This window comes from Ursus maritimus, unplaced genomic scaffold (assembly GCF_017311325.1).
Source record: "Ursus maritimus isolate PB19 unplaced genomic scaffold, ASM1731132v1 scaffold_14, whole genome shotgun sequence".
Taxonomy (NCBI): domain Eukaryota; kingdom Metazoa; phylum Chordata; class Mammalia; order Carnivora; family Ursidae; genus Ursus; species Ursus maritimus.
In genome coordinates this window covers 52,498,170-52,561,527 of record NW_024423786.1, presented here as the reverse complement: position 1 = coordinate 52,561,527, position 63,358 = coordinate 52,498,170, and the positions used below count along the sequence as shown (strand labels likewise).

At 40.7% G+C, this 63,358-nt stretch overlaps 1 protein-coding gene across 1 annotated transcript; it reads left to right on the top strand.

Moving 5' to 3' along the window:
• Positions 1-7,160: 7,160 nt before the first annotated feature.
• LOC103681875 (adhesion G protein-coupled receptor E4-like) lies at positions 7,161-60,493 on the top strand. Its single transcript, XM_040629452.1, has 16 exons — positions 7,161-7,283; positions 10,213-10,263; positions 13,857-13,991; positions 26,630-26,697; positions 28,227-28,328; positions 29,844-30,027; positions 35,458-35,571; positions 37,332-37,525; positions 41,898-42,056; positions 44,018-44,212; positions 47,086-47,321; positions 49,153-49,219; positions 49,811-49,902; positions 51,105-51,285; positions 57,385-57,480; positions 59,711-60,493. Exons 1-16 carry the CDS (start codon positions 7,253-7,255, stop codon positions 59,816-59,818), a joined length of 2,013 nt encoding a protein of 670 aa, XP_040485386.1. The 5' UTR covers positions 7,161-7,252; the 3' UTR covers positions 59,819-60,493.
• The last annotated feature ends 2,865 nt before the right edge of the window (positions 60,494-63,358 follow it).

The window sequence follows — 63,358 nt, the reverse complement described above, 5'->3', positions numbered from 1 at the left end:
TAGCTTAGTGACAACCTAACATTATGGACATTGGACAATGCAGAAGAAGGTGAGGTACAGAAGAGGCAGAAAACTAAATGTACACTAAATGTATACACAATTATCCTTTTTTCCTGCAAGAACCCTTTTTACACATCTCCATTCCTTGGATTTTCTTTTTTTTTCTTTATTTTATTATTTTATTAAAGATTTTATTTATTTGTTTGTTTGTTTATTTATTTATTTTTTAAGGGAGTATCCATCAATTCCTATTTTATTTCCTGTTTTTTTATAATAATTTTTTATTATATTATGTTAGTCACCATACAGTACGTCCCTAGTTTTTCATGTAAAGTTCCATGATTCATTACTTGCGTATAACACCCAGTGCACCATGCAATACATGCCATCCTTAATACCCATCACCAGCCTATCCCAATCCCCCACCCCCTCCCCTCTGAAGCCCTCAGTTTGTTTCCCAGAGTCCATAGTCTCTCATGGTTCATTCCCCCTTCTGTTTACCCCCCCCTTCTTCTTCCCTTTCTTCTACTGATCTTCCTACTTCTTATGTTCCATAAATGAGTGAAACCATATGATAATTGTCTTTCTCTGCTTGACTTACTTCACTTAGCATAATCTCCTCTAGTCCCATCCATGTTGCTACAAATGTTGAGAAATTATTCTTTTTAATGGCTGAGTAATATTCCATTGTATATATGGACCACATCTTAATCCAGTCATCTGTTGAAGGGCATCTCGGCTCCTTCCACAATTAGGTATTGTGGACAATGCTGCTATGAACATTGGGGTACATATGGCCCTTCTCTTCACTACATCTGTATCTTTGGTGTAAATACCCAGTAGTGCAATTGCTGGATCATAGGGTAGCTCAATTTTTAACTTTTTAAGGGACCTCCACAATGTTTTCCAAAGTGGCTGTATCAACTTGCATTCCCACCAACAATGTAGGAGGGATCCCCTTTCTCCACATCCTCTCCAACATTTGTTGTTTCCTGCCTTGTCCATTTTTGCCATTCTAACTGGCGTAAGGTGGTATCTCAATGTGGTTTCGATTTGAATTTCCCTGATGGCTAATGATTTTGAACATTTTTTCATGTGTCTGTTAGCCATTTGTATGTCTTCATTGGAAAAGTGTCTGTTCGTATCTTCTGTCCATCTTTTGATTTGATTATTTGTTTCACGTGTATTGAGTTTTAGAAGTTCTTTGTAGATCTTGGATACTAATCTTTTATCTGTAGTGTCATTTGTAAATATCTTCTCCCAATCCGTGGTCTGCCTCTTAGTTTTTTTTACTGTTTCCTTGGCTGTGCAGAAGCTTTTTATCTTTTTTTTTTTTTGACTGTGTGTCAGATGAAAAGCTATTCTTTTTTATTTATATATTTCTACCGACCAATAGTTGACATACAATGTTACATTAGTTTTAGGTGTGTATCACAGTGATTCCACCCTCTATACATCCCCTATGCGCACCATAAGTGTAGCTGCCATTTGTCACCATACAATGCATTACAATATCATTGACTGTATTCCATATTTTATGCATTTTCTCCCCCTGATTCATTCATTCCATCACTGGAAGCCTGTTATCTCCCATCCTCTTCACCCATTTTTCCCACCCCTCACCCCTCGCCTCTCTGAAACCACTGATGTATTATCTGTGTTTATAGGTCTAGTTCTGCTTTTGTCTGTCTGTTTGAAAAGCTATTATATATTTTTTTATTATAACAATATTTTTTATTATATTATGTTAGTCACCATACAGTACATCCCCGGTTTTTGATGTAAGGCTCGATGATTCATTAGTTGTGTATAACACCCAGTGCACCATGCAATATGTGCCCTCATTACTACCCATCACCAGCCTATCCCATTCCCCCACCCCCCTCCCCTCTGAAGCCCTCAGTTTGTTTCTCAGAGTCCATAGTCTCTCATGAGAAGCTTTTTATCTTGATGAAGTCCCACAAGTTCATTTTATCTTTTGTTTCTCTTGCCTTTGGAGATGTGTCATGAAAAAAGTTGCTGTGGCCGATGTCGTAGAGGTTGCTGCCTATGCTCTCCTCTAGGATTTTGATGGATTCCTGTCTCACATCGAGGTCTTTTATCCATTTGGAGTTTATCTTTGTGTATGGTGTGAGAGAGTGGTCAAGGTTCATTCTTCTGCATGTAGCTGTCCAATTTTTCCCAGCACCATTTATTGAAGAGACTGTCTTTTTTTCCACTGGATGTTTTTTCCTGCTTTGTCAAAGATTATTTGCCCAAAGAGCCGAGGGTCCATTTCTGGGTTCTCTATTCAGTTCCATTGGTCTATGTGTCTTTTTTTGTGCCAATACCATGCTGTCTTTGTGATCACAGCTTTGTAGTACAGCTTGAAATCAGGCAACGTGATGCCCCCAGCTTTGTTTTCCTTTTCAAGAATTCCTTGGCGATTCGGGGCCTTTTCTGGTTCCATACAAATTTAAGGGCTGTTTGTTCCAGTTCTTTGAAAAATGTCATTGGTATTTTGATTGGGATAGCATGGAATGTGTAGATTGCTCTAGGTAGCATAGATATTTTAACGATGTTAATTCTTCCGTTCCATGAGCATGGAATATTTTTCCATCTTTTTGTGTCTTCTTCAATGTCTTTCAAGAGCGATTTGTAGTTTCTAGAATATAGATCCTTTATGTCTCTGGTTAAGTTAATTCCAAGGTAACTTAAGATTTTTGGTGCTATTGTAAATGGAATGGATTCCCTAATTTCTCTTTCTTCAGTCTCATTGTTCATGTATAGAAATGCAAGTGATTTGTGAGCATTGATTTTGTATCCCATCACATTACTGAATTGCTCTATCACTTCTAGTAGTTTGAGGGTGGAGTCTTTTGGGTTTTCCATATAGAGTATCATGCCATCTACGAAGAGAGACAGTTTGACTTCTTTGACGATTTGGATACGTTTTATCCCTTTCTGTTGTCTGATTGCTGTTGCAAGGACTTCTAGTACTATGTTGAATAATAATGGTGACAGTTGGCATCCTTGTTGTGTTCCTGATCTTAAGGGAAAGGCTTCCAGCTTTTCCCCATTGAGAATGATATTCGCTGTAGGCTTTTCATAGATGGTTTTTATGAAATTGAGGAATGTACCCTCTATCCCTACACTCTGAAGTGTTTTAATCAGGAAAGGATGCTATATTTTGTCAAATGCTTTTTCTGCATCAATTGAGAGGATCATATGGTTGACTCTTTTCTTGTTGATATGATCTATCACACTGATTGATTTGCAAATGTTGAACCACCCTTGCATCCCAGGGACGAATCCCACTTGGTCATGATGGATAATCCTTTTAATGTACTGTTGGATTTTATTAGCTAGAATCTTGTTGAGAATTTTGGTGTCCATATTTATCAGGGATATCGGTCTGTAATTCTCCTTTTTGATGGGGTCTTTGCCTGGTTGGTAATACTGGCCTCATGTAATGAATTTGGTAGTTTTCCTTCTGTTTTTTTTTAAACAGCTTCAGGAGAATTGGTATTATTTCTTCTTTGAATGGTAGAATTCCCCAGGGAATCCGTCAGGCCCTGGACTCTTGTTTTTTGGGAGACTTTTGATCACTGCTTCAATCTCTTCATAATTAATAAGTCTGTTTAAAAAATCAATTTCTTCCTGTTTCATTCTTGGTAGTTTATAGGTTTCCAGGAAGGCATCCATTTCTTCCAGGTTGTTTAATTTATTGGCATAAAGCTGTTGATAAAAGTTTCTAATGATCCTTCCTATTTCATTGGTGTTGGTTGTGACCTCTCCCCTTTCATTCATAATTTTATTAATTTGGGTTCTTTTCTATTCTTTTGAATAAGTGTTGCCAGTGGCTTATCGATCTTATTTATTCTTTCAAAGAACCAGCTTCTAGTTCTGTTGATCTGCTCTACAGTGCTCCTGGTTTCTGATTCATTGATCTCTGCTCTAATCTTGATCAGCTGCTTTCTCCTGTGTGGGTTAGGCCTGTTCTTCTGTTCCAGCTCCAGCTTCTTGAGGTGAGAATATAAAAACTGCATTTTAGATTTTTCTATTCTTTTGAGTGAGTCTTGGATGGCTATGTATTTTCCCCTTAGGACTGCCTTTGCAGTGTCCCATAGGTTTTGGACCATTGTGTTTTCATTCTCGTTGGTCTCCATAAATTGTTTAAATTGATTTTTGATTTCCTGGTTTACCCAATCATTCTTGAGCAGGATGGTTTTTAGTCTCCAAGTGTTTGAGTTTTTTCCAAATTTTTCCTTGTGACTGAGTTCCAATTTCAAAGCATTGTGTTCTGAGAATATGCAGGGAATAATTTCAGTCTTTTGGTATCAGTTGAGACCTGTTTTGTGACCCAGACTATGGTCTTTTCTGGAGAAAGTTCTGTGTGCATTCAAAAAGAATGAGTATTCTGTTGTTCTGGGGTGTAGTGTTCTGTATATATCTATGAAGTCCATCTGGTCTAGTATATCATTCAAAGCTCTTGTTTCTTTGTTGATTTTCTGCTTAGGTGACCTGTCTATTGCTGACAGTGGAGTGTTGAGATCCCCTACTATTAACGTATTTTTATCTATATGTCTGCTTATTCCGGTTAAGAGTTGGCTTGTGTATCTTGCTGCTCCCCTGTTGGGGGCATAGATATTTATAATTGTCATATCCACTTGTTGGATACATCCTTTAAGAATAATATAGTGCCCTTCTGTATCTCTAACTACAGTCTTTAGTTTAAAATCTAATCTGTCTGATATGAGAATTGCTACCCCAGCTTTCTTTTGAGGTCCATTGGCATGAAAAATGGTTTTCCATCCCTTCACTTTCAGTCTGGATGTATCTTTAGGTTCAAAATGAGTCTCTTGTAGACAGCAAATGGATGGGTCATATCTTTTTATCCAATCTGCAACCCTGTGACATTTTATGGGAGCATTTAGGCCATTCACATTGAGAGTGATTATTGAGAGATATGATTTTAATGATGTCATGTTGCCTGTAAAGTCTTTGTTTCTACAGATTGTTAATTTCTGTTCTGTATCACTCTTGGGGCCTTTTTATTTTATAGAACCCCCCCTTAATATCTCCTGTAGGGCTGGTTTCATAGTTACAAATTTGGTCAGTTTCTGCCGATCCTGGAAGGTCCTTATCTTTCCATCAATTCTGAATGACAGCCTTGCTGGATAAAGGATCCTTGGCTGCATGTTTTTCTTGGATAGAGCTTTAAAAATATCCCACTAACCCTTCCTCTCATTCCAGGTCTGTGTAGACATGTCTCACGTTATTCTGATATTTTTGCCTCTGTACGTGAGAAATTTCTTCACCCTGGCTGCTTTCAATACTGTATCCTTGGATCTAATATTTGCGAATTGCACTATGACATGACGTGGCGTAGGTTTGTCATGGTTGACCTTGGGAGGGGTCCTCTCTGCCTCTTGAACACGAATTCTTGTTTCCTTTGCTAGATTAGGGAAGTTTTCAGCTACAGTTTGTTCGAATATCTCTTCTAGACCTCTCTCTTTCTCCACCCCCTCAGGGATGCCCATGATTCTGACATTGGAACGTTTCATTGAGTCAGTAATCTCCCGTAACCTACATTCTTGAGATTGGATTTTTTTGAGCCAAGTTTCTGTCTTAGTTTTCTCTTCTACCATCCCATCCTCCAATTCACTAGTTTGTTCTTCTGCCTCATTTACCCTGGCTGTCAGGGCATCTAGTTTTGACTGCATTTGATTCATAGCATTTTTAATTTCTGCCAGATTCACTCTCATTTCTGCCCTTAGAGATTCTATATTCTCGTTAATATTTTCGTTAATGTTTTTTTCAAGTCTACACATCATCTTGACCATTGTTACTCTGAACGCCATTTCTGATAATTTGGTTATATCCATATCCATCAGTTCTGTGGCAGAGGCCACAGACTCATTATCTTTTCTTTGCTGGGGGGGATTTCTCCTTCTCGTCATTCTGATGAGGAGAGGTTGTGGGGTTGCCCAGAGCCCAAATTCTTTTTTTTTTTTTAAAGATTTTATTTATTTATTCCACAGAGATAGAGACAGCCAGCAAGAGAGGGAACACAAGCAGGGGGAGTGGGAGAGGAAGAAGCAGGCTCATAGCGGAGGAGCCCAATGTGGGGCTCGATCCCATAATGCCAGGATCACGCCCTGAGCCGAAGGCAGACGCCCAACCGCTGTGCCACCCAGGCGCCCCCAGAGCCCAAATTCTTGACCAGGACCCAGGCAGTGTGCACTTGTTTTATAGGGACATTAGGGATGTGGGCTTCGTGATTTTTCAGCCTGCCTTCTGGGGGAGGGGCCTGCCGCACTGATAGTCAGGCAACCCTGTTTGGGTAGAGTCACCCTGTCCCCTGTGGGGGGGGGTGGGGATGGGCACAATGTAAACTGGTATTTCTGGGCTTTTGTTCTCTGGCGGCTTTCCCTGGCAGTTTGCTGTGCCTCTTCTAAGAGTCACAGCAGCAGTGGCCGTATCCAGCCTCTGTCTGAGAACAGAGGGATCGCAGTCTGCTCTTCACTGAGCTCTCCTGGCCTCTTTAACTCTGTTTCTGTCAGTGCTGCTAAAAACCCTGCAGCGTCCCGAGTTGTGTGCCCCACAGCTGGCGTCCCAGCCCTCACTTCCAGGGCCAGCACATCTCTGTCCTTTGGGCTCCTAACGCCACCAGCTGCAAGCCACCCTGGTTTCTGCACTCACTCCCGAGCTCCCTGTTTCAGTGTGGTTTGCGCACACTCCAGAGCGTCGGATTTCAGTCTGGTCGCACGCGCACGTTCCCAGGCTCCCGGTATCAGTCTGTTCTCTCTTGGGTGACTGTCTACGAGTCCGGCCCATTCCCCAGTGCAGGTGACTACCGCTTCCCGGTGCCCGAGTGTGGCGGCTCCCTCCCCCTTCCATTAATCTTCTGGTATCTGTGCGCAGATTCACGGCTCCTGGCTTCATACCTCAATACTCAGCACCGGAGATGTTCATTTGTAGAGATCCAGAAGTATCTTCCTGCATCTCAGGCTGATTCCGTGGGTGTTCAGGATGGTCTGGTACCTATCCAGCTCGGCTCAGGGGACCAGCTGAAAAAGGGGACCCCTACTCCTCCGCCATCTTTTCCCTCCTCCATGATGTTGCCTTTAATTAGACTTTGACTTGACCCGTGGAAATTACACCAACAGATTGTGGTCCTCTCGAACCCCCAGGACTCCTTGAGAAATAGGAAATAAGACTTTACAGTTCCCTTTCTGTTATCAGTTATCAGTTAGAAGCTGGAGGAGCTATGGCCAAGAGGACAAACTTTCTTCTGTGTGGTGAGTGTTCAACATCTTATTTTCTTTGGTTCTAGAACAGCTATAGTATTCAGTTGAGCTGGTGGAGGGCTGGCCTGAGGGGCATCTCCTGAGAGGGGCGTGTCCAGATTTCTAAGTGTGTGTTAACAGATACAGCCAATATTTCAGTGGTTTTCATTTGCTTTCAGATACACTGTCTAATGTCCTTGGAAGTAAAAACAACACTGAAAGTAGTGGTTCTCAAATGGGGGCAGTTTGGTGTCCCCACAGGGGACATAGTAAGACACTTGCAGACAGTTTTGGTGGCCGTGACTTGGGACAAGGGTGTGCCTGGAATTTAGTGGGTGGAGGCCTGGGGTGACACCCCACACCCTCCAGTACATGGACCAGACCCTTCATTGAAGAATTAACCAAGCTAAAATGTCAGTAGTGCCGAGAATGAGGAACACTACCTGAAAGAAGGTGTGAGAATTAAAAAAAAAAATTCAAATGGCACGAGCTCAAACAACAACAACAACAACAACAACAACAACAAAATTGCACCAAATTGGGGGGGGGCAAAAAAACTTCATGGGGAGATTCATTGGCAGCAAACTCAAAACCTCCATGAAATTTTTGACCATTGGTCTTGTTGATTTTTTTTCTTAAGTTTCAGTATGGAGTATCTCCCTTCTCTGGACTTGTCAGCATGTATATATGAACATCTGAAGTTGACCGAGGACATGGAATTTGGGGAGTTTGGGGCCAGTCCATGAGCCTCTTCATGGAGTCCTGAGTCATGAAAATAGAGTCTAAAGAGAATTGATTTCTCTGTGTCCTGTTGAAAGAATTTATTCCAAATGGGCAGTGAGGGAATCTTACCACGCACGTTCTCTCCTCTCTCTCTGGCACAAAATAGAACATCTTCTGGTCCCCAGGACTATTGGTGTAGTAAATGTAATGTTAATAAAAGGGGCGAGATCCCATAGACCAAGGTAGAAGGAGCACTTAACGAAAACAGCCAGTGGCAGTGTAGCCTAGTGAGAGGTTGGGCTTTGTTGCTTCCGCATTGTGTTATCTTGGACAAGTTCCTGAACCACCATGACCCTCACATTCCTGTGCTGTCAAATGGGGCTGTGAAGAGGCTCTATCCTTGAGAATGTCAGGGGGAATCCATGAGATGGTTTTACCTGGAAGTCACTTATCAGGGGTTAATTCTTACTCAACTCTGTTTTTATGAGGTCAGCTTCAGAACCACCATTGAATTTGATGGGTATGAGAAAGGCTTCCACAGAGAGGTTGAATTTGGGAATCCACACTCTCAGAATCAGGAGAGGACACATTGCTTCTTCAGTCTCCATGGAACCTCACCCTTGCTTATGGGTCTACATGTTCCACCTTCCCTGCTACTCTCCTATTATTTCTTCTCCTCTTTCCTTTTCCCCCTGGTAAAATCTAAGCCAGAGTTACAGGACAAGGTGAGCAGGGAGGAAAGTGTTAGGGAGTGGTCAATCTGTTCCAGTTCCATTAGGGGAAGGCACTCTAGCTCTGCAGGAACCACACCCATCACTGACCACCTGGGTCCAGCTACCATTGAGCTGGCCCCTACCAACTGGGCTGTAGCTGTTCCCCTTATACTGACTGTGGAATTGATAGTGGTTCACAACCCTCCATTTTGGGAAGTTCCCAGGTGTCATCTGAAACAGGCCCCATTACTCCAGGGCAGAGAGACTGAAGAAGAACACTGGCCAGTCCAGGTTGGGAGGTGGCAGTTTCAATAAGCAAAGGGAACTTACATATGGGGTTTGTTTTGGGCAACAGCAAGACAAATGGATCCCCACACCCATCCACCAAATCTTGTAAGTCTACATATACAGAGAGGGGGGCCTTAACTGGGTTCAGTCATGCATACACCACATCACTATCTCAAGGTGATGTCCTTGGAGCAGCCTCTGGTAGAAGGAAAGGCAAGGAGAACCTGCTTTGTAAGGACAGGGGATGGGGTGAAGAAGCTCTGAGTGCCTGGGTCCAAGTCATGGGTCAATCGGCGGTCATGTCTTTTCGATGACCTTCCTCAGCAGTTGGGTTGGCAGATTTGGGAAATAGGAGCACTGTCTGGTCTAATGGTTTCCCCAGAACAACCAGAGTGACTCACACAAAAAAGATAAGGTGGCGCTTTAACTCCTAGGGCAATCAAACTCTTTGCTTAAAGAGCAGAACTTTGTCTTTAAAATAATCAGGTGGTCACCTTGATTAAAATTCATGAGTGTCACTGAAAAGGCAGGATTTCTGTATTGATGGTGCTGGTGGTGGTGGTGATGCATATGGTATTTTTCTCAAAAGCTGAATACTCTCACAGCTTCTATTCTCAGTATCATTTTATATTCCCTGAAAAGACCCAATAGTACTTCCCAAGTCACTATGGAAGTAACCTATGTTTACTCTAGGAAAAGTCAGACAATGCAGATGAGCAAAACTGAAAACTACCTAGAAATGATCACTCTTCATATCCTGGTCTATATTTCCCCACACATTTTCTCTCCAGTGGTAAATATTTTTTTTTGTGTGTTGGTCTTTTCAGATCGGCCTCCAGCCACACCAACTTAAACCTCATGTTCCTGTTTCTCAGTTTCCAAAGAAGAGTCCATTTTATTTAGTTTGCTAGTAGTCAGTTTTATAAAATTGATTAAAACCTTAATGAAATGTATCCTCATGTTGTTAGAAGAAAGTGAACTGAACCTATTTAAATGAACAAACTATTCTTCCTGGTATGAGTGGGGTCTATGGTAATGACAAATTTACCTATATTTAACATGCTGCCTTCTTTGTAATCAAGACAATAAGTTCTATCTTGTAAATCATAATCTGTCCCAAGGAGAAACATGTGGGTGGCCCAGGAATATTCAGAAGACCACTGAAAGATTTAAGGAAGATTCCTGAAATGTTAATTTCTTCCTTTTATTTTTCTCAGGGCTCTCCTGCTTGGTGTTTGTCATGAGGACACACAATTCATCAGGCAATGGTATGTTGGCACTTGAAACCAAAAGCAAGCTCTTTTTTTTTTTTTAAAGATTTTATTTATTTATTTGACAGAGATAGAGATAGCCAGCGAGAGAGGGAACACAAGCAGGGGGAGTGGGAGAGCAAGAGCAGGCTCCCAGCAGAGGAGCCCGATGTGGGGCTCGATCCCACAACGCCGGGATCACGCCCTGAGCCGAAGGCAGGTGCCCAACCGCTGCACCACCCAGGCGCCCCTAAAAGCAAGCTCTTTTTAAGTCACCGTCCCATGTATTTGAATGGGAGTGCCCAGAGCAACAGGGAACGGTCCATCAGGATGTGATCTTGCCCCCATGGCCTCAACAACAATTGCAAAGTCTGCCATCATTTCTGAGTTTGGCAACTCTTGGTTAATTAGGATAGGCTACACTGATTGACATTTTTGTAGGTCCAGAGTGGCCAAATACCAACAATTTTATGTGGTTCCATTGACTATTATTCTACAACTTCTGTACTGTGTTCATATGAAAGACTGTGCCCAGATTCATACAAGGGTGTAATGAGAAGACAGTTTTCCATTTTGTCTGACATTTTCTTTTTTTTAAATTTTAAAATCAATATTATTAAATAGATACAATGGCAATAATTTCATCTGTGTCAAAAAGATTGTTGATTAGATGTGAACAGAAACATATACATAATAATAGTCTTCCAACGATGTAATTGAAATACAGTAAAAATTTTAATGACATTTACAAAATCTCTTAGAAGCCCAGAATACCCGTTTTGAGCATTTGATTATCTTAGCATTTCAATATTATAATTATAGCATGTCAGTACTCTATTCAAAATGTAATTATCAAAGCTCAGCGGAGACGGATTCTTGTGCATCCATAATTTCATACAATATAATTTTAGAGCTTGAGCTACTTTTGGTATCATTTCAGTCATAGGAACATAGTTGGAAGTCTAGGGACTTGTAGTTCTCATGTCTCAATGGCTTTTAAAGATAATCTTTTTTTTTATGTTCAGTTTGCCAAAATATAGTCCATCATTAGTTTGTGATGTAGTATGCAACGATTCATTAGTTCCATATAACACCCAGGGCTCATCATAACATGTGCCTTCCTTAATACCCACCACCTAGCTACCCCATCCCCACACCCCCTTCCCTTCTGTAACCCTCAGTTTGTTTCCTGGAGTCCAAAGTCTCTCGTGGTTTGTCTCCCTCTCTGATTTCTTCCCATTCAGTTTTCCCTCCCTTCCCCTATGGTCCTCCACACTATTCCTTATGTTCCACATATGAGTGAAACCATATAATTGTCTTTCTCTGCCTGACTTATTTCACTTAGCATAATCCCCTCCAGTTCCATCCATGTCGATGCAAATGGGGGGGGTATTCATCCTTTCTGATGGCTGAGTAATATTCCATTGTATGTATGGGCAACATCTTTATCCATTTGTCTATTGAAGGGCGTCTCGGCTCCGTCCACAGTTTGGCTATTGTGGACATTGCTGCTATGAACATTGGGGTGCATGTGTCCCTTCTTTTCACTACATCTGTATCTTTGGGGTAAATACCCAGTAGTGCAATTGCTGAGTCATAGGGTAGCTCTATTTGGAACGTCTTGGGGAACCTCCATACTGTTTTCCAGAGTGGCTGCACCAGCTTGCATTCCCACCAACAGTGTAAGAGGGTTCCCCTTTTTCCACAACCTTGCCAACACTTGTTGTTCCCTGTCTTGTTGATTTTAGCCATTCTAACTGGTGGAAGGTGTTATCTCAATGTGGTTTTGACTTGTATTTCCCTGATGGCAAGTAATGTGGAGCATTTCTTCATGTGTCTCCTGACCATCTTAATGTCTTTTTTGGAGAAGTGTCTGTTCATGTCTTCTGCCAATTTCTTGCCCGCATTATTTGTTTTTTAGGTGTTGAGTTTGAGAAGTTCTTTATCGATCTTGGATACTAGTCCTTTACTTGATATGTCATTTATAAATATCTTCTCCCATTCCATAGATTGCCTTTTAGTTCTGTCAACTGTTTCCTTTGCTGTGCAGAAGCTTTTTATCTTAATGTCTCCCTGTACTTCATGTTAACTTTTGTTTCCCTGGCCTGTGGAGACGTGTCTAGCAAGATATTGCTGCGGCCAAAGTCGAAGGGGTTGCTGCCTCTGTGCTCCTCTAGGACTTGGATGAATTCCTGTCTCACATTTAGGCCTTTCGTCCATTTTGAGTTTATGTTTGTGTCTGGTGTAAGAAAATGTTCCAGTTCCATTCGTCTACATGTGGCTGTCCAATTTTTCCAGCACCATTTATTGAAGAGACTGTCCTTCTTCCGTTGGATAGTCTCTTATGATCTGTTAACCATAGAGTTGAAGGTCCCTTTCTGGGTTCTCTATTCTGTTCCATTGATCTATGTGTCTGTTTTTGTACCAGTGCCACAGTGTCTTGATGATTACAGCTTTGTGATATAGCTTGAAGTCCAGCATTGTGATACCACCAGCTTTCCTTTTCTTTCTCAACATTCCCCTGGCTATTTGTGGCCTTTTCTGGTTCCATACTAACTTGAGGATTGTTTCTTCCAGCTCTATGAAAAATGCTGATGGTATTTTGTTAAGGATTGCTTTTAATGCTCTGGGTAACATAGACATTTTAAAAAATTTTTTTATTATGTTATGTTAGTCACCATACAGTACATCATTAGTTTTTGATGTAGTGTTCCATGATTCATTGTTTGTTTATAACACCCAGTGCTCCACGCAATACGTGCCCTCCTTAATACCCATCACTGGCCTATCCCAATCCCTCACCCCCTCCCCTCTGACACCCTCAGTTTGTTTCCCAGGATACCAGCCCTTTATCTGAAATGTTTTTGCAAATATCTTCTCCCATTCCATAGGTTGCCTCTTAGTTTTATTGACTGTTTCCTCTGCAGTGCAGAAGATTTTTATCTTGATGAGGTCTCAAAAGTTCATTTTTGCTTTTGTTTCCCTTGCCTTTGGAGACTTGTCTTGAAAGAAGTTGCTGTATATAATACATACACATAGGACATACATTTGTATTCTGCATGTAGGATATATAGTATAATAATTTCATACATGCATGTGCGTGTGTGTATATGTGTGTGTGTGTGTGTGTGTGTGTGTGTATCTTTAATCTCCCTTAGTCTCAAGCAGTTACTTTTAGCCTTTCTTTTTCTTGCATGACGTTGACATTTTTGTTGAGGTGAGACAGTTATAGCAGAGCATGTGCCTCAATTGAGTTCGAGATTTCCCCATAATTAGGTCTGGTTATGCATGTGGGGCAGGAAAAGGGCGCATATGCTATCCTGTCTTTCTTCGTGCATGAAATTGGAGGTAGGAGATGGCAGAGATGGTAAGTTGTTTGTCTAATATGTTAGTAACAGAATTCCACTGATTTAACCAGCTTCTTAACTAACTCAAGAAACTTTTAAAGTGTATCTAGGAACAGTCCTAGAAGAATCTTTTATTTTAGCTCACTACTGAGTGAAGTCATTTGTGGACATTTTAAGAGACAGGACTTCAAGTGGGGTTAGATTGATTAAATATTGAATGATATAGAGAACCCACAGAGCTGCCTTCTTCTCTCTCTTCTACAGATCCATGTGCAGACCATCCCTGCCCTCCTCATGTTCCCTGTGAATCCAACAACGGAATATACCGCTGTGCTTACCATGAGTATACCTCGACCACAGGAAAAGAGGCACTCACAGATCCAAAAGTCACATACAAAGGTGATTCTGGGCTTGTAGTAAAGGTGGCATTACGGCAAGAGTATGCATATGTTGGCAGAGCAGCTGGCCATAGGCTTCTCAGAGGGGAGGACCTTCGGTGTCCTGCTTGAAGGTCATGTCTCTTTACTCTGTAGCGTCATTCATGTGAGAGATGGGTAAGAATTTGAGATCCAGGTGAAACTGACTTGCGTTCCATCTCAACTCTAATTAAGTAGCTGTGCAACTTTGGGGAAATTGCTTGAATCCTCAGTTTCAAGTGTATAACCTCTAAAATAGAAGTAATCATCATACCTTCTGCAGATCAGGGAACTCAGCTCAGAGGAATATGTGTTCGTTTAAAGGTGTCAATCCCAAAATTAATGAAATACCCAGTTTAAAACATAAGTCCTCCTATGCATCCAGTGTCATGTTGGGCACATTACTTATTTATTTTTATTTATTTTTTTTATAAAACTTTTTTATTATGTTATGTTAGTCACCATACAGTGCATCCGAAGTTTTTGAGGTAAAGTTCCATCATTCATTACTTGCATACATTATTTATTTATTTATTTATTTTTATTATAATCATATTTTTTATTGTATTATGTTAGTCACCATACAATACATCCCTAGTTTTTGATGTAAAATTCCATGATTCATTACTTGCGTGTAACACCCAGTGCACCATGCAATACGTGCCCTCCTTACTACCCATCACCGGTCTATCCCATTCCCTCCACCCCCCTCCCCTCTGAAGCCCTCAGTTTGTTTCTCAGAGTCCATAGTCTCTCATGCTTCATTCCCCTTTCTGATTACCCCCCCTTTCTTTATCCCTTTCTTCTACTGATCTTCCTAGTTCTTATGTTCCATAGATGAGAGAAACCATATGATAATTGTCTTTCTGTGCTTGACTTATTTCACTTAGCATTATCTCTTCCAGTGCTGTCCATGTTGCAGCAAATGTTGAGAAATCATTCTTTTTCACAGCTGAATAATATTCCATTATATATATATGGACAACAACTTCTTAATCCAGTCATCTGTTGAAGGGCATCTCGGCTCCTTCCACTATTTAGCTATTGTGGGCAATGCTGCTATGAACATTGGGGTGCATATGGCCCTTCTCTTTGCTACATCTGTATCTTTGGGGTAAATACCCAGTAGTGCAATGGCTGGATCATAGGGTAGCTCAATTTTTAACTTTTTAAGGGACCTCCACAATGTTTTCCAGAGTGGCTGTACCAACTTGCATTTCCACCAACAATGTAGGAGGGATCCCCTTTCTCCACATCCGCTCCAACAATTGTTGTTTCCTGCCTTGTCAATTTTTGCCATTCTAACTGGCGTAAGGTGGTATCTTAGTGTGGTTTTGATTTGAATTTCCCTGATGGCTTATTTAAACCACATACCAACTCCCCATGACATGGAAGTCTCTTTTAAGTTCGAAGTTAGCAAGCTTTTTCTGTAGAGGGCTATCTAGTAAATACTTCAGGCTCTGCGGGCCATGTGGTCTCTGTTGCAACTATTCAATCCCGTCTTTATAACATAACTGCAGCCATAGACATAAATGAATGGATGTGGTTGTGTACCAATAAAACTATATTTACAAAGACAGGCAGTGGACTAGCCCAGGTCACAGTTTGCAACCTTGGTCTAAGTAATGAGATTACTTGCTATCCCCCTAAATTCCCTAATACCTACAGTAGAAATAGTTATATTTATTTGAAAAGGAAAGTGATTTGTTTTGCTGAGTTTATCTCAATATATTTTCTAGTGGAGTATTTTCTAATAGAAATCTGACAGAAACCACTCATGGGAGCCACACAAGTAATTTCAAATTTTCTAATAGCTACATTTAGAAAGGAAACACAGCCATCAAAAAGAACGATTTCTCAACATTTGCTGCAACATGGACAGGACTGGAGGAGATAATGCTAAGCAAAATAAGTCAAGCAGAGAAAGACAATTATCATATGGTTTCACTCATTTATGGAACATAAGAAGTAGGAAGATCGGTAGGAGAAGAAAGGGAAGAAGAAAGCGGAGGGGGGGTGGTAAACAGAAGGGGGAACGAACCATGAGAGACTATGGACTCTGAGAAACAAACTGAGGGCTTCAGAGGGGAGGGGGGTGGGGGAATGGGATAGGCTGGTGATGGGTAGTAAGGAGGGCACGTATTGCATGGTGCACTGGGTGTTATACGCAAGTAATGAATCATGGAACTTCACATCAAAAACCAGGGATGTACTGTATGGTGACTAACATAATAAAAAAATTATTATTAAAAAAGTAAAATAAAAAGGAAACACAGGAAATTAATTTTAATAATATACTTTAACTCAACTTATGCAAAGTATTATCATTTCAAGCTGTAATCAATATTAAAAGCATTAATGAGACCATTTATATGTTCTTTTTCATATTGTCTTTGATTTCCAGAATGTATTTTATATGTATATACATTTCAGTTCAGACCGGCCATAGCCTGAGGTGGCTGGTGCTTCTTGTTTTGGACAATGGACTTCTTGGACCTGAGTCTCAGTTGTTATGACATTTTTAAAAAACTCCAGCTCTTTCCATCCGGGCATCCAGAATGAGATGGAAGGAGAACTCTTGATTTACAATAGTTTTCTCAGAAATTCATAGGTATCTCTTCCTTATTTTTAATATATAGCATTCTCAGTTTGATTCTTGTTTTCTTTTTAATAACTGTTTTTTCCCTCTTTCTGGTAGTTTGTAGGATCTCCTCTTTTTCCTTGGAGCTAGGACATCTCATTTTATTTTTAATATATTTTTATATTTCTTTCTTATGTAAATACGTATACACATATGTAATACTTATATAGAGATTTTATTCTCTTCTCCCTTACAAAATCTCCACTTGGGAATATCTTCATTCAGTGTTCTTGCTTGGCATGTTCTAGCTTCTGTTGATCTAAAAATTGTTCCTTTTCACTGTAGNNNNGAAATAGCTGATTGGGTTGTATTACTCCTGGTCATCCTGATGAAATTCCTTTTGGATGGGTACTGGCCATCCTGGATATCTCCTTCCTCTTTACTTTTCCCTCTAAATCCTAGAAGAGCTCCTCAACTTACTTTCCTGGCTAATAATTTGGCCTTTTGCATGTCCATTCTGTTACCGAGCATTGTCATTGAAATTTCAGAAACCACAGCTTTAATTTCTCAGAAACTTTTTTGGTTATTGTTCTTTTATTGTACCATTTCCATAGCAGCTTCTTCTTTCTTTTACTTGTTATAAGATATTTATTGAGATGAAGGGCTTTGTCAAAGGCAAAGACCGTGGTTAGAAACAGCACATATATCAATATACGATATACATAAGCAAAAATTTTTTAAAAAGAAATGCAAATATGAAAATATCTAAGATTAAACCTCTCTGTAACTACACAATATTATTTATTTGTCATGATTGCTATTCATCTTTTCAAATCAACAAATAAGTCATAACTTATATAAGTATTAATCAAATTCACTGTTATAACCTCTTTTTGTGTCTCAGACAAAAGATTGAAATACTTCATGGTAACAGACAGTTCATATAATATGTTACTCCCCACAACATGAATCCTAATAACAATGAATGATATATGTAATATACATAATTATATAACATAGTAATAATATATTCATATATATTCAATATAATAATATAGTTATAATATTAAAATCTGAAATGTTGATAATAATTAAAAACAAATAACTTGTCTTAATTAAAATATAAAATGAGAACTAGGGGGAGAAAGGCTGCTTTATTTTTTGTTATTAAAAATTTGTCCCCAGTCATAGGGAGAGGTAATCGACATATAGTTCCGCTTAAGTTTAAGGTGTAGAATGACTTGAAGAAACCCTATTCTTATATTATCGAACAAATGACTTCTTAAATCTTTTTGGAGATCCTTTCTGAGGATTTTAAGTTCTCTCCTCTTTCCTGTATTAACTGTGTACCTTAGGCCAGATTTTCCTAGAAAACAGAACGTGAGGCACAACATGTATTCAGGCTTTAAGGGGTTATGCGTGCAATCCTAAGGCAGCAAGAATGAGGGAAGAAGAGGACGTGAAGCAGGGAAGGAGGGAAAGGAAATTCAAGATGGTGCATCCCTGTGCTGAGTGCTGCCTTATAAGACAATGCAGATGGTTGTGTGGCTATGCAAGACTTTCCAGAGGCCACGTATAACTGTGTCTTGGGACAGGACAGTCCTTGGTACAAGGAGAGAGGGAGAAAAAGAGAGAGGCCAGCTCCTTCTCATCCTGTCCCTCCCCTTGGTTAAGCTTTGCCTCATTGGACTTTCCCTGACTTATTTCGCTCAGCAGAATACCCTCCAGTTCTATCCACATCAGTGTAAATGGTAAGTATACATCCTTTCTGATGTATACACATTCCATTGTGTGTATATCTATCTATCTATCTATCTATCTATCTATCTATCTATCTATCTAGATACATACCATACATACCACACACATACATACCACATCTTCTTTACCCATTTATCTGTCAATGGACATTTGGGGTCTTTCCACAGTTTGGCTATTGTGGACATTGCTACTATGAACAATGGGGTGCAGGTGACCCTTTGGATCATTACATTTGTAACTTTGGGGTAACACCCAGTAGTGCAATTGCTGGGTCATACGGTAGCTCTATTTTTAACTTCTTGAGGAACCTCCATACCGCTTCCCAGAGGGGCTGCACCAGCTTGCATTCCACCAAGAGGGTAAGAAGGTTTCCCTTTCTATACGTCCTTGCTAACATTTGTTGTTTCCTGACTTGTTAATTTTAGCCATTCTGAGTGTTGTGAGGTGGTATCTCATTGTGCTTTGATTTGTATTTCCCTGATGGCAAGGGATGTGGAGCATTTTTTCTTGTGTCTGTTGGCCATTTGTATGTCTTCTTTGGAGAAATGCCTGTTCATGTCTTCTGCACATTTCTTGACTGTACTATTTGGGGGTTTTGGGTGTTGAGTTTCATAATTTCTTTATAGATCTTGGATTCTAACCCTTTATCTGAATTGTCATTTGCAAATATCTTCTCCCGTTCCATAGTTTGCGTTTTAGTTTTGTTGACTGTTTCCTCTGCAGTGCAGAAGCTTTTATCTTGATAAAGTCCCAACAGTTCATTTTTGCTTTTGTTTCCCTTGCCTTTGGAGACATATCTTGATAGAAGTTGTTGTGGCAGACACTTCTCCAAAGAAGATACATGAATGGCTATCAGACACATGAAAAAAAATGTTCAACATCATTAGCCATCAGGGAAATTTAAATCAAAACCACATTGAGATACCACCTTACACCAGTTAGAATGGCAAAAATTGACAAGGCAGGACAACAAATGTTGGAGAGGATGTGGAGAAAGGGGAGCCCTCTTACACTGGTGGTGGGAATACAAGCTGGTACAGCCACTCCAGAAAACAATATGGATGCTCTTCAAAAGGTTAAAAATAGAGCTACCCTATGACCAGCAATTGCACTACTGAGTATTTACACCAAAGATACAGATATAGTGAAAAGAAGGGGCATATGCACCCCAATGTTCATAGTAGCAATGTCCACAATAGCCAATCTGTGGAAGGAGCCGAGATGTCCTTCAACAGATGAATGGATAAAGAAGATGTGGTCCAGATATACAATGGAATATTACTCAGCCATCAGAAAGGATGTTTACCTACCATTTGCATCAACATGGATGGAACTGGAGTGGATTATGCTAAGTGAAGTAAGTCAAGCAGAGAAAGACAATTATCACATGGTTTTACTCATACGTGGAACATAAGGAATAGCACAGAGAATATTAGGAGAAGGAAGGGAAAAACGAAGGGGGGATACGAACCACGGGAGACCATGGCTTCTGGGAAACAAACTGAAGGTTTTAGAGGGGAGGGGATTGGGGGTTGGGTTAGCCCAATGTTGGGTATTAAGGAGGGCATGTATTGCAATGAGCACTGGGTGTTATATGCAAACAATGAATCATGGAACCCTACATCAAAAACTAATGATGTACTGTATGGTGACTAAAATAAGAAAATTAAATAAATAAATAGATAAATAAATAAATAAATAAATAAATAAAGAAGCTGTGTGGCTGAGGTCAAAGATGTTGCTGCCTCTGTTCTCCTCTAAGATTTTGATGTATTCTTGTCTCACATTTAGGTCTTTCATCCATTTTGAGTTTATCTTTGATACATGGCGTAAGAGAATGGTCCAGTTTCATTCTGAATGTGCCTGTCCAATTTTCCCAATGCCATGTGTTGAAAAGACTGTCCTTTTTCCATTGGATATTCTTTCCTGCTTTGTTGAAGATTAGTTGATAGAGTTGAGGGTCCATTTCTGGGTTCTCTATTCTGTACAATTAACCTGTGTGTCTGTTTTTGTGCCAATACCATACTGTCTTGATCATTACATCTTTGTAATAGAGCTTGAAGTCAGGCATTGTGATGCCAACTGCTCTGGTTTTCTTTTTCAATATTCATCTGGCTATTCAGGGTCTTTTTTGGTTGCATACAAATTTCAGGATTATTTGTTCCTGCTCTGTGAAAAATGTCAATGGTATTTTGATAGGAATTGTGTTGAATATTTAGAATGCTCTGGGTAGCATAGACATTTTCACGATATTTATTCTTCCATTCCATGAGCATGAAATGTTTTTCCATTTCTTGTGTCTTTGTCAATTTCTTTCATAAGTGTTCTGTGGCTTTTAGAGTACGGAACTTTTACCTCTTTGGTTAGGTTTATTCCTAGGTATCTTATGATATTTGGTGCAATTGTAAATAGGATCGATTCCTTTTTTTTTAAGGTTTTATTTATTTATTTGTCAGAGAGAGAGGGAGCATAAGCAGGGGGACCAGCGGGCAGAGGGAGAAGTAAACTCCCCACTGAGCAGGGATCCTGATGTGGGACTCAGTCCCAGGTCTCTGAGATCATGACCTGACATGAGGGCAGGAGCTTAACTGACTGAGCCACCCAATGGGATCCCAATGGGATTGATTCTTTAATTTCTCTTTCTTCTGTCATATTGTTACTGTATAGAAATGCCACTGATTTCTGTGCATTGATTTTGTATACTGCCGCGTTGTTGAATTGATGTATGAGTTCTAGCAATTTTGAGGTGTATTTTGTGTTTTCCACATAGAGTACCATGTTGTCTGCGAAGAGTGAGAGTTTGACTTCTTCTTGGCCAATTTGAAAGCCTTTTATTTCTTTTTGTTGTCTGATTGCTGAGGCTAGGACTTCTAGTACTATGTTGAACAACAATGGTGAGAGTGGACATCCTTGTCATGCTCATGACCTTAAGGGAAAAGTTCTCAGTGTTTCCCCAATGAGAATGATATTCACTGTGAGCCTTTCATAGATGGCTTTTATGATATTGAGGTATGTTCCATCTATCTCTACACCATAGAGAGCTTTAATTAAGAATGGATGCTGTATTTTGTCAAATGCGTTTTCTGCATCAATTGAGAGGATCATATGGTTTTTGTCCTTTCTTTTATTAATGTGATGTATCATTTTGATTGATTTGCAAATGTTGAACCACCTTGCATCCCAGGAATAAATCTCACTTGGTTGTGGCGATTAATCCTTTTAATATACTATTGAATCCTATTGGCTAATATCTTGGTGAGTATTTTTGGCATCCATGTTCATCAGGGATATTGGTCTGTAATTCTCCTTTGTCCTTGTCTGGGTTTAGGATTAAGGTAATGCTGGCCTCATGGAAGGAGTTTGGAAGATTTCCTTCTATTTCTATTTTCTTCAGAAGAATAGGTATTAGTTATTATTTAAATGTTTGGTATGGTGACTAACAAAATATAATTAAAAATATTATTATAAAAAATAAATAAATGTTTGGTAGAATTCCCCTGAGAAGCCACCTGGCCCTGGACTCTTGTTTGGTGGGAGATTTTTGATTACTGCTTCAATTTACTTACTGGTTATGGGTCTGTTCAGATTTTCTATTTCTTCCTGTTTCAGTTTTGGTAGTTTGTAAGTTTCCAGGAATGCATCATCCATTTCTTTCTGATTGTCTAATTGTTAGGATATAGTTGCTCATAATATGTTCTTAAAATTGTTTGTATTTCCTTGGTGTTGGTCATGATCTCTCCTCTTTCATTCATGATTTTACTAGTTTTGGTCCTTTCTCTTTTCTTTTGGATAAGTCTGGCAGGGGGTTTATTGACTCAAAGAACCAGCTTCTAGTTTCATTGATCTGTTCTACTGTTCTTTTGGTTTCTATTTCATTGATTTCTATTCTTCTGCTACTTGGTTTAGGCTTTATTTGCTGTTCTTCCTCCAGCAACTTTAGGTGTAAGGTTAGCTTGTGTATTTGAGACTTTTCTCAAAACTTTTGAGAATTTTTCAAAAAAGGCTTGTACTGCTATGTACTTCCATCTTAGAACCACCTTTGCTGTATCCCAAAGGTTTTGAACAGTTGTGTTTTCATTTTCATTTGTTTCCATGAATTTTTAAAATTCTTCATTAATTTCCTGGTTGACCCATTCATTATTTAGTAGGATGCTATTTAACCTCCAAGTATTTGAGTTCCTTCCAAATTTCCTCTTGTGATTGAGTTCAAGTTTCAAAGCTGTGGCCTGAAAATATGCAGGGAATAATCCCAATATTTTGGTACTGGTTGAGGCCTGATTTATGATCCAGTATGTGATCTATTCTGGAGAATGTTCCGTGTTCAATTTTTTTTATAATAATATATTTTTTTATTATGTTAGTCACCATACAGTACATCCCTGCTTTTTTATGTAAAGTTTGATGATTCATTAGTTGTGTATAACACCCATGCAATACGTGCCCTCCTTACTACCCATCACCAGCCTATCCCATTCTCCCACCCCCCTCCCCTCTGAAACCCTCAGTTTGTGCACTTGAGAAGAATGTGCATTCTATTGCTTTAGGATAAAATGCTTTATATGTATCAGCAAAGTCCATCTGGTCTAGTGTGTCATTCAAAGCCCTTGTTTCTTTGTTGATCTTCTGCTTTGATGATCTGTCCATTGCTGTGAGTGGGGTGTGGAAGTCCCCTACTATTATTGTATTATTATTAATCTGTTTCTTTAATTTGGTTATTAATTGGTTTATATACTTGGCTGCTCCCAAGTTAGGAGCGTAAATATTTACAGTTGTTAGGTCTTCTTGATGTATAGACACTTTAAGTATGGTATAATGTCCCTATTCATCCCTTACTATAGTATTTTGTTTAAAATCTAATTTGTCTGTTATGAGGATTGCTACCCCAGCTTTCTTTTGAATTCCATTAGCATTATAAATTGTGCTCCACTCCCTCACTTTCAGTCTGGAGGTGTCTTTAGGTCTAAAATGAGTCTCTTGTAGACAGCATATGGATGGGTCTTGCTTTTTTAAATCCAATCTGATACCCTGTGTCTTTTAATTGGAGCATATAGCCCATTTACATTCAGAGTAACTATTGAAATATATGAACTTAGCACCATTGTATTGCCTGTAAAATCCCTGTTTCTGTAAATTGTCTCCGTTTCTTTCTGTTCTATGTTACTCTTGGGCTCTCTCTTCCCTTACAGGATCCCCTTAATATTTCTTGCAGGGCTGGCCTGGCAGTCACATATACTTTTAGTCTGTCTGTCCTGGAAGCTCTTTATCTCTCCTTCCATTCTGAATGACAGCCTTGCTGGATAAAGTATTCTTGGCTGCATGTTCTTCTCATTTAGTACTCTGAATATATCATGTGAGCCCTTTCTGGCCTGCCAGGTTTCTTTGGATAGTTGTGATGTTTAGTCTGATGTTCCTCCGTCGGTATGTAAGAAGCCTCTTGTCTCGAGCTTCTCTCAGTATTCTCTCTTTTTTCTAAAATTTGCAAGCTTCACCATTATATATCAGGGTGTTGATCTATTTTTATTGATTTTGGGAGGGGTCCTCTATGCCTCTTGGACATGAATGCTTGTTTCCTTCCCCAGATTAGTGAAGTTCTCAGTGGTGATTTGCTCAAATATACTTTCTGGCCCTCTCTCTCTATCTCTCTTCACCCTCAGGTACCCCAATAATTCTGATATTGGATCATTTCATGGCATCATTAATTTCTCAAAGCCTTTCTTCATGGGCTGTTAGTTGTCTTTCTCTCTTTTCCTCAACTTTCTTCCTTTCCATCAGCCTGTCTCCTAGATCACTTATTTTCTCTTCTGCCTCATTCACCCTAGTTGTTTAAGCAGCCAATTTAGACTGCATCTCCATTATAACATTTTAAAGTTCAGCCTGATTAGATCTCATTTCTACACTAAGAGATACCCTACTGTCTTTTACGTTTTTCTCAAGCCCAGCTATTAACTTTATTATTCTTATCCTGAATTCCATCACTGATATCTTACTTATATCCATATCGATTAGATCTGTGGCAGAGAACATTGCTTCTGGTTCTTTCTTTTGTTTTGAATTCCTCCTTCTAGTGATTTTGCCCAGAGAAGAATGGGTGAGTGAGTGAGCAGAATCAAAAAATCAATCACGGGGCGCCTGGGTGGCACAGCGGTTAAGCGTCTGCCTTCAGCTCAGGACGTGATCCCGGTGTTCTGGGATTGAGCCCCACATCAGGCTCCTCTGCTATGAGCCTGCTTCTTCCTCTCCCACTCCCCCTGCTTGTGTTCCCTCTCTCACTGGCTGTCTCTATCTCTGTCAAATAAATAAATAAAATCTTAAAAAAATCAATCACCATCCAAGCAAAATACACACTGGACAAATCCAAATGGGTCAGAAACCAAAACAGAAAGCAAACAAAAACAAGAGAAAACCAAACAAAAAACAAAAAGAGAACAAAAAGGGGGAGGGGAAGACAGATTATAATCTCATAGGGTGGACAAAGCAGGGTGATCCACTTGTTCCCAGGTGAATTTTGGTCAGTGTGTTGGAAGACGCTAAATCCCAAAATTGCAAAGAAGTAAAACTTATATATATACACAAAAATAAAATTTAATAGAATACAAAAAGGCCAAAAATGAAGCATATCTCTATAAAATGTAGATGCAAAAAATAAAAGTTAAAAAGCAAATCAAAAACATACAGTTGATAAAATAAAAAACTACTTGAAATGGGGGAAAAAAGAGAAAAAGGAAATGGAAAATTTTAGACTGAAAGATAAATGCATCATGAGAAAAACCTGAAGTTCTATATACTTTTTCCCATAGCACTTGAGTTTTTCAGTCTTCTGTGATCCCTAAACTAGCTGTTCTTCCAGTTTGTCTTCTGGGGGAGGGACCTGCTATGCAGCTTCTCAGGTGTCTTTGCCTGGGCTGAGTTGCACATCCCCTTGCCAGAGGCCTGGGGTGAGGTAAGCTGGTCCTCTGTGGGGCTTTGTTCCCCAAAGGCTTTCCACACCTCTTTAAAGGATCAGAATAAAATGGCCATGCCCCAATCCCCAGCCCCAGAGCCAAAAGATTGCAGTCCCCCCTCTTCAGTAAACCCTTCTGGACCAACAGTCTTTACTTTTGTGTGTGCCAAACTCCACAACTCCTGTGGTTGGTGTCCATGGCAGTCTTCCTGGGGTAGTCTGAGTAACACAGTAGCCTGTGTTACTGCCCTTTGCGTGCTCTGGGGCTGAGAGCAGTCGTGGTTTCATGCGCGTACCCACTCCACCACTCCCAGGGGGATGGCTGACTGTCACCCTACTGTCCTTTCTGGGGCCACTACCCTGAGAGTGGTTGCTGGTCGTGGGTGCACCTGTTTAACCCCTCCCAGGGGATGGCAGATAGTCCAGCCTTTTTCAGGGTGCCCAGACAGAGAGCAGTCACCCCATTGGCCTGGCTCATGGTTTATGGTGACCTGAGTTAAGATTCCCCTCCTGGCCTCCCTGACTGTAACCAGTTTCCCCACTTCAATGCTTGGGCAGTCCACCAGTTCAGGCACCTCTGTTAGTACTGTAACTCCATGGATCCTGATACCACACTGACCCACCTAGAGTTCTGCCCTTTTCGTCCCCTGAGTCCCTTTCAGACAGGGATGTTTCTCACTGGAACAGATTTCTAAGAGTTCTGATTTTGTCCCCTGGGGCTATATCACTTTCCAGTAGCCAGCTTATGGAGGCTCCCTCCCCTTCCATTTATCTTCTGATATTTTCTCTCAGATTCATGTCTCCATACCTCCTGTCTTGCAAAAAGCAATCTCTTTTCTGCTTGTAGAGTTCCAGATATATTTCCTTACATCTCAGGCTTAATTCATGGGTATTCAGAATGGTTTGATAATTATCCAGCTAAATTCAAAAGACCAGATGACATGAGGTCCCCTACTCTTCTGCCATCTTGCCTCTTCCTCCTCAGTGGTCACTTTTCTATTTGTATAATTGCAACAATTCTTTTCCTAGATTTCAGGTTTCATTTTCAGGTGTTCAGAATGATATGATAGATAACTAGCTGAATTCAAGGACCAGATAAAACAGAGGTCTCCTATTTCTCCACCATCTTCCCTCCAACTGAAACCTATATTTTAAAAGCCCTATTAAGGGTCAACTCCTTAAAAACTAAAGCAAAATGGGATTCCCAGTTTTGATTTTTGGAATTATGGGATCCTCCAAAATTATGGAGACAAATCTCTTCTAATCAAAGTACACATGGCACCTTCTTTCCTGTGATGAACCTACGTTGTTAACCCACCTTATTTCTTTTCTGCCCTAGAAATCAACCATGTGACCTGCTCTAACATCGACAATAGCGATCCAACCTTCCAGAGCTGTCACAATCAGGTTAGGTTTGCACTCTGCTTGCACAAGTGTACAGGAGACTATCTTCAGAATAGAGTGGGGGATGTAGGGAGGGATTCCTCACCATAGTGTGCGGGTGTATTCATTATATATTGCCATGTTACAAGTGACCCCAGAACTTAGTGACTTGAACAACATTTATTGTCTCCAAAGTCCTATGGGTTAGGAATCCAGGGAGTGCTTTGCTGCATATGTTAATGCAGGGTATCTAACAAGACTGTCATCAAGGTGTGAGGATGCAGAGTAAGCAGAAAACTCTTCCGTGCTGACAGGAAAGGAAAGCCATGGAACTGATTTGGCAAACAGCCTGGAAGTTTACAGTTAAACATAGAATTATCATATTCTCAGTAATTCCACTGCTAGGTATATACCCAAGACAATGGAAAATACATATCAACACAAAGACTTGTACACCAGTGTTCACAGTGGCATTATTCACAAGAGCCAGAAAGTGGAAATGACTGACATGCCAGTGAACTCATAAGTGGACAAAAGAAATGTGGTCCATCCATTCATTGGGCTATTGCTCAGTCATAAAAAGGAATGAAGCATTGACTCATGCTACAACATGGATGGACCTTGAACACATGATGTTCAGTGAAAGAAGCCAGACAAAAAGATCACAGAGAGCATGATTCCTTTAATATGAACTGTCCAGAAAGGCAAATCTTGAGACACAGAAAATAGACTAGTGGTTGCCAGGGACTAGGGGGTGGGTAGGTGGAAGGATTGGGGTGATTGCTTAGAAATGTAGGTTTTAGGGGAGGGTGTTGAAAATGCTCTAAAATTGATTGTGGTGATGGTTGTACAAATCTGTGAATACACTAAAAGCCATTGAATTATGCACTTTGAATGGTTGAGTTCTATGGGTGAATTATAGCTCAATGAAATTGTTAAAGAAAAAAAAAAGTTGGCTGGATTGGCCAGTGTGCATAGTTGGTCCCTCAATATAATTAATCAAAGACTTTTAGTGCCTAAAGAAAACGTAAAGACCATATATTCTGAACTTTGCTTTTAATTAGGGACCCTGAGGCCCAGAGAGATTTAACTGACTTTTTCAAGGTCACATGGCTAGTTGGTGCCAAAGCTGTGTTTTGGTGACCAGTTTTAAAGTATGTGTTTGGCAAAACAGAGGATCATAGGGAAAGAGAGGAAAAAATAAAACAAGATGAAATCAGAGAGGGAGACAAACCGTAAGAGACTCTTAATCATGGGAAACAAACTGAGGGCAGCTGAAGGGGAGGAGGTGAGGGGATGTGGTAACTGGGTGATGGACATTAAGGAAGGCACATGATGTACTGAGCACTGGATATTATATAAGACTGATGAATCACTGACCTTTACCTCTGAAACCAATAATACGTTATGGGTTAATTAATTGAATTTAAACTTTAAAAATTAGGAAAAAAATAAAGTATGTGTTTGGGGCTCATCTATGAAAACTACTAGACAGCCAGCCCAAGCTGATTAAAGGAAAAATAACAAACCCTCCTTTTCTTCTTTTCTCTTAGTTAAATTTGAGCAGTTCTCAGGACAACAGCACACAGATCTGCACCCGTTTTGCCAAGCTGTCCCGCAGCTGTGGAGAGGGAAACACTGCTCTGTCCCTGCAGGTCTGAGCTCCTTTCCTTTGGCTCCAGGTGCAGGTGGATGCTTTCTCCACCACCACCCCCCTTTTAAGTAGATTTTGTTTTTTAGAGCAGTTTTAGGTTCACAGCAACAATTGAGCAGAAACAGAGAGTTCCCATATATCCCCGCCCCATACACATGCACAGCTTCCCCTGCTATCTGGCACCAGATGGTACTTTTGTGACCCTGCAATGTCATGTTAATGTCATCCAAAGGCCAGAGTTGACATTAGGCATCACGCTTGATGCTGTCCATTATGTGGGTTTTGTCAAATGTATGATGACGTGTATCCACCATTATAGTACCAAACAGAATAGTTTCACTGCTCTAAAACTGCTCTAAAAAACTCATCTCTATGAGTTTTTATTAAGGAGGGCACGTGTTGTGATGAGCACCGGGTGTTATATGCAACTAAGGAATCACTGAACACTACATCAAAAACAAATAATGTACTATATGTTGGCTAATTGAGCATAATGAAAAACATCTTTTAATAACAATTTTACATATCCAGGAAGTGCATCATGATATTTTGATATAATGAAATGATTACTACAGTCAAGCTAATTAGCATGTCCAATTCCTCACACTCACCTTTATGTGTATCTGGTGAGAGTACCTGAAAGCTCTTAGCAAATATACAGTATATTATATAGTATTCTTTTTTTAAAGATTTTATTTATTTTTTTTGTCAGAGAGAGAGAGAACAAGCAGGGGGAGCAGCAGGCAGAGAGAGAAGCAGGTTCTCCACTGAGCAAGGAGCCTGATGCGGGACTCAATCCCAGGACCCTGGGATCATGACCTGAGCTGAAGGCAGGTGCCTGAGCAACTGAGCCACCCAGGAGTCCCTATTATACAGTATTCCTAACTAAAGACATCATGTTGTACATGAGGTGTTGAGACTCATCCTACAGAACTACAGCTTTGGAATCTTTGACCAATGTGGATGGATACTTAACACCACTATAATACTGGAAAGTACTGAAAGACATGCTAAGGAACTGAATCTACTGAGACTTCCCTTCTTAGGATATGAGGCATTTCTCAGAATTGGGCTCAACCGGGGCTTGCCAATTCCAGGGAATCTCATTTCACACAGGTCTTTTGGAGTCTGTGCTAGAGGGGTGTGGAATGGTCCCAGAAAAGCTGTAAGGTCCCTCAAACCTCTGTCAGTGAGAGTAAATGCCTCCTCTTTTGTGCTTCTTGTCAAGTTTAATTTTGAACTTATCACACGGCAAAATGTTGGGGAAAGACAATGAAGACCAAAATCTCCCAACCCATAAAAATGCAACACAAAAGTCTAAGTGAAGGAAAACAGTTTTATTATGGGAGAAGTATTAGACCAGTATGCTTTTGCTTTTGCTTTTACAGTGCCGGATCGTGGGCTCAGGGCTATTGGCCAAATTTATTTGGCCAAAGCACAAACTCAGGTTTGTTTGATTAAAGGACTTCGACCTTGCAAAGCCTCCCATTCATCTAACAAGCCTTGTTTCTAACAGGAAATCGGGAACATCGGGAACCCTTACTGGTTTCTCACAAACCTCACTTCCCAAGTAACCACTGAAAATCACAAGGAGAAAACAAGGCTAGTGACAATCTACCTGCAGAGTATGGAGGCGGCTGTCCTTGCAGCTGCATCCAGAAATACGGAAGAAACACAGAAGGTGGAAGGGCCTTTTATGGGTAAGGAATCACAAGGATGGTAAGCACAAGAGCCTTGCGTGTTGCCAGGCTCTGTTCTAGCAAGTTTGCATATCATCTCACAAAATCCTCCTAGCAGTGCTAGGGTGTAGGCATGATTACCTCTTTTTATAATAAGATACCCGAGGCCCAGAAAAAGTGCATGAGTTGCTGGTCTCCTAAATGATGTAAGAGTCAAGAATCAGACTCTCCACCTAGGTCTGAGTGCACATTCTTCTCTCAACCAAAACACTGTCATTGTGCATTGCCTGGTAAAATTTTGGATTTTGTGGATTTGATTTTTTTTCTACATGGACCCACAGTTAAAAGTTTGGAGGTAGCCAATTTCCTTAGGTACTACAATGACAGAGAAAATAAATAAGGTGTGGCTTTAACTTCGCATTAGAGATATCTCTCTATTTCTTATACACGTTCAAGGAAATACAGATCAGCAAGGAGAAGATAGTATACACCATCTATAATCCTGGGGATTCAGAGAAACCTACTCCAGGTTAGTGTATTAGTTAGCGATTGTTGCATAACAAGTGATCACAAACAGTGCATCTATAATTCATTGTTTCCATGGGTCAAGAGTCAGGTCATGGCTTAGCTGAGGACTCTGCTTGGGGGCGTCTCCCAAGACTGCAATCAAAGTGTTGGCTGGTGCTGGAGTCTCGCCTGTAGGCTTGAACAAGGAAGAATTTGTTTCCAAGCTCACATGGTTGTTGGCAGGATTCAGTTCCTTGTGGGGTGTTTGACTGAGGGCTTTGGTTTCTTGCTGGCTGGGGGTTGAAGGCCTCCCTGGGTTCCTTGTCACTCTGTAGGGCAGCTTCTTTGATCAAAGTCAGCAAGAAAGTGTCTGTTAGCAAGATGGAAGTTACTACCTTATGGAATATAATCATGAGCATAACACCCCATCACTTTTGCCATATTCTTTTGCTTAGAAGCAAGTTGCATGCCAGCCCACAGTTAAAGGGAAGGACTTCACTAAAGCCTGGATACCACAAGACTGGGGTGAGGGTCATAGAATGCTATCTCAGTCTCTCTACCATGCTCAAATGGTTCCTGGCATGGGATGCTCATTAGAATCATATGGGACATTTAAAAAAATACCTATGGAAGGCCCATTTGGGGATGAGGCTTGAGCATCTGCGATTTTAAATCTCCCCAAGTGATTCTAAAGTACTCTCTGGGTTGAGAAGTACTCGGTATACTTGTTAAGAGCCAGACTGGGTTGACCGACCTAGGTTTAAAAGAACAGTTTGTCTCTTGGTAGAAGTATGGCCTTGGATTAGTATCTTTATCTCATTGAGTCTCTTTCCATACCTAGAAATGTGATGTATATAAATTATATATGATATATATATGCATTATATAAAATACATATTATAAGTTATATATACCACTATATATGTGTATATAGTATACATATATAATAAATATTATATATACTAATATACATATACCACCCATATATATACAGGTAAAGATATCCTAACTTCACCTTTTAAAAAAAATATATTTGGAATGATATCATTCATTAGATCTTTACTGTCTGTGTGGGGGGGTGTGGGTGTGTGTAAAATTTGATATTCCTGTTTTAAAGATATTATGTTGCTAATAATATGACTTTAATATCTTGATGTTAGTGACAAGAGGGTTTATTTTTGATACAAATGTCTGCAGGTACTGGTATTTCCATTCCACACAGGTATATTATTTTGAGTCCTTCGTGGTTCCTGCTGGTTCCAGGCTCAGACAGCAGAGGGCATAGAGGAACTTCTGTTACCTACAGCTGGGTGGGGAGTTTCTATCAAGGTTACCTGACAGTAATCAAGGTGTACATAAAGGTGGCATTGAATGAACTCTTTCCATTTTGTGGAGTGTGTGCTCATTTTAAAAAAAAAAAACCCAAGGGAGCTAAACCAGAGTGCATATTTTCTGCAATCCATGAAACTAAAGGACCCCGTCTGTCTCTTCCACTACTATGGCTTAGCTTATGGTAGGTGGTCAAAGAGTGTGCACATTAATGATTTCCTTTAATCATTTGGTAACTCCTTGAGGCTGTCACTCTTATTATCCCAATCTTGTAGATGAGGAAATGGAAGCTAGGAACAATTAAGCCATTGGCCCAAGGTCACCTATAGCACACCATAATAGCAAGGTCATGGCTCCCATCTGAATTCCAAACAATGTGTTGCCCCTCTTGCTGATTTGGAAATGATTCAGCTCTGCCTTCCCTCCTGGCCTGTGAGTCAGTTCTAGGTTGAAGAAAAAAGGGCAATATCTCACATCCACTTGGAGGGCTATTACCAAAACCCAGAAAATAACAAGCATTGGTGAGGATATAGAGAAATGGGAGCCCTTATGCACTGCTGTTGGGATTGTAAAATGGTGCAACTATGTGGAATTTCTTAGGGGTACCTCAAAAAATTAAACATAGAATTACTATATGACCCAGCAATTCCACTTCTAGGTCTATACTCCAAAGAATTGAAAGCAGGAACTCAAAGAAATATTCATACATCCATGTTCACAGCAGCATTATTCACAGTAGCTAACAGGTGGAAGCAACCCAAGTGACCATTCACAGATGACTAGATAAACAAAATGTGGTGTATCCAGACAACATAGTATTACTCAGCCTTAAAGGAAGGATATTCTGACACCTGCTACAACATGGATGACCCTTGAGTACATTATGCTCAGTGAAATAAGCCAGATACAAAAGAGCAAATACTCTATTATCCCACTCAGAGGGAGTCCCTAGAGGAGTCCCATCCATGGAGACAGGAAGCAGATGGTGGGAGCCAGGGTTGGATGAGGGCGTGAGGAGTTCATGTTTAATGGGAACAGAGTTACAGTTTGGGAAGATGAGAACGTTCTGGAGAGGGATGATGAGGATGTGATTGTGCTTAACACCACTGAACTGTGTACTTAACCATGGTTAAAATGGTAATTTTCATGATATGTGTATTTTATCCCAATAATGATAAAGACAAGAGTGGGAATCCCTGTCGTGTTCCTGACCAATTTTTACCATATTACTAGCAATCAGTCAGCAATCAGACAAGAAAAAGAAATAAAGGCATTCTAATTGGCAAAGAAGAAGTCAAATTGACAAGAAGTCTTTTCACAGATGACAAGATACTTTATGTGGAAAACACAAAAGGCTCCACCCAAAATTGCTAGAACTCCACCTGAAAATTGCTAGAATTCATACAGGAATTCAGCAATGTGGCAGGATATATAATCAATGCAGAGAAAACAGTGGTATTTCTATACACTAATGATGTAACTGAAGAAAGAGGAATTAAGGAATAGATCCCATTTACAATTGCACCAAAACCCATAAGATACCTAGGAATAAACCTTACCAAAAAAGTAAAAGATCTATACTCTAAAAACTACAGAACATATATGAAAGAAACTGAGGAAGACACAAAGAGATGGAAGAACATTTCATGCTCAGATTGGAAGAATAAACATTGTGGACTTGCCTATGCTGCTCAGAGCGATCTACACATTTAATGCAATCCTTATCAAAATACCATCGATAAAATGTCCATGCTACCCAGAGCAATCTATACTTCTAATGCCATCCCAATCAAAATACCAATGCCATTTTTCAAAGTGCTGGAACAAACAATCCTAAAATTCATGTGGAACCAGAAAAGACCCCGGTTCGCCAAAGAAATGTTGAAAAAGAAAAACAAAGCTGGGGGCATCACGTTGCCTGATTTCAAGCTATATTACAAAGCTGTGATCAAAAAGACAGCATGGTACTGGCACAAAAACAGACACGTAGATCAATAGAATAGAATAGAGACCCCAGAAATGGACCCTCAACTCTATGGTCAACTAATCTTTGACAAATCAAGAAAGAATATCCAATGGAAAAAAGACAGTCTCTTCAATAAATGGTGTTGGGAAAATTGGACAGCTACATACAAAAGAATGAAACTGGACCATTCTCTTATACCACACACAAAAATAAACTAAAAATGGATGAAAGACCTCAATGTGAGACAGGAATCCATCAAAATCCTAAAGGAGAACATAGGCTGTAACCTCTTTGACATCAGCCACAGCAACTTCTTTCAAGACATGTCCCCAAAGGCAAGGGAAACAAAAGCAAAAATGAACTTTTGGGACTTCATCAAGATAAAACTGCAGAGGAAACTGTCAACAAAACTAAAGGCAACCCATGAAATGGGAGATGATATCTACAAATGACAATTCAGATAAGGGGCTGGTATCCAAGATCTATAAAGAACTTCTCAAACTCAAAACACCCAAAAAACAAATAATCCAGTCAAGAAATGGGCAGAAGACATGAACAGACACTTCTCCAAAGAAGACATACAAATGGCCAACAGACACGTGAAAAAATGCTCCACATCATTTGCCATCAGGGAAATACAAGTCAAAACCACATTGAGATACCACCTTACACCAGTCAGAATGGCTAAAATTAACAAGGCAGGAAATAACAAATGTTGGTGGGGGTGTGGAGAAAGGGGAACCCACTTATACTATTGGTGGGAACGCAGGCTGGTACAGCCACTTTGGAAAACAGTATGGAGGTTCCTCAAGAAGGTAAAAATAGAGCTACCCTATGACCCAGCAATTGCATTACTAGGTATTTACACCAAATATGCAGATGTAGTGAAATGAAGGGACACATGCCCCCCAATGTTCATAGCAGCAATGTCCACAATAGCCATACTGTGGAAGGAGATGAGATGTCCTTCAAGAGATGAATCGTTTACCCATTTATGGAGATTTGGTCCCTACATACGATGGAATATTACTCAGCCATCAGAAAGAATGAATACCTACAATTTGCATCAACATGGATGGAACTGGAGGGTGTTGTGCTAAGTGAAATAAGTCAATAAGAGAAAGACAATTATATGGTTTCACTCAAATGTAGAATATAAGGAAAAGCATAAAGGATCATAGGGGCAGGGAGGGAAAACTGAATGGGAAGAAATCAGAGAGGGAGACAAACCATGAGAGACTCTTGATTCCAGGAACCAAACTGAGGGTTGCAGAAAGGGAGGTGGGTGGGAGATGGGGTAAGTGGGTGATGGGCATTAAGGAGGGCAGGTGATGTGAGGAGTACTGGGTGTTATACACAACTAATGAATCGTTGAACCCTACATCGAAAACTAATGATGTACTATATATGTTGGCTAATTGAATTTAAATAAAAAATAAAAGAGTGAAGGTGCCTGGTTAACTCCCAATTCACTTTTTGATTTTGGCTAAATGCCCATGGGATTTGGCCGTTTCTTTCCCACACTAATCAGGAGTAATCAGTCCCATGAGTGTGGGGGCTTTTCTTTTTGGTGTCCAGTGCAGAGGATTATCACATTGGAGCAGGCGGGCAAGTGGATGTTGCTGTTGACCAAACATTCTGTTTTTTAGCCATTGAAACACGAAGGGTTAAGAACTGCAGGCTGAAGAAGACATTCAGGTTGAAGGCAGAAAAGCAGACCATGGATATTCACTGCACCACCGTTGAGAAGGAAAGCTCAGGAGGTATAGTAAATTGTGACCCTAGAACTTAGACTGTCAGTCCAAGAAATTTCCCAATGGAATTCCATGTTGCTCCTATAAAACAGCTCCTAGAGGCCCTTTATTGTATTTGAGTACGTTCTCTGGACGACATTTATAAAGCCAGAGTCTGGGAAATTCACATTGAGCTTTTATAGCCAGAAAAAGAAAAAAAGAAAATAATCCAATTTCCCATTTTGTTTATTTTGGATGTGTTCAGGTGGGACTGGAGTTGAGATTTCTTAATAACTTCCCATGTCTGTTCCTTGCTTAAATCACCTCCACCCTCTGCCGTGCTCTAGGCTGGTTTTCTTAAACAGATGTTTTCCCCCTGTTCGTGAATAGTGAACGGCTCCCCATTTCCTAGAGGAAACTGACTAGGCTTTTAGCTCTCTCTTTAACTTCTGAGTGTTTTGTGTTTATTTTTATTCATTTACACTTTGCTTTAAGTTTTAAATTTTTTTAACAATTTTACTTGAGATATAATTGACATATAACATTATATTAGTTTCATGTGTCTAACATAACGATTTCATATTTGTCAAGATCATTTTAAAAATATTTTTATTTTTTTAATAATTTTAAAATTTATATTATGTTAGTCACCATACAGTACATCCCTGGTTTCTGATGTAAATTTCCATGATTCATTAGTTGCATATAACACCCAGTGCACCATGCAATACGTGCCCTCCTTACTACCCATCACTGGCCTATCCCATTCCCCCACCCCACTCCCCTCTGAAGCCCTCAGTTTGTTTCCCAGAGTCCATTGTCTCTCATGCTTCATTCCCCCTTCTGATTACCCCCCTTTCTTTATCCCTTTCTTCTCCTGCCGATCTTCCTACTTCTTATGTTCCGTAAATGAGTGAAACCATATGATAATTGTCTTTCTCTGCTTGTCAAGCTCATTTTTAAAACTGTACACACTCTAGCTTTAATCACCTTTAAAATTTTCCTTTACTACTTTTCATATGACCTTACCCTCCTGCAAACTTATCTGCTAACAGTCTATTTCTCCCTCTTCCACTTCCTTGCTCTCTCTTTCATCTCTTCCCTTCTTCTCCCCTTCTCTTTCCTTCTTTCTTCCACCTTTTCTCCTTTCCATCCCTCTTTCTTTCCCTTTCCTTTCCTACCTTCCTTCCTTCTCTAAATCCACCCATCCATCCATCCAAACAACCATCCATCCATCTACCAATCTATCCATCCACCCAGCCATCTATCCATCCATTATTCCATCCTTCCTTCCCTCCCTGCATCCATCCATTCTTCCATCCATCTACTTGCCCACTCATCCATCTACTTATCTGCCTGCCTTTTTGCCTTCCTTCTCCTTCCCCTTCATTCCTTCCATCGATTCATTGATTTGCTTTGAAAATTTTTGGGGAATATAATAATGACTTCACATTTTCCTAGTTCTAAACTAAGGTTAGTTATTTAATATCTCTAAATTTTTCCTTAACTGTAAAATGCCAAAGAAAATTTTCCCTAGCAAGAGTGGTAGTAATGATGAAATTATTATTTAAATTAAAAATACATTAAAGAGTAAATGATTATGACTTATGTGAATGACTCAGCACATTGTCCCACAGTAAAGGCTCAATAAATGGGAACTAAAATTATTTTTCCAATGGTCTGGCATCCTATTCACAAATGGAAGTTAACATAGGTGATTTCTTAAATCATTTTTGTTGCCCCCAAATGGGCATCACTGAAACTAGGTGGGGTTTTCTTCTTTATCCCAGGTGTTGTTGCATTTATATCTTATGCTTCTATTGGTCCCATCATCGACAAGAGCTTTGTGTCTGAGGAAAACCTAACAACAAAGGAAAAGTTGCATAATTTCTACCTGAACTCCAAGGTGGTGAGTGGTACAATGGGATCCAGAAAGAACACCTCGCTGTCCATGTCCATTAATTTCACATTTCAGCATGAAAAGGTGTGTGAGAACCAGGTGACTCTATTACATCTGCAGGGATTTTGTAATTAAATGGGAATGTTTCTTTTTTTTTCTTCCTTATCCATCTGTCTATTTTTTGTATTATGTTATGTTAGTCACAATACAGTACTTCATTAGTTTCTAATGTAGTGTTCCATGAGTCATTGTTTGTGTATAACACCCATTGCTCATTTCCATGCTGATGAATTCACAGGTTGGAAGTCTGTAAAAATGAAATTGATTCTACATCAAAACCTTATGTACTGTATGCTGGCTAACTGAACATAATTTTAAAAAATGAAATCAATTCTCATTCATCTGGGAGACATGGTGTTAGAAAGTCCAAAATAAGCCAAGGGTGTGATATGGTTTCCTGAGAAACTGGGGTACCCCTGAGCTGTATTAAGAACATAACTTCAGAATCAGCCCCTCAAATGTCTCCCAATGTCCTGGACAGGTCTGACTTGTCAAACTGCTCCAAATGAAACTGGTCAGGGTTTAAGAAGGCACCATTCCAGACCAGCATGTGAGATGAGTGATAGTCCTTAGGTGTTTTTGAAGTGCTTCTTAATTGCTGTAACAAGGCATCATACCAAGCACATTCCAATAGAAAAGTTTTCTGGGTTTTAGAATTTTGCCAAAATTAAAAATGATTCTGTCTTCTTCAAATGGGTTGTTTGCTATGTTAATAATTACCCCAGAACTTGGAAACTTAAAGTGATACGAATTTATTATCTCACTCTGTTTTTGGGGGTCAGGAATCTGGGAGTGGCTTAGTTGGGTGGCTCTGGCTCAAGGTTTCTCATAAGTTTGCTGTCAAGAGGTTGGCTGGGGCTTGTCACCAGCAGGCTTCACTGAGGCTAAAGGGTTTGTTTTCAAGGTGGTTCCCCCATGTAGCTGTTGGCAAGAGGCTTCTGTTCTTGCCATGTGGGGCTCTCTGAGATCTGCTTCAGTGTTCTCATGGAATAGCAGCTGGCTTCCATGAGTGCTCCAAGCGAGACTGCACCAAAGGAAGTGGATTTAGACTTGACATTTTGAAGGGCGTGCCAAAGAATTGATGGGCACATTTTAAACCACTACAGGGAGAGCTGGAGATGAATATTCTGGGTTCAAGTCCCAGCTCCCTTCCCACTCACTAGTTAGGCAAATTACCCAGCCTTCTATGCTGAGCTCAGCCCAGATGCTACTGGTAATAACAATGTGCCTTAGGGGTTGATGTGTGGGATAAATGAATGCATGTGTATATAGCCATTAAAATAGTGCCTGACATCAGCAAATGGTGGTGGGAAAATTGGATATCTGTGTGCCAAAGAACAAAGGGGGACCCTTACACCATACACAACATGAATACAAGATGGATCAAAGACATAAATGTAAGACCTAAAACTATCAAACTCCTAGAAGAAAACATAGTGGAAAACCTCCATTACCTTGAACTTGGCAAGAGTTTCTCAGTTATGACACCAGAAGAGCAGGAAACAAAAGTAGAATAGACAAATGGATGACATTAAACTAAAAACTTCTGTGCATCAAAGGACACAGTCAATGGAGTGAAAAGGCAACCCGTAAAATGGGAGAAAATACTTGCTACGGGATTAGTACTCAGAATACATAAAGAATGTGTACAATTCAACAACAGCAACAAAATAACTTGATTTTTTAAAAAAGAGCAAAGGATTTAATATATATTTCTCAAAAGATGACATACATGGCTAAGAAGCACATGTAAAAAAAAAAAAGAAGCACATGTAAAGATGCTGAAGGTCACTAACCATTAGGTAAATGTAAATCAAAACCACAATGACATATCACCTCACATCCATTATTATGGCTACTATAAAAACAAAACAAATTAGGGTGAGGATAAAGAGAAATTGGAACAACTGTGAACTGTTGGTAGGTATTAAATGTGCAACCACTATGGAAAATAGTACGGTCGTTCCTCAAAAACTTCAACCTAGTATTACAATATGAAATAATATCAAATAGTATTTAGCTTTAAAAAAATGAGTACTGGTTGTTATATGTAAGTAATGAATCACTAAATTCAACATCTGAAACAAATTTTACCACATATGTTAAATAACTAGAATTTAAATAAAAACTTGAAAAATAAAGAAATACAATTTTGATATATGCTACAACATGGATAATCCTTGAAGACATTATGCTAAGTGAAATATGCCAGACACAGAAAGACAAATACTGTAATCTTCCATTTTGTATGAGGTCCCCGGAGTAGTCAAGTTCATAGAAACAGAAAGTGGAAGGGTATTTGACAGGAGCTGCGGGGAGAGAATGAGTTATTTTAATGGGTATAGAGTTTCAGTTCTGGAGATGGATTGCACAACAATGTGAATATACTTGACCCTATGTGCTGTCCACTCAAAAATGGTTAGGATGGGAAATTTTATGTTATGCAATTTTTGCTGTAATAAAAGCTTTTTTAAAAAGTCTGTTGCATAGTAAACATTCCCAAGCGTTAGATACCATTGCTCTCTGGACTCAACTGTTGTTGATTTTTTTTTTTATTATGTTCAGTTAGCAATCATATATTACATCATTAGTTTTTGATGTAGTGTTCAATGATTCATTAGTTACATAAAATAATGAATGCTCATCACAACACATGCCCTCCTTAATACCCATCACCTAGCTACCCCATCCCCCCACACCCCTCCCTTCTTAAACCCTCAGTTTGTTTCCTAGAGGCTATGGACTCTCGTGGTTTGTCTTCCACTCTGGTTTCTTCCCCTTCACATTCAGTTTTCCCTCCCTTCCCCTATGGTCCTCCATGCTATTCCTTATGGTCCACATATGAGTGAAACCACATGAAAATTGTCTTTCTCTGCTTGATTTATTTCACTTAGCATAATCTCCTCCAGTTCCTTATTACTCAGCCATCAGAGAGGATGATTACTCAGTTCACAGTTGCTCCAATTTCTCTTTATCCTCACCCTATTTTGTTTTGTTTTTATAGTAGCCATACTAACGGATGTGAGGTGATATGTCATTGTGGTTTTGATTTACATTTACCTAATGGTTAGTGACTTTCAGCATCTTTACATGTGCTTCTTTTTTTTTTTTTACATGTGCTTCTTAGCCATGTATGTCATCTTTTGAGAAATATGTATTCAAATCCTTTGCTCTTCTTAAGGGAAAGGATGGTGTATTTTTTTCAAATGCTTTTTCTCCATCATTGAGAAGATCATATGGTTCTTGTTTTTCTTTTATTAATGTGATCTATCACATTGATTGATTTGTGAATGTTAAACCACCCTTGGATCCGAGGAATAAATCCTACCTGGGCGTGATGGATAATCCTTTAATGAACATGGATGTCAAAATACTCAACAAGATCCTAGCAAATAGGATCCAACAGTACATTGAATGATTTTTTAAAAAATGCAATAGATGAGAATTTCAGGACACAAGAGGTGGTGAGCATTCAGAATATTTTTTACTGCCTTTTATTTCCTATCAAAGATATTGCTAAGCAATATTCAAACACCATTTCCCCTTTCCCCAGCTCTTAGCTGAAGATAGGATTCTTTTTTCTTACAAACAGCCTTAGACCTGGATTAAGGAAAGAAACAGACTTTTGTCTCCATCATAAACAAACTTTGGGCATGACTGAGTGACTGTGTGAAAGCATTCTGGCCTTGTTTATACCTACCGCCACTGGGGCCCATTATAGTTAAGCTGTTCACTTGTAGCAGCTTCAATGGGCAAGTCCTTCTATGCTTCAAATCAGAGAACAGTGAAACAACACTTTTGTGCATGTACTGTATTTTGGGGTGTGAGCATTACTTAGGTTCTCTGTCTCTATCCCCCAACACATGCATCTGGGACAGTAACAGAACTTACACCATAAGCCTATGTGGATGTCAATCGAGTTATTCCGTGCCAAGTCTACAGCTTGGTGCCTGCATATGGAGATATCCGTCAGTGCTATCGGTGTCTGTGATGAGGACAATTGCAAGGGAGAAAAGAACTACTAGTTGGGAATTCAACAGATATATTCTCTTCTCCCAGAAATCACATTGCCTTGACATCAAAAATGATCTCCTTTATCCTTCCTCTTCTCATTTACCTTACAAATTAGAGAAACAGTCAAGTAGGATGGTTAATATTTATGGCTCTGAAGTCAGAACTCCAGGACTGGAATCCCATCTCCTTGATTATCACCAGGGTCCAATTGTCAGTTTCCTCCTGAGTAAAAGGAGTATAGGAATATCTACCTCACAAGGATTTTGGAAGGGGTAAATGAGGTAATAGATGCAAAATGCCTAGTGTATTTTAGAATATGAGCAACAATCAATAAATGTTAGTTGTTCTATGACTGGACTAAGACAATGTGGTTATTCTCCAGATGAAGAGAGAAAATGAGCAGTCCGTCTGTGTCTACTGGCAAGGGTCGTCTTGGTCTAATGAAGGCTGTCAAGTCATTTCCTCAGATGAAAATCAAACCCTTTGCAGCTGCAACCACCTCTCCAGCTTTGCCATCCTCATGGCATCCACCAAACTAAAGGTAACCTCTACTTCTGTAAGTAAACTTACCTCCATTGAATGGAACATTATCGAGTTCCATTAAAAAGAGGATTGATTGCATTCTGACATTGAATGGAGAGAGGTTTTATTTTTTTTTTTGGCTTAATATTTCCCTTTTTTTTATAATAATATTTTTTATCATATTATGTTAGTCACCGTACAGTACATCCCTGGTTTTTGATGTAAAGTTCCATGATTCATTAGTTGCGTATAACACCAGCTGTGATCACAAAGACAGCATGGTACTGGCGCAAAAACAGACACATAGACCAATGGAACAGAATAGAGAACCCAGAAATGGACCCTCGGCTCTTTGGGCAACTAATCTTTGATAAAGCTGGAGAGACGTTTTAAAGCAAGCCCTCTGTTCATGAAAGGCTCTTGACATTTTCAGTGGAAATCACTAGAATGTTGACCTGGGAGTGCAAGCCATTTACTGCTTCTCACAGTTTTCTGTTCTACAGAACCATGGGGCAGGGTGCTTATTTATAATGCAGATTCTTGGCTCCATCCTCAAGAGATCTGGATTCTGAAAAACCTGGAGTGGAGGTCAGGGATCTGCATTTTACAAGGGGATTCATAACCTAGACAAATATTTGTCGAGCATCTAGGACAGTCAGGCAGATTCTAAGTGTGTGGAAGATACCCACTGCCTCTGCGAATGGGAACATAGTAAGTAATGGACCTCAAGATAAGTGAATTGTATTGTATGTTATAAGCTTCCCTCTGATATGGGAAAGTGACAGCAGGAACAGCTCTGTGCTCCCTCAACACAGAGGGAAAGAATGTCAAACATCTCCTGAATAACTCCTTACCTTTACATCGATCATACATTGAACTGATAATACTTGGAAGCTACTGGGTTAAGGAAAAAATATTAATAAAATTATTTTCAAATTTCTCTTTACATTTTTAATGGGGCTAGTAGAATATGTAAAATTCCCTCATAGGATGTATTTTTTTTTTTGAAAAAAAAAACACTTTTTTGAGATATCCTTGACATGTAAAAATTGTATATATTTAAGGTGAACAACTCGGTATTTTGGTGTATGTGTATGCATTGTGACAAGATCTTTGCAGTCAAGCTACAGAGCTTACCCATCATATTCTCTGCTTCTGTGACTTTGACTCTTTTAGATTCTGCATATATGTGAGATCATGCAGTATGGCTTGTTTCCCTCAGCCTGATGTTCTCAGGGTTCATCCACGTTGTCGCAAATGGCAGGATTTCCTTCTTTTTTAAGGCTGGGTAACATTCCATTGTATATATACACCACAGTGTCTTCGTCATCCATCCATCGATGGATATCTAGGTTGCTTCCACATCTTGGCTATTGTGAATGATGCTCCTGTGATATTTCTATGGGACCACGCTGGTCTGGTGGTTTCAGTTTTCCAACATCCCTGTGTGGAAAATGCTCTTCATGCCTCTATTAGTTTGCCAGGGGTGCGATGACAGTGTTCCATAGACTGGGTGGCTTAAACAACAGAAATTTATTTTATTGCAGATCTAGAATCTGGAAGTCCAAGTTCAAGGTGTAGGTAGGAATGTTTTTCTGAGGCTTTTCTCTTTGGCTGGTACATGGCCTCCATCTCCCTGTGTCCTCACATGGTCCTCCCTCTCTACCTGTCTATTTCCAAATTTCTTGTAAGGACACTGGGACTATTGCATCAGGGCCCACCGTAACGACGTCATGTAGCTCAGTTAACCCCGTCTCCAAATACAGTCATATTTTGAGGTCCCCAGGATTAGGCCTTCCACATTTTAATTTGTGGGTGGGGGACACAACCAGCCTGTAATACTGACTCCATTTTAAATATGGGGACACCAGATCTCAGAGTGTTAAAGTCATTTGTGTGAGGGACAGACCTGAGACACCCATCAGGCACATAACGACGTAACTGGAAACTGTAACGGATTCCTTCTTTCGTGGCTCATAGGTGGATCCTGTGCTGACCATGATCACATATGTGGGGTTGAGCCTCTCTCTGCTGTGCCTCCTCCTGGCAGCCCTCACCTTCCTCCTGTGCCGACCCATCCAGAACACCAGCACCTCCCTCCACCTGCAGCTCTCCATCTGCCTCTTCCTGGCCCACCTGCTCTTCCTCACGGGCATTGACCGGACAGAGCCCAAGGTAGGAGAACTAGCTGAGACTCACTTTTCTGTGAACATTTCCAGTGGCTTTGCCACTACGCTCCCAAAGCCCAAGTAAGGGTAGCTGGATGTAGGAAGAGGGAAGGAAGGTCTAACAATCTGGGTGGACAGTTCAACCCCCATTGCCAACAGTTGCCCTTTTTGTGTTGTCAGTAGTGGGTCTTGAGGACTGAGGGTTAGAAGGGAGTTCCCTGGCTATGAAATGGTGAAAATCACATATCTATCAAACTAATTTATTTCAACATGGCAAACCTGAAGCTCAAGCAGAGGAACTAACTCGCCTGAAATCATATAATAGGTTTTGTGAGCTTTTAGATAAAAACCTGAATGTCCTTCACTCGATGCAGGGCACACAGTTTTAGACCAGCACATTCCAGCAGACTTTCCTGTGAGGATGAAAATGTTCTCTATTGAGCACTTTAATATGGTAACCACTGGCCACATATGGCTACTGAGCACTTGACATGTGGCTAGTGTGACTGAGCAACTGTCTTTTAAATTTTGTTTAATTTTAATTAATTTTTGTGTAAAGAGCCCCATGAACGTCTCCTTTTTTTTCAGCACTTCTTTTTTATATAATAATTTTTAATTATGTTATGTTAGTCACCATACAGTATATCCTTAGTTTTTGATGTAGTGTTCCATGATTCATTATTTGCGTATAACACCCAGTGCACCATGCAATATGTGCCCTTCTTAATACCCATCACTGCCCTATCCCAATCCCCCAACCCCCTCCCCTCTGAAGCCCTCAGTTTGTTTCCCAGAGTCCATAGTCTTTCATGGTTCATTCCCCCTTCTGTTTACCCCCCCTTCCTTCTTCCCGTCCTTCTCCTACCAGTCTTCCTGCTATTTCTTATGTTCCATAAGTAAGTGAAACCATATGATAATTGTCTTTCTCTGCTTGACTTATTTCACTTAGCATAATCTCCTCCAGTCCCGTCCATGTTGCTGCAAATGTTGGGTAATCGTTCTTTCTGATGGCTGAGTAATATTCCATTGTATATATGGACCACATCTTCTTAATCCAGTCATCTGTTGAAGGGCATCTCAGTTCCTTCCACAATTTGGCTATTGTGGACAATGCTGCTATGAACATTGGGGTGCACATGGCCCTTCTCTTCACTACCTCTGTATCTTTGGGGTAAATACCCAGTAGTGCAATTGCTGGATCATAGGGTAGCTCAATTTTTAACTTTTTAAGGGACCTCCACATCACCAAGAAATTATTGAAAAACAAAGCTGGGGGCATCACGTTGCCGGATTTCAAGCTGTACTACAAAGCTGTGATTACAAAGACAGCATGATACTGGCACAAAAACAGACACATAGACCAATGGAACAGAATAGAGAACCCAGAAATGGACCCTCGGCTCTTTGGGCAACTAATCTTTGGCAAAGCAGGAAAAAACATCCAGTGGAAAAAAGACAGTCTCTTCAATAAATGGTGCTGGGAAAATTGGACAGCTCTATGCAAAAGAATGAAACTTGACCACTCTCTCACACCATACACAAAGATACTCCAAATGGATGAAAGACCTCGATGTGAGACAGGAATCCATGAAAATCCTAGAGCAGAACATAGGCAGCAACCTCTTTGACATCGGCCACAGCAAATTTTTTCATGACACATCTCCCAAGGCAAGAGAAACAAAAGAAAAAATGAACTTGTGAGACTTCATCAAGATTAAAAACTCCTGATGGGTATTAAGGAGGGCACGTATTGCATGGTGCACTGGGTGTTATACGCAAGTAATGAATCATGGAACTTTACATCAAAAACTAGGGATGTACTGTATGGTGACTAACATAATATAATAAAAAAATATTACTAATAAAAAAAAAGATAAAAAGCTTCTGCACAGCCAGGGAAATAGTCAAAAAAACTAAGAGGCAGCCCACGGAATGGGAGAAGATATTTGCAAATGACAATACAGATAAAAAAATAAAAATAAAAAAAAGACTGGTATCTAAGATCTACAAAGAACTTCTCAAACTCAATACATGAGAAACAAATAAACAAATCAAAAAATGGGCAGAAGATATGAACAGACACTTTTCCAATGAAGACATACAAATGTCTAACAAACACATGAAGAAATGTTCAAAATCATTAGCCATCAGGGAAATTCAAATCAAAACCACATTGAGATACTGCCTTACGCCAGTTAGAATGGCAAAAATTGACAAGGCAAGAAACAACAAATGTTAGAGAGGATGTGGAGAAAGGGATCCCTCTTACACTGTTGGTGGGAATGCAAGTTGGTATAGCCCATGAATGTTTCCTAATTACAAGGTTGACTATGAGATCTGTAGACACCAAGCTCGAGATATCCCAGTTCAAGCAGAGAGAGCTAATTTTCCCATTTACATAAAAGTTTTATTTAGGCCCCGGGGTGGATTGGATGATACCCACCCACACTGGTGAGTGTGATCTTCTTTACTCAGTCTCCTGACTCAAATGCTAATTCATAATTCCTGAAACACCCTCACAGACACACCCAGAAATGATGTTTTACATGTTATCTGGGCATTCCTTAGCTCAGTCTAGTTGACACATAAAATTAGGCATCACACCTGCCCAAAGGGCAAGGGACATGGACTATCCATTTCCAACACTGGTCTGTCATGGATCTGAGGACTGTTCCCAGAGCATTCATTCCTCTGCATTACTGGCCTGCTCCACACGTGGGGTAAGGATGGGGTCGGTGAAAGCTCCACAAAAGTGTGTTGCCCCCAGGCATACAGTCACAGGTGTTAGAATTAAAAATGCAGGCCAACATCCAGGAAATGCTAAGTGCTAAGGACATGACGAGGTACAGACCACATTCCTCACTCTTGTCTCCCCTCCAGGTGCTGTGCTCCATCATCGCAGGGCTGCTGCACTACCTCTACCTGGCCTCCTTCACCTGGATGCTCCTTGAAGGGCTGCATCTCTTCCTCACCGTTAGGAATCTCAAAGTGGCCAACTACACCAGTGCAGGCAAATTCAAGAAGAAGTTCGTGTACCCTTTAGGCTATGGGATTCCAGCTCTCACTGTGGCTGTGTCTGCAATAGTAGGACCCCAAAACTATGGATCACATACTCAGTAAGCATGATGTGCGCCTTTATGGTAGAAGTGGTGTCGTGGCTGATACATGATCTGAAATAAAAAAACACTTCAGTCCATTTCCTTTTGTGAATTATACTTCACAAAACCAGTCCCGTTTTAACAGAATCCTATTTTCTTAGGAATTCCTAGAGCAATGGTTCTCAGCATGTTTGGCGTTGGATCCTTTTGAGACTTTTGGTGAAATCCTGGGCCTATTTCCCCAAATAGGGAAATGTACCTCTCAGACAAATGTACTTACACATAAAAATTTGAATACAACTTCAGGACTTTCGGGACAAAAATGTGTACTTAGGAAATTCAGAGATGGAAAAGCCCACCTGTGGCCTCTGTGCATGAGAGATAGTGCACATTATGTCTCATCCTCCCCATGATCCTGTGGGGTCAGCATCTCATACACAGGACATCTTGATCTTAGTGCATCTAAGAAACATTCTTACGGTCTCAGTTAAAAGGAGAGTAAGTCAGAATTCCTCACTAAAGGAATTTCTGCATCACTGAAGAAGTTTGCAAAGCTCTGCAAAGTTAGCTAAAGACGTTAGTATTTTGGCAATGGGGCTTTGGTTAGGGAGTAGATGTGCATGTGCTAAAACAACAATAAAGGTGTCTCTCTTGAAAGAAAAAAGATGTCCTGTCTCCAGCCAGAACCCTATGTCCTGCCAGAATGATTCTGGAGATCTCATGGTAGCATAGATCAGGGGTTGGCAAACTTTCTATAAAGGGCCAAATGTTAACTGCTTCTGTCTCTGTGGGCCATATGGTCTTTGTGGCAATTACTCAATGTTGCCCTTGTGGTGGGAAAGCGGCCAATTCATAGACCACATGTAAATGGATGGATGTGGCTATGTTTCAATAAAACTTTATTTACAGAAACAAGGAGTGGACTGGGTTTGGCTTCTGGGCCATCCTTTGTAACACTTAGAATAGAATTTAAGTGTGGGAGCTTTTCTGCTCACTGAGTGTTGGCAATTGCTTATTACATGTACTACTTTTATGCTGCCATGTCTTTCTTCAGAATAATTTATACTCTCTTTGCCAACATAAGGCATGACATAGTAAAAAGTGTTTGGGCAACAGGGTACTTGGTACATGGACTATGCTTAGTTAATGTTGGTAGATTTTCTTGCTGTGGTTAAATTACTACTTTTACTCTCTTTCTGATAGCATTATTTTGGGGTATGATTTATTGAGCTTTAACCTCTTTGCCAGGAACCATACTCAAAAACTATATACACATTATCTCATTGATCTTTTCTACAAGATCTATATGAGGAAAACGGCCAAAGTCTGATGAAAGAAATCAAAGAAGATTCAAATAAATGGAGAGATAGACCATGTTCATGGATAGGAAGGTTCAATATTGTCAAGAAGTCAGTCAGTTCCTCCCAACTTGATGTATAGATTCAATGGATTCGAATTCACAATCCCAAAAAATTATTTTGTAGATAATGATAAACTGATTCTAATGTTTATATAGAGAAGCAAAAGATCCTGAATAGCTAACACAATATTGAAAGAGAGAAACAAAGTCAGAGGACTGACCCTCCCTGACTTCAAGTCTTGGCATATAGCCACTGTAATCATTTAATCTTTTCAGTACTTCTGTCTGCCCCCACTTTACACTTGAGGAAACTGAGGCTTTGAGCATACAGCTTCTATCAGATGAGAACCCATGTCTGATTGTATCTAAAATCTAGGTTCTGAACTAAATGGTTCCCAGCACTGGTTTGATCTTGCTACAGGAGTTTGAATTCAAGCTCTCTGCCCTCTGAGAAATAGGCAGCTCATGCATATACTTTTTTCTCAACAGCTGCTGGCTCAAGCTCGATAAAGGGTTCATCTGGAGTTTCATGGGGCCAGTGGCAGTCATTATCTTGGTGAGTGACTAGTGATTGTTATTTATGGGTGTGCCTGCCCTGGGTTGGCCAAGCATGGAGTGTGTTTCTTTCTGCAAAGATGGAAATGAAGTGAAGGTAAGAAAATAGAGCCTAATGTGATTAACTCCTCTTCCTGGAAGTACTGTCTTCATATGTTTTTCCCTTGTTCCATTATGATTCACTTGTTGCTTTGATGTAATATAACTCTGCTAGGTATTCCTCTAAAAATCCCATGTTTGTTCATTCAACAATTATTTAGCAAGTATCTACTCCGCACAGAGTGACATGTTCTCCTCTTTGCCAGCAACTTCCTGATCACATCCATTGTCCTGATATAGACACTAATAGTAACCTTTCACTTTCAAGGTGTCTTGATTTGAAGGATACATTATATAGTCACCCTTATCAAGCACCAAGTGCCACAGGTATGCATACACACAATGTGCTGTATCAAAGACCAGAGCATATGCGCATAGCATCCTATGAAGCCTGTATCTTTTGGAAAAAGATACTTAGGTCCACCTCAAGTTAGGTTGCATTGCATGGCCTCAAAATAAAATTCCAAGTCAATATTTCATTTTGTGTCCACAGATAAACTTGGTGTTTTACATCCAAATTCTGTGGATTTTGAGAAGCAAACTTTCATCCCTCAATAAAGAAGTTTCTACCATTCAGAACACCAGGTAAGAAGGTCCCAAAATCAGTGGTATCTACAGATTCTTCCTACGGGACTACTTTTCTTTGTGCCTGGGAAAGAAAACCCTATACAAAAATCTGATATAACATTTCATGGTACTGGATAAAGGGTGTGTGAGGTACAACTTCTAGAAGTAAAAATTATAATTTTCAGGTAGCTTACTGTACTCCTTGATCGCTTTATTCGACAAATATTCATTGAATGCCTCTTTTGTGTAGCACACTCTTCATATGAAATTCATGCCAAGAGTATCAACATTATCCTCCCTTCCCCACCCCACGAGTCCACCCACTTCTGGGAACTCCATTATCCTTGGCTGGTGATGCTCAGTTCTTACTGTGCTGAACTAAATGATTAAAAATAATGAAAAGCACAACTAACATTAACTAGGAACTTAGTAGATATTTGGAATTTAGCAATATTCGTTTACTGAATGCTCATAACTCCAATCTATGTGGTGGGCATGACTACCATCCCCCCGTTGATAAGAAGAGCAAATGCTTATTTTACCCTAGAGTAGCAAAAATCTTGCATTGGTGAGTCACGTGGAAAAAATTTAAAGGAATATCTTTCCAATTTCAGACCCTGGCTTTGATCTCATCTACTTACCAGACCAATCTGACATCTCTTCGCCTTAGTGTTTTCCATCCTGGAGGGTCACGGCCTCACCCTTCTTGGCATTTCTTCATCCCTCTACATGGGTTGGATGAGGGCAGGCTAACACCCCTGTGTGCATGCATGCTCACACACACACACACACACACACACACACACACACACACACACGTCAGCTCTCCCAGACAGGTGGCACTAACAACCCCATTCTGTTTTATAAAACACAATTGTCATTTGAAGAAACACAATAGCATGTTATATTCTGAAGTCATGATAGCATCATCAACACATTTCCAATACAAATTTCTAGAAGGCACTTCCACACATTTTCCAATAGAGCCAGGTAAAAGACTTGCAGATAAATCACTTCCAAGAATAGGAGAAAGCATTATTCTCAGAAGCAACCATTGAAAACATAGATTCTTCTTCATCTTTGAGTCGTATGACTGCATAGGTCACTTAGCACATGAGGTAGATGTGAAGTTTAAATCAGGTAATGTGGGCCAAGCATTTAGCACAGTGCCCAGCACGTAGTGACAAATGATACTTATTATAGCTCCTGTTCCTTTTCAGAGTCATGACATTTAAAGCCATTGCTCAGCTATTTATCCTGGGCTGTTCTTGGGGCCTTGGCCTTTTTATGGTTGAAGAGGTCGGGAAGGCGATTGGATCAGTCATTGCATACACATTCACCATCATCAATGTCCTGCAGGGTGTTTTGCTCTTTGTGGTACACTGTCTCCTTAATCGCCAGGTAAGGATAATTATTTTGTCTTCACCAGCCAACTCCCAAAGTCTTATTGAATGGTTGTTCCCATTCTCACCCTTCTCTGACCTTGTATATTTGTATTTGGGGTTGCCTTCATTCTGAAAGGAGGGTTTAGGTACTGCTTGGGTATGCTATGTGCTCTGCATTTCACTGGCACCTGACTAACCTTCACATTCCAACCTATCTCTTAAGAGTGTGCTTCTGTCAGCTGGGGATGACATATCAAAATACCATAGACTGTGTAGCTTGGGCAACAGAAATTTCTCATATAATTCTCATATAATTCTATAAATCTGAGTTTAGGGTGCATGTGCAGTTGGGTTCTGATGAGAGCTCTGTTCCCTTTTGCATGTGGCCACCTCTTGCTCTGCCCTTACATGGGAGAGAGGAGAGAGCTTTTATGCCTCTTCTTATTAGGACACTAATCCTGTTGGATCAGGGCTCAACCCTTATGACCTCATTTAACCTTAATCACTTCTATAAAGGTCATCATATCTTCAAAGACAGTCATACTAGAAAGTTAGGGCTTTAACATGTGAATTTTGAGGAGGCATAGTTCAGTCCATAGCAGAGCATGTATCAGTCAGAATAGGGGAGATTATGCTGCAGTAACCTATAGCCACCACCCCCTAATTTCAGTGGTTTATAACAATAAAGGTTTATTTCCTGCTCATACTACACAGCCATGGCTTGATCTACATTGTCTTCACTCTAGGATAAAGGTTGAATGACGAGCAGCCCTTACTTAGAACACTGGTATTCTCGTGGCAAAGGGAAGGGAGAGCCTGGCAACGTGTAGCTTAATTAGCTCTCTCTCATTGGGTGGAGCAAGTTCCTTGTCCATCCCTGAGTTCACCAGAAAGAGGATATATAAGCCTTTTATAGTGAGGTGCACTTTAAGGAGGGACACTGGAATATTTGGCTTACTATGCCAAAAACAGAGAGACTGTAGCTCTAATGTCAGGTTATCCACTGAGTAGGTTGCTGTGTGACCTTGGGAAGCCTTCTTACTGTCTCTGAGTCTCAATATTCTCACCTGTGTTCATGGCAATATCTGCCTCACAGGGTTGAGAATTAAAGAGATACTGCGGGGGGGGGGTGTAAGATAGCATCAGAATAGAGGACCTCATTCCATCTGGTCCCTCAAAGTTAGATGGATATCTATCAAAGCATTCTGAACACATATGAATTCAACCCGAGAAGTAAGAAGTTTTATCTGGATCTCTACAAGCAGAAAAATGACTACTTTTTGCAAGGTAGGAGGTGTAGAACCTTGAATCTTTGGGGGAAATATCAGAAGATAAATGGAGGGGGGAGGGGGCCTCCATAAGCCAGCCCCTGGAAAGTGATACAACACCGGAGCAAAAAATAGGGACCCTTAGAAATCTGTTCAAATGAGAGACATCTCTTTCTGCAAAGGACACAGGGTATGAATAGGGCAGAATTCTAGGTGGATCATTGTGGTCTCGGAATTCCAGGAGACTCAGAAAGTAGGGGGGAGGCTGACGAATAGAGCGCCCAAGCAGTGGATCAGGGAGACTGGTTATAGTCAGTGAGCCCAGAAGGGACTCTCAGCTCCGGTCACCATAAACCACCAGCTGGCCCATAGGGAAACCGCTCTCTGTCTGACCACCCTGAAAAGGACTAGAAGGTGTGGACTGTTTAACTTCCCAGGGAAGATATAAAACAGCTTACACCCATGACTGGGCAACAGCTCTCAGGGCAGTATGACCCACAAAAGAATACTGGGGAGGCACCCAGCCATGAACTGGAAGCCACGGAAGAGGGTGCACGCATGAGCCCATGGTCACTGGCAATTGCAAAGTCACAAAATGCAGAGATGCTCATGGATCCCTGGAACTCCCCCAGGACAGTTGCAGTGGGCAAGAACCACGGGATTCAGCAGTTTGGTGCACCCCCTCGCCCATGACTGAACAACAGCTCTTAGGGTAGTGTGACCCCTGAAAGGACACTGGGGAGGCACCCAGCCATGACCTGAGAGCTACAGAAAGGATGCACGTGGGAGCCCACAGCTACTAGCAATTGCAAAGTCACAAAGTGCAGAGACACTCTAGGGTCCCCAGAACTCCCCTGGGAGAGTTGCAGAGGGCAGAAATAGTGAGAGTCTGTGGAGTTTGGTACACACAGACGTGGAGACAGTTTGACCTGGAGAGTTTATTGAAGAAAGGGGACTGCGACCTTGCAGCTCTGAGCCAGAGATTCCAGCACAGCCATATTTTTTTTATTTTTATTTTTTTATAATAATTTTTTACTATGTTATGTTAGTCACCCAACAGTATATCCTTAGTTTTTGATGTAATGTTCCATGATTCATTATTTGCGCATAACACCCAGTGCACCATGCAATATGTACCCTCCTTAATACCCATCACCGGCCTATCCCAATCCCCCACCCCCCTCCCCTCTGAAGCCCTCAGTTTGTTTCCCAGAGTCCACAGTCTCTCATGGTTCATTCCCCCTCCTGCACAGCCATATTTGCTCTGACCCTCTAAACAGAAGCAGAAAGCTGCCAGGGAACAAAAGCCACACAGTTGACCAGCTCACATTAAGCCCATCCCCTTGAGAAGGGGTGGGGCACTCCATCCAGGTAAAGACACCTGAGAAGTCAAACAGCAAGTCCCTCCCCCAGAAAACAGACTGGAAGAACAGGTGAATGATAAGCTTATTTCCCACAGGACTGTAAAACTCCAGCAACAGGGGAAAAATAATATAGGGAGCTCTAGGTTTTCCCTCACAATTTGTTTATACCTCAGGCTAAAATTTTACATTTCTTTTTTGTTTCTTTTCTTTTTCTTTCGTTCTTTCTTTTTTTTAAATAATATTTCTTTATTATGTTAGTCACCACACAGTACATCCCTAGTTTTTGATGTGAAGTTCCATGATTCATTACTTGCGTATAACACCCAGTGCACCATGCAATACATGCCCTTCTTCATACCCACCGCCAGCCTATCCCATTCCCCCAACCCCCTCCCCTCTGAAGCCCTCAGTTTGCCTCCCAGAGTCCACAGTCTCTCATGGTTCATTCCCCTTTCTGTTTACCCCCCGCTTTCTTCTTCCCTTTCTTCTCCTACCGATCCTCCTACTTCTTATGTTCCATAAATGAGTGAAACCATATGATAATTGTCTTTCTCTGCTTGACTTATTTTGCTTAGCATTATCTCCTCCAGTCCCGTCCATGTTGCAGCAAATGTTGAGAAATCATTCCTTTTGATGGCTGAGTAATATTCCATTGTATATATGGACCACATCTTCTTAATCCAGTCATCTGTTGAAGGGCATCTCGGCTCCACCTGCTCTTTTGAGGACAATTTGTGTGGAACCAGAAAAGGCCCCAAATCACCAAGAAATTGTTGAAAAGGAAAAACAAAGCTGGGGGCATCACAATGCCAGATTTCAAGCTGTACTACAAAGCTGTGATCACAAAGACAGCATGGTACTGGCACAAAACCAGACACATAGACCAATGGAACAGAATAGAGAACCCAGAAATGGACCCTCGGCTCTTTGGGCAACTAATCTTTGACAAAGCAGGAAAAAACATCCAGTGGAATAAAGACAGTCTCTTCAATAAATGGTGCTGGGAAAATTGGACAGCCATATACAGAAGAATGAAAGCCGGCCATTCCCTTACACCATACACAAAGACAAACTCAAAATGGATGAAAAACCTCAATGTGAGACAGGAATCCATGATAATCCTAGAGTAGAGCATAAGCAGTATCCTCTTTGCCATCAGCCACAGCAACTTCTTTCAAGACACATCTCCAAAGGCAAGGGAAACAAAAGCAAAAATGAACTTTTGGGACTTCATCGAGATAAAACCTCAGAGGAAATAGTCAACAAAACTAAAGGCAACCCACGGAATGGGAGAAGACATTTGCAAATGACAGTTCAGATAAGGGGCTGGTATCCAAGATCTATAAAGAACTTCTCAAACTCAACACCCAAAAAACAAATAATCCAGTCAAGAAATGGCAGAAGACATGAACAGACACTTCTCCAAAGAAGACATACAAACGGCCAACGGACATGAAAAAATGCTCCACATCACTTGCCATCAGGGAAATACAAATCAAAACCACAATGAGATACCACCTTACACCAGTTAGAATAACTAAAATTAACAAGACGGGAAACAACAACTGCTGGAGAGGATGTGGAGAAAGGGTAACCCTCTTACACTGTTGTTGGGAATGCAAGTTGGTACAGCCACTTTGGAAAACAGTATGGAGGTTCCTCAAGAAGTTAGAAATAGAGCTACCCTACGACCCAGGAATTGCACTACTAGGTATTTACCCCCAAAGATACAGATGTAGTGAAAAGAAGAGCACATGCACCCCAATGTTCATAGTAGCAATATCCACAATAGCTGGACTGTGGAAGGAGCTGAGATATCCTTTAACAGAAGAATGGATAAAGAAGATGTGGTCCATATATACAATGGAATATTATTCAGCCATCAGAAAGGATGAATACCCACCATTTGCATCAACATGGATGGAACTGGAGGGGATTATGCTAAATGAAATAAGTCAGGCAGAAAAAGACAATTATCATATGGTTTCACTCATATGTGGAACATAAGGAATAGTGTGGAGGACCATAGGAGAAGGGAAGGAAAGCTGAATGGGAAGAAATCAGAGAGGGAGACAAACCATGAAAGACTCTGTACTCCGGGAAACAACTGAGGGTTACAGAGGGAAGCGGGGGTGGGGAATGGGCTTACCAGGTGATGGGTATTAAGGAGGGCACATGTTGGGATGAGCACCGGTTGTTATATGCAACTAATGAATCATTGAACACTACATCATAAACTAATTATGTACTATATGCTGGCTAAATGAACATACTAATAAAAAAATAGAAATAAAATAAAAAAGTTAAAAAAGAAAAAAAAGAGATATCGTGATATGAATCTCCTAGCGCAGTCCTTGGCACACATTAAGTTCTTGTAAGGGTCATCATCTTGTATTTTGACTCCTTTTAGAATATTGGAAACAGTTTTCCTGGCTTTTCTCCCTTTGCTATTGAGCAGAACTACCAGCGATTAAGATGCCAGTGGCAGAGAGTATCATAACACTTCATTTATTTCTCTTTCATCTCCTACTGTTTTAATTGTTGGTATTTCTCACACCCTGAAGTAAAGTACAACTTAAGTGTCTTGGTGAAATAATGTTGAATATTACATATTAAAATATCTTTTTAAAACATGCTAAGCAGGTTTCAGGAAGGAATCCATGCAATCACTGGGAGTGGTTCAGCATAGTGGTTAGTGTCAGGGCTCTGGTGTGAGAATGATGAGGTACTGAATGCTGGCTGTAGGATCTTAGACAAGTCCATTTAATTTCAACAGCTTCAGCTTCTTTATCTTTAATTGGGGGTAACAGAAGAACTTTCGTCATTTGGTTTATGTAAGGATGAAATGATATATTATGTAAAATAAAGTGTATTGAAGATTGTTAGTATTCAATAAATGTTGACTTTCATTGTTATAATCACCACCACCAGCACCATCACCTGCACTGTCATCACTGTCATCATGACCATCATCACTTCCGTGATCACCACCATCACCTTCACCATCCTCCTCCTCCTCATTGTCAGGATCATCATTACCACCACCACCCTATAGACTCTATAGAGACTTCGTGATGCCCCACATTTCGTAAATACATTTTCTAGAATGAAGAATTCGAATTTTATTTTTTAAAAATATTGTATTTATTTGACAGAGAAAGACACAGTGAGAGAGGGAACACAAGCAGGGGGAGTGGGAGAGGGAGAAGCAGGCTTCCCGCTGAGCAGGGAGCCGGATGCGGTGCTCAATCCCAGGACCCTGGGATCATGACCTGAGCCAAAGGCAGAAGCTTAACGACTGAGCCACCCAGGTGCCCCAGAAGTTGAATTTTAAAATGAACCAAGAAGAGGATGTCCAAGACTATACAGAAAACCAATGAGAGGGTGGTCATGGGGTTTGGCATGTGAATCTCTAGCCTCCTATTCAGGGTCTTTTCTCCCTAAGCAAGCTCCTGATGTGACACAAACCTCTATATTCCTCAGGTGCGAATGGAATACAAGAAGTGGTTTACTGGAATCTGGAAAGGGGTTGAAACTGAAAGTATTGAGGTAACGCGCTCTACAACCCAAACCAAAATGGTAAGACCAGCTTCTCTGCAATGCCGTGTACTGGCTGAACCCAACCTCTTGTACTGCCAGGAGTTTCCTGGTCCCTTGATCTGAAGAAAAAGAGAAATTGCATTACTTCCTCCATTATGCTGGTGGTTTCTGGTTTTTGAGACCAAAACCAGAGGAACTCTTTTCTTTTGTCTTTTCTTTTTCCCTTCCCTTTCTTCCCTTCCCTTCCTTCCCTTCCCTCCTTTCCTTCCCTTCCCTACTTCCCTTCCCTTCCCTTTCCATCCCTTCCCTTTCCCTTCCCTTCTTTTCCTTTCCCTTCCTTTCCCTTATCTTCCCCCTTCTTCCTCCCTTCCTTGTTCTTTCTCTCTCTTCTTCCTTCCTTCCTTTCTCTCCTTCTCTCTCTCCAGTCTTTCCATGAATATTCAAATGATATTTATCAAAAAATTTAAATTTATTTAACAATGTTCATTTAACAAAAATTTACTGAGTATTTGTACGTGCCAGACACTTTTTTTAGTTGCTGGGGAAACAGTGAGGATACACTGACAAAAATCCTTGCCCTCACAGAACTGATGTTCTGGTAGGGGGGGCAACAATAAACCCCCAAACATGGATTATACAGTATTTCACAAAGTGATGTGGGCTATGGAAAAATACAGAGCAGCAAAGAGAAATCAGGACTCATGAGGTAGGGGGAGTTTTGTTTCCAGTAAGGTGGCCACGGTGACAGTCTTTCACTATCTATCATCACCTTCTATTTTAATTCTCTGCATCATGTGCCTCTCTGTATGATATCTGTCTTACTCTGAAAAAGTGAAAGTGTTTACCTTTGGTCAATCTCTGCCCCCTGTAAGTTTTAGTGCTGTGGTTACTATCATTTTCCTTCTACCTAGGGCAATGCCTGGCCCACAAAAGATGCTCACTTGTTGAGTGTCTAAGATCCTTGTTTATAGATGAGGATGCAGCCTGGGAAAGTCCACATGGTTGGCCCAAAGCTACTCAGCTGGGTACTGGGGTTCAGACTCAGGTCTGTTTTCCTCTGAAAGTTGACAGCTTTCCTTGGTTGTCACCAGAGTTGTTTGTCACTCCAGATCGTCAACAACTTTTGGGACCAGCTTCCTGGGACATGCACTTTCAGACCGAGGACAATTCTGTTTACTGGCTGCTGACTGTGTCCTAACAGTATATGTCACTTGTTCACCCCTTGGCTGAAACCGCCAGCAGCCAAAGGATATGTCAACCTGAACTGTGTCAAAGAACTGTCCCAACACATGTGGTCTCCAAAAACATGTCGCATAGTGGAATCCATTGCATGGACTCTGGGGTTCACCCGATTTGAGTTTGAATATTGATCCTTTCAGGTTCCAGCTGGTAGATGCTGGGCAAGTAGGTGAGCCTCCCTGAGACTCCATTCATTCGTCATTAAAATGTCTGATTGACTGAGGAACTAAACAATGTACATGAAAGCACTTTGCTCTACTCTGAACCATGTCAACACTACTTGTATTAATACCAAATTATCAAGAGTCAGCTATATCGAAGGCCACAAACAGTAATCCTATCCCCTTATCTTTGGACACCAACGTCTACGTGGCTCAGCTGGTGTAGCGTCCCACTCTTGGTTTCAACTCAGATCATGATCTCAGGGTGGTGAGATTGAGCCCCACGTTGGGCTCCGCGCTGGGTATGGAATTTGCTTGAGGTTCTCTCTCTCCCTCTCTCTGTACCCTTCCCACAACTTGCTCTCACACTCTCTCTCTGAAAAATTAAATATGTAAAAATGAACAACAAAAGGATATTCAACCTTACAGTCTTCACTGACCCTCTGTAGCATTTAGTGATCCCTCACTGTTTGAAAGGAGCCAACATGCCTGAGTTCAAGTCCCGACTCCACCACTTCCAGGCTGCATGAGCCTGTTCTAACCACTTACTGTCTCTGAGCCTCAGGACTTCATCTGTACGATGAGGATGGTGATAGTATCTGTCTCATCATGAGAAGAAAGCGAGGCCATATGTGTTAAGAACTTCGAATGCTGCTTGGCACACAGTAAACAAACACCCTGTAAATGTTTGTGAAAAGATCAGATAAATAAAAAGACCATCATAGATGGTGTTGGGGGGAGGAAAGGCTCTAGAGTCAGATATTAGGATCTCTTTACTGAGCTTTGGACCTTAGAGAGATTCTGGCTTGTCATTTCCTGAGGTGTTAATTTCTCTTCAGCTTGTTCTACATATTATCTCCCCCAAATAGGAGGAACCAGGGACATCATCAGAAGTCTTTCGCAGAAGAGACGTGGCTTCCGTGCAACCACAGCCTCAGACTCCTGTCTCTGCCTTTTGGCTAAGAGCAGAAAACTGAGCTGCTTCTGGACAGCGCCCCCTGTGGTCACACGTGGATCAGACAAATGCCACCATCTGTATCTTCCTCCTGAAAGCAGCTGAGGCCTTTCTCTATTTTGGCTTCTAGCTCCATGGAAAAAAGGGGTCATGGGGAGACCTCTGAGACCCATACCCAGTATTGTATATCACATGCCAATAAATGCTCAAAGAATAATTTTTAATAATGAAGAAAATAAGGGGATTTTCTTCTTCCAGGTATCCCTACCTTGCCCGGGATTTATTAGCCAACATCTAGATTCACCCGGCAGGTTTCTCTCTCTGTGCATTTTGTGCTCCTGAAAATTTTGCAAACTCGACATTTTCAGAATTCAATAACTCCCATGTGAACTAATATAAACAGGGGGATTGCATTCTTGTGATGCAAAATTCCACCACCATCCCACTCAGGAGCGCATTATCAACAGGAAGGGTCTTGTGCTTAGGAGACCAGCAAACCTACTCATTTATTGGGTTAATTTTGTTTTCTTAGTGTCATCTGGAATATGTTTTTGTGGAAATGCTCCCAAACCAACAGTGTGAAGATCACAGCAGTTGTTTGGCCTTGTGTGTTTTAATATTTCTAATTTCTTTTTCAAAGTAATTGGATTCTAGGACTGTTTTTCAGCATTAGAATTAATAAATGTATAGGTAACTTTCTTATCAGATGGTGTTTTAAAACCAATTTTACATGATAACATCAGGAAACGAAAATATAGCAGCCAAGAGTCTCCATGATTCATTTGAAGAGATTTTGTGTGCTGTTTCTAGGTGATAGACCAAAGACTGTGTCTCTTTACTGCTTAATCAGTTCAAATGTCTCTTCTACATGGCAGGGATGCAACCAGAGTGTATGATTCACTCCACCTGCTGGCCTTAAATATTGTCATTCCTTTTGAATGGTTAAAATTTTGGGAGATTCACACAGTGTCAAAGGCGTGCCTACAGTGTGAATTTTTATATCGTGCAATTTCAAATTTGCACAAATAAAGCTTCCAGGAAATGCAACCTTCCTAAGCAGTTGACAAATCCTTGCACTTAAGCCCCACAAGTGTTCTGCTGTTTTCGTGTCCCAGTTGCAAGAATAGGATAAACCAGCCAAATGTTCTAGGTGCTGCGTGTTTGGACCTCTGTACTCAATATTTTTCCTCCCTCCCGACACAAAGTATGCTGTCTTTCTCTTTACTGCCTCTCTCACCCCTTTGCTTTAAGAACTAGCTTCTACGTCCTTCAAGAGCCTTTTCTTCTTCTAGTTCTCAGAAATCCATCTCCCCTACTTGCTCTATTATCATCCATATGACTTGACTTACCCTGTATTTTGTAGGCTGTTGCACACATGATGTGTGTGCTTATAAATCATGCCTGCTTGGATCATAAACTTCTGGAAGGCCAGAATGATAAATGTTTTTTTTTTAAATATTTTATTTATTTATTCGACAAAGATAGAGACAGCCAGCGAGAGAGGGAACACAAGCAGGGGGAGTGGGAGAGGAAGAAGCAGGCTCATAGCGGAGGAGCCTGATGCGGGGCTCGATCCCATAACGCCAGAATCATGCCCTGAGCCGAAGGCAGACGCTTAACCGCTGTGCCACCCAGGCGCCCCTGGATGATAAATGTTTTAATGATAAATTTAAAAGGTGATAAGTGAAATGTTCCTTGCCTCCACTTAAAGCATTACTTCTCAAGGCCCACACTGTTGAATTTTGGGCTGGATAATTCTTGGTTGTAGGCGGATATCCTCCACATTGTGGGATGTTGAGCAGCATCCCTGGCCTCTACCAGCTCTCAGTAATCGCCCCACCCCACACACCCATTGCAGCAATCAAAAATGTCTCCAGACATTGCCACCTGGGAATAGAAATGATCCCGTTGAGAATTACCAGTCTAGGCATTAGTTCATAGGGAACAGGCAACTGCTGAAGAAGTCCTTTGTGTTCAACCAGCTGTTCCAGGAAATGAATAATCGACCAGAAACAAGAATGTGGTTGCTAGGTGCCTACTCTGTACTCAGAGGTGGTAATATATGTGGGGAATGCCTCTTTTGTTGTCTGCCCAGCTTTTCTTTCCTGGGAACTGCCCACCCCACTGAGGCAGAAGCCATTCACCAAAACCCACTTCTGCTTCTATGCAACATGCACTTTTGCTTAGAAGAGCCCATGCTTGGGTTAGTGCCCCAGAGAAGAGGAAATAAAACTAAGGGTCTCCAAGCTGGGAGTTCATAAGATTTTCTTAATTGCAGCACAGAACACTTTGAGAGACTGATTTTGAAAAAGTGACTCCTCTCCCTGCAAAAACACATATAGGTAGCACATCAGTCAAGGATGCTTTTGGTTGCAAATAATAGAAACCTAACTGACCTGTCTTGCTGCTCCAAATGTGGCCCGGTAATTACTAGCATAGTGGCATCAGAATCATGTGGAAATTTGGCACAAATGCAGAATCTTAGACCCAATGCCAGATCAAGTGAATCAGGCTCTTCATTATAACAAGATCTCCAGGAGAGTCTATGCAAGCTAAAGTTTTAGAAACCTGGGATCTGTGGATCTGCATCATCAGCATTGCCTGGGAGTTTGTTAAAAACACAAACCTCAGATGACATCTGGGAATCACCACCAGACTCAAAATCCCTGCATTTGGGGGCTCAGGAATCCATGGCTTAACAAACTCTATAGGAGGTTGAGAAGCACTGTCCTGCTCAAAGTGAAGTCTCTGAACCAGCAGCAAAGCACTGACTACTTGTTAGAGATTCAACATTGCAGCCTTCACTCTAGACCTACTGAAGCAAACCTGCGTTGTAACAAGACTCTCAGTAGATGTGAATGTTCATTTGCTCTTGGGAAGCACTGCCTCAAGCAATAAAGACATTTCATGAACTCACATGACAAGGAGTCCCAGTGAGAAGAGTTGAGGTCTGGTGAAGCATCTCGATGAGGTCATCAAAGACACAATCTCCATCCCTTCCATCTCATAAAAAAATGATACTGCTCCTTACAGACAGCTGGAGAATCTCCTGGCATCTTGTCAATATTCAAGGAGTGAAGAGAGAACTAATGCAGTAGCTGCTTTACTGGTCCCTCCACATCTGCTCGATGTCTGTCATCCACATGATGTCCAGCCAGTGGGAACCACCATCCTGATTTTCCAGGACTAAAGAGTTTCCCCAGATGTGGGAACATTGGTGCTAAAACTGGGACATACCCAGGCAAATTGGGGTGGTGGATAACCTTAACTCACTTAAGTATGGAAGTCAGATCAGGTTCCTCCTCTATTCAGAAACTTAATTCCTATAATCACGATCCGGAGTTCTCTTGGGGTGTCTCCACAAATCAGGCACTTCCTCACCCTTACTTCTGGGGGTCCACCTCCTACTATTTTCCTTCTAGCTCCCTTCTACTTCTGTCTCCAGCTGAACAGCTCTTCTGGTCCTCCTATACCAGAACAGGCCCACCCCTGCCTCAGGAGTGGCAGGGAGCTTGTGTTCCCTCCCAGAGTGCTCTTTATCCCTAATGTCTGCATGACATTA

Coding starts and splice junctions, on each gene's coding strand:
- LOC103681875 (XM_040629452.1), top strand. CDS start 7,253: ATGGCCAAGAGGACAAACTTTCTTCTGTGTG. Junction 30,028..35,457: donor GGTGGAAGGGCCTTTTATGG/GTAAGGAATCAC, acceptor TCTGTTTTTTAG/CCATTGAAACACGAAGGGTT. Junction 49,220..49,810: donor CAGTGGCAGTCATTATCTTG/GTGAGTGACTAG, acceptor TTGTGTCCACAG/ATAAACTTGGTGTTTTACAT.